Source organism: Vanessa cardui, chromosome 14 (assembly GCF_905220365.1).
Source record: "Vanessa cardui chromosome 14, ilVanCard2.1, whole genome shotgun sequence".
In the NCBI taxonomy this organism is placed as follows: domain Eukaryota; kingdom Metazoa; phylum Arthropoda; class Insecta; order Lepidoptera; family Nymphalidae; genus Vanessa; species Vanessa cardui.
The window spans coordinates 7815751-7887839 of record NC_061136.1 but is presented as its reverse complement, the minus strand read 5'-3'; the positions used below and the strand labels follow the sequence as shown (position 1 = coordinate 7887839).

The 72089-nt window shown below is 30.1% G+C and overlaps 1 protein-coding gene across 1 annotated transcript; it reads left to right on the top strand.

The window, feature by feature from the left end:
- Positions 1 to 35103: 35103 nt before the first annotated feature.
- Positions 35104 to 61628, top strand: LOC124535402 (lachesin-like). The gene is made up of 8 exons (XM_047111610.1): positions 35104 to 35342; positions 50393 to 50490; positions 50826 to 51033; positions 55953 to 56117; positions 57236 to 57364; positions 58253 to 58387; positions 59597 to 59749; positions 61471 to 61628. Exons 1-8 carry the CDS (start codon positions 35264 to 35266, stop codon positions 61626 to 61628), a joined length of 1125 nt encoding a protein of 374 aa, XP_046967566.1. The 5' UTR covers positions 35104 to 35263.
- The last annotated feature ends 10461 nt before the right edge of the window (positions 61629 to 72089 follow it).

The window sequence follows — 72089 nt, the reverse complement described above, 5'->3', positions numbered from 1 at the left end:
TTCCATAGATTAATTGACTTACGGTATTAATTTTTTAAAAATTATTAACAAACATAATAAATGGGATGTCAAGATTTTGTCAAAAAAAATGTTGATATTCTATAAATTTGAATGACTACAATAACTTCCAAATAGTATATTAATAAACGACGCATCGGTCACTCGACACTTCTTGTTCGAAATACATATATTCGTAGCAATAACACCCCTTACATTTTGACATATTACCAAATAATCGTCTGAACATTTTTGAAAGCCGATCCAATACTTCTGAAGCACAATTGCGAACATTCCATACAATAAATCTCGTTTTTCCCTGACATCAGTGAGTATGTGATTACTCTGACTGTTCGGGACGAGTAGTTTTGAATAGGGTGACGGAATAAGGGTCAGTCATATTGAACTGGCCAATTGTTAGAGTGCTGTATTTCGGACTGTTCACATTGTGATTTCGATTGTATAGATATGTCCACAGACAAAAGACACATTGATTTTGTTTGTATCAATTATAATTGTAAAAAAATTTGAAGGAGAATTTTTAATAATATACTTTTAATAAATTTGACACTTATAAATTTTTGGGATGGCAATACAGATAATTGTCAAAAAAAATGTTTCAGTAAAAGTTTCAATTCAGAGGTATTTAATTAATGATATTTTCAGAGGTATTTAATTAATGATAATATTAATGGCGAATATTGATTACTGTGAACAGGCCATAAGGGATACTCATATTGAACTAGCCAATTGCAAGAATGGGGTGAAGGGAGACGTGTGTCGCTTTGAACACCCGTTCTTTTGTAAACTCAACGTCTGTGGAATTTTCTCTTTGCACAGCAAAAATACTTCATCTATCATACTAAGTAACGAAACTGCTACATTTTTGTATTAGCAGGTGCTTATTATTGATAACTATAAAATAACAATAAAAATTTGATCGTGCTCGTAATATTTTCCTGTACTGTATAGTTTTAAACGTTTTGGACTTATTTTGAATTTGGAATGATATGAACTTTAATAATTTCAAAATAAATTTAGTTTAAAGTTTAATATATAATTTTTTGCTAACTCGGCATCGATTTTAATAAATTAAAAATATAATTATATTTGATTGGTATGGAATGTCATGTAACTTAGTTCGTAAAACAAATTAATATAATTTTGAAAGTGTAACACGGTTGCCGGTTATATTTCCTATTACGAAGTTATATCAAAGGTGACCCGGTGGATATATAAAAACATTAACAAGGAATATGACAGTTTCGGTCCTACTGCAAGGTATTAGCAATGTAAACAATGTAAGCATGTACAAAGCTAATAATCCTTATTATGTATAAGGTAAATGAACAAAGGTAATTCTCATATTAAGAAAGCGTATATTGTCCCATGTTTGGAAATGAAACAAGTAGCCATTGTTCCCGGTCATGTACTGAGTTGTTAATGTGGGATGATTTATTTGTAAAAATAAATAATAATAATACTTACACGATAACAAAATACATAGATTACTTTGGGTCAAGTTCGTTTAGTTCATTTCCTGGTATGACTAATACGATATGTCTGGGTTGGTATCACCTCCATATCACATATTGTACCGGTTAATAAAAAAAATAGTATTGTTGTGTTCCAATTTGAAGAGTGAGTAAACTAGTAAAACTACAGGAACAAGGGATAGGGAAAAAACTTAGCCTCAAGGTTGGTGGCGCATTGTTGATTAAAAATTTGTTACTATTTATTTCTGAGTTAAATTTTATGGGATAAGATCAATATTAAAAATCAGCTTTTTGGGCCATATGACCTGATTGTTTTCTGTACAATAAATAAAAAAATATTTAAATTTTTAAAAAAACATCTGTTTCATGTCGGTACTTATCTTTATGTCGAAATAAAAAAAAAACTGAAATACACATATAAAAAAAACATATAAAAATATTATCACATATTTCCTTAGACAAAGTAACATTAAGATAATGAAGCAAGAAGCATAAGAGTTAAGAGAGCAGACGATCGTTTAATATTCGTGACGATTTTCCATTGTAAAGCAAAATTTGTTAATTCGAAGTCTATTCGTATTGAAGTCACGTAGACGAACTGAATTTGATTTCGTCGAGTCAATTTTCATAAGATCGCAAACGAAGCATCGCAACCTGCCATAGTACTATTTGCCACGCATGGAATCACACGACGTTATTAGCGCGGGGGCATGCAGTGCATTCCGATCGGGTATCAAGTAACATGTTAGAGAAAAATTTCGAATCTTTCTTGAATGAACTTTTTAGTGAGTCCTATTCGAAATTTAAACTAGATTACTTTCAATATTTGGTATTACCTCGTGTGTTAAATGTATACGATTATAATGGTGGTAGCGTCGTTCCTTTTCACACTTTGCAGTACATAAACAAATGAGAGCTATATTGAAATAAATTTAAGTTTCCTTATTTTATTGTACATGTATTTATTATAATGATTTATAATTTAAGTGGAATAGATATTATTTCCATAATTTTAAAAATATGTATTAACAATTTTATAACCAAAGCTTTATTTTCTTATTTGAATGCTTACTCTTAGGACTATTTCATATTAATAAAAAGAAGGTAGTTGTCTATGCGTAAATATAATTTTGTTTGATTAGTTGTATATGTTATTTGACAGTACGACTCAAGACTATGTTAGAGTAGGGGTAGTCTGCAGTACTAACAACTATTAATCAATGCATACTGTAAAGAGTAATCAAATAACGCTGAAAACCCAACCGTGTTATTAGTGTACTCTAAAACGATGCTTTTCTATTTTCAAACTCCTGTTTAAAATTTTATTAGTGAAAGGAACTCGTTTTGATTAGGCTTAACAAACAAATTAATTATTAAAAAAAGCCACTTCCAAAAGCTAGCTAAGTGGAAACATTCGATATCGAATCTCTCTAACATAAGAAATAAAGCATAGTAAAGTAACAATAAATTTCTCCCTCGGGCAGACAAAGACATAAAAAGCATTCGAAGTGTCAGTTACAATCACTATTGTCACATTCAATCAAACCATTCAAACATTGTGCGAAGAGGGAGAAAATAAAACCGGATAACTCGGTATAACAATCTCGGAACTCATACAGTAAAAACAGTGGGATCTCATCCAATTTTGCATTCAATCTACGACCACGAGAATTGCGTCTTCTTAGATGACCCGCTACTTCCACAGCCGCCGTAAAACGATGACCTAATCCGGTTTATTTGATTTGAGTTCCGACCTCAGCCTGCGTTAACAGTTTGTTAGGATAATGTGGAGTTGTAAGTGGTTTTGAAGAAGGTACTCTATGAAGTGTTAATGTACACACTTATTGTATGTAATCTGTGTGTTTATATTTTATTTCGTAATTCTCTATCCCATTATTACTTTTTCTGTTGAAATTCAATTGAATGTCTATAAAACTAATATAACAAAAATAATATAATTCTTTATTTAAATGGTCATGTTACAAGATTTTTTGAATAAATGAATGATAATGACAGAATTTAAATAAAATTCAATTTATATACACTGCATAAAAATGTCTCACATTTAACTCTACGCTTTTTTATCGTCTAAGTAATACATATATATTTTTTTTTGTTTTAACGTGCATTTCACTTATAAAAAAGCAAAAATTTAGTAATATATAGTTTTTATTCTTCAGAAATAATTATGATAACTTTTATTAATTATTACCGCGGTTTTACTCGCGTTTTAGGGCCGTTATGTGTCTGGTATAAAGTAGCCTATGTAGTTTTTTGGAATTTAGGCAAAATATAAACCACATAGGTTTATCATCCTTTCTTGGAGTTCAAGTTTGTATCACACCAAAATTCAGCAAATTCGGTTCCGCGGTTTGTATTAGTGAAAGAGCGACAGACATAATTAATTTCACATTTATAATATTAAATATGATAAATAGTAATAATCAGGTTAGGTTAACATTAAAAAGTGAAGAAAAAAAATTTGCTCTTCTATATTTCGTAGCAAGAAATAAAAATTGTCGCTATTGAGTATCTCGATTCTAGTAAGTTCATCAACTTTATTAGCCCAGTGACATAGGAATTTCAGTTCAAAATCAAGTGTAATTATAGGTAATATTTCAACATAGTTAGGTACATGACCTAATTCTGTTAACGCAATCAAGCGTTGCACTAAATGTTAATAATGTGCAAACTGAACCATAGCACTCGCTGTCTGTTAGGATGTTAAACTGAAATCTGTGGCTAACCAACTAATTTTCGATTAACCATACATTGATTTATTTAATACGGCATCCCAGTAGGCTCGGTTAGCTCCTGTATAGACAGCTAATGTACATTTTAACTTGTTAATGCCGAATTTAGGTTTGATGTTTAAAGCTGACGCCCGATTATTACGTTTGAATTATATTACAGTTAACTTAAATCATCTAATTACATTACGCAGTCAACTATTAATATCATTTCCATAATAGCATGTGAGTACTTAAAGCACAATGCAAATTTTGATACAATCGAAAATTAATTATAATTGCCTAATACAATGTTGTAATAGTTTAAATACAAAATAATGTATAGTGATGTAGAATACGCTAGATCTGTAAGTGTGGATATGCGTATGTATTTATGACGCTGTGTGTGTGTAAATTATTGTTGTGTGCATTAATCGAATCTGATACTGTTTTACCGATCATTATAAAAGTCAATACATATGTATGTGCATATTTTCATAGAAGATTTTTATACTGTTTTATTTCCTATAACACGCAGCTAGATGGCAGCACCTCACCACCACCACTTCTATATGGTTCAAGCGATCGTTACGAAAATTTGTCCAAAACACAGACAAGGTAATGTGTGGGTGCTAGTATATTAAAAAATACTCCTATTACTATTGCTCTTAGTAGTATACATACTGTGGTACAAAATATATATCTAACCGGATAGCTTAAGATGTATAGAAAGAGTTTAAACTAAGTTAGTGTAAGCAATTTTAACTTTATTCAGTAAAATGAGTGTTTATATTAACTAATTTAGTTTGCTATAAATAACATAAGCGGGCGTTTAAGTTTATTTCACTTAGAGCTATTAGGGCACCGCGTTTCCGGTCGGCTCATATTAAAACTCCTTTGAAACGCAGTGTAGCTGACGAGCTTTGATTCACCCAATTTTACGTCCCGCTGGATTAACTATGAAACGCTGCAATACAGAACAAAGAAAATTTCAGTTTACGAAACTTAATTAGCGCTTCTAAATTGCCTTCTGTTTTAGGTATTTGCGGTTGAGTTTGGTTTAATTAAATACATTAACTCGATCCTAACCAACTACGAAATACCGTTAAGATTTATGTAATTACCATTTAAATTTATAAAATTAATCCCATACATTTTTAAAAAATATTTATAAAAATCGTCGTAAAAACTAATAATAGCTAGTAAATGTCCCACTGATGAGCCCTTTTTCCTTTTGACGATTTTCATTGGCGTCGAAGCATGCATCGACTTGCATAAGAGCAGTAAACAGCAAAAATAGACACAACAATTATTATATATAATATATTTATCAAATTACTTTTTGTTCCATTTGCTGTCAAAACGGCCAGCCTTGGAGTAGTGCTGCAAAAAGCTTCATCAAAAGTATAACACCTCGCCTCATTGCCTCCACTGGTAACAGGAGGGCTGGTTGGTTTTTTGCCCTGAGGATCGGAATTGCGATTTAACGGGGAAATGCTGCTAGCATTCTTGTCACCATTCCACGCGGTCAAGATTTATATAGTAACTAGTTTTAGTTCATATTTGTACATATTTACGAATTTAATGTGTATAAAACTATATATATTTATTCATAATGTATAATTATTTTCGATATATTTATTTGTATTTGTCAAAAATGAATTTTAAAACTAAAATAAATACAATCTTTTATGAAAAACGACAAGTTATTAAAAGTGGGAAAATATTGTAAACAAAGCCTTTAGTGATCTCATGATTAATTTGAAAGAACACTTGAAGCCACAAATGGCCTGTTGGATGTTTATTGCAGTAAAAACGACTTTATACAGAGAACGACACGAGGCTTATAATAATGACCTTTGAAATTTTGCCCATTAAAACAAACTTTTTCATCTGAAATGTCATTTATAAAGAATATTTTGACTGTGCAATTTATTTAATTTTTTACAAAGCTTTGTTTATTTATTTCATTTGTTTTTTTTTTTTTTTTTTAATTTTACCAGTACGATTTCAAATATGTCATAAACATTGAATTCAAGTTTTAATATAGTACTCTTGTTAGTGTACAAGTTAAAATCTGATTTCACAATTTTCCTTACTTGAAGCAATTCATCGAATTTATCGCCAATAAAATTTATCAATTATATTGTATATTGTCGATTAAAATAATGCAGTTAATTTTTTTGTTACTACAACTGTGCATAAATTATAAATAAATGATTTCTGAGTTTGTTTTGCCGGGACTTCTCAGATCAGTGTGTTTTTTTTTTTCGAACCGGTGGTAGTGCTTAATTTGACCATCAATAAATAAGGGTAAAGCTTCTACATTAAATGAAATTATTTGAGTGTATTAAAGAATATGAAAATGTTATCTGGTATACTAGTTACTTCGCATGGGGTTTTCCGTGTTCAACTACACCGCTCCACCCTGTGAGTCGTAGCGTAATGTAACATTTTAAACGTCAATAAAATATTTATTTGTTTAAATAACAAAAATGATCAGTTGAATTTTCAGGTTAGTGCTATGAAATCAATAAATGGAATAGAAATATAATTATGTAATAAGTTTAAATATTACAATCCGATTATAGGCGCAGGATCCAAGACCTAAAAATTAAGTTTGCTGTCTTCCAAAATCCAGGTCACATCATTCACACTTTCTAGATAAAACCTGTAATTTCTAGGACCTCAATTATAATAATCAAGTTGTGTATAATACACAAAGCAATAAAAAAAATCATTATTATTTATTTCTATGAATATCAGGCATCGGCATTTTTACAAAACTAGCATAAAAAAACAAGATAACGAATATATATAAAAACAATAGTAATGCAACTCATTTACAGTGAATAACAATTTCTTAAATTTTTATCATATTAGTGATTTTAGTTTAGTGAATAATTTTCATTAAACAATCTAACATTTGTAAGTTAACAATAAACAGTGTCCAATAATTAAATGATAAACGTAATAATAATATTGAATATACTTTATTTCTTAGTTCTTGTATCTCAAACTGAGTAGATTATAAGGAAGTATTTCCAGGTCAGTCTATAGAATTCATTAGCATATTATCGGGGTGTGGACAGAAGGTTGCGTGACACTGAGGTCATATTACCATAAGAATAGATGAATAAACCGAACAATTCGGTTGAGATCCCGGATTTCTATTGTTCATTTTAAATAAAAGTATATTAACGGCAAGCGTTTCACTTGAAGGCACCAATTTAACACGAATAATTTCATCGTTATCAAAATCACATTGATTAGTTAATTATTCGCACTCATTAGAAATCCACACCAAACCACACCAAATAATTAATAACTACAAAAAGTAACACATACATGAATATAATAACTCTAATTTATTGAATAAAACGATACTAAATAAACACGCAATCACGCGTATTATATATTTAAAATTTATATATAATTCTCATTTAAGTGATGAATTAATTGTTAGATTATAAATCAGTAGACTGCGAGGGTTCAAGTGTGGGGTCAAAATATAACGGTTTTTGTTAAGAATAATAATAATAATCAGTAGAAGCACACAGTATAGATGATGGCAGTGTGATCTCTTCAGTGCCTCGGAAAGCACGTTACGTAAAACTTTTGTTCCTGTGCCCAAAAGATTTCCGGTCGTTGCGAATTGTGGGTCGAAATGAGATAACTATTTAGAACAATCCAGATAGTCCTCTCCGCATTAATCTGCTTTCGGTTTTGATTCATGATCTGAGAGTTACTTAATTATGAATGATGTACGAATGATTTCAATTAGCAAATTCCCAAGGCACCTCCACCTAAGTGTCACAGCCCAACCGCTTTTATTATTGCATGATTGCGAGCAATTTCCTGACGACAAAAATTTACGGCCTATAAAATTGATTAACCATCTCTTAAAAGCTCGTATTTTATAACATTTCTTAGTTTTACTTAAAGGAACAAAGTAAAAAAAAAAAACAATTGTTTTATTATTATTTTTAGCAAATCATAATAATACCACTGTGGTACTAGTACACACGAATATCATTAATACTGATTCTATAGCGAAATTAAAGCTAAAAAGTCACGTGCTATTGTGGATAGTGCTTTGGATTTTAATAATCTTAACGCTTACAGTGTTCGAGAGTCAATTTAGTCAAAAATCCATTTATGCTGAGCGTGCAGAATATAAGGAACAATATTTGGCATCGACGCTATATTCGAAACGATAAGTGGTTCTATTATTGGATTTTGCGGCTGATGAAAGAATTGACGATTCCATTCCACTGATATTTCATTTGATCTGTTAACCAGAGTTATAAAATTACATATTGTTCTTTGTTTATAATTTAAATTTAATAAATATTATTAAATAAATAATTTAATTTAATTTTGTCGCAAAATGCCGCTTTACTTTACTTTACTTTCGCTGTCGGCCAGACCGATGAAGTTGGAAATCTTAAACAGATAGGTAACTCCACATTTGGGATAAAAAAGTGTTATTAATTCATTAGAAAAAAAATATCATGAATAGATAACTACATTCGTTACCATTAAAGTAGAAGTTCATACTTATGGACATTTACAAGTAAAAGTAAAAAGTGAATGTTCTTTCATAATACAAAAATTGGGAGATATCTTCTTTGGATGATGACAATATTGAAAAAATATCTTTAAAAAGTAAAGAATACAAAATTTGCAATTCCAACGATAATTATTTCACAAGCTTGTCAATCTTTTTAAATTTTATTTGTAAACCCAAATGTTCGTAACTCGATTTTAGATTGTCCTCAAAAAAAATATTGCAATTTTATACCTCATTATCTTCAACAAACCGTACCCAATTTTATTTTTGCGAATCGTTGCGTCTTTGCAAAACCCGTCTCTGAGTTTTCTTCTTTAATTGAGTTGAGCCCTAGAAACGAAATGGTCGACCTAAAATAACAGTGTCACGCAATCTCTTTACTTCATTTACATTTAACTCTCTTTCAAAGTTCAGTGATCTTATTTAATATTAGCCTTTAGATATTACGAGAATCGCTTGCGGTATTTTAATCAATTCTCTAAATGTAGGAATTTAAGCATGTTATTATATTATCTGGACACAATAGAATGTCCTTTCCTTTCCAATTTATTTTATAGTTCAGTTTTTAAGATAAATGGAAGAGTTTACGAGTACCTCGTGAAACGGTTCTATTTTCAAATGCAAGAATCATATTTAAAAACGTATTACATTAATGTTCTTTATTTAAAATTATAGTCGAAGTATATGAAGTGTTTAATGATGTTCCTATCGTTGACAGCCTAACATCATTGAAAATAAAAGCACGTTAAAATTCTTCAACATTATCCGTTCGACAAAGCAAGTGTTCCTTTACTTTTAAGCTGTAATGTACAGTCCTCTTATTTTTCATTCGAGAGCTGGAAACATGCATTTAACACTCAAGGGATGTACATTGTGCATCACATAATTGTTTTATACAGAGGATATACCGGAGAATTTTAAATTACACATATATGTTGCACATAGTATATGAACATCAGCTTACTCGTTATTTCAGCTACAACTTAATAAACTTTTTAATTATAATTTTTATTTTCATGAACAAAGATATATTTACGATAAATAAATGGTTAATGGTTTTTTTAACCATCAAATTCTTAAATTTAACTTATAACACCTATATTAGATTATATTAATGAAACATTTTATATCAATATGTAGAACGAGGTACCGCAGGACATATAATAATACATACATACATATAATTAAAATACATTTCGTACCTTTTATGGTTTTTATTTTATTTACATTATTGCAAACGTAAATACAGAATATGTATAAGATGCAATAACGAAAGCAAGGACAACGCATTTATGAAGATACAACCATTATAAAAAATAAAACTCAATTCTAGTCAAAGAAAAAATATATTAAATATTCCTTTCCTTTGAATAGTTATGTCATACTTATTACGATACTACGTACTACTAATATATCGCAATGGCTGTAATAGACAGCTATCTTTATCAAACGGCAATGCCAAATAAACATAACACCAACGCATAAACAGTACTCTTGTTGTATAGGATATTGACCCTAATGATAAAGCCTTATGTACTATATATAAAAAAATATTGTGTTTTTATTTCAATTATTTTCTTTGAGATATGCGATACTTATAATTGGATCCAATTATATAGCCATAATATCCTTGTTTTATAATTATGATAAATGTTTTGTCTGCTAATTATCTATAATGTATTGTTTTTTTCGAAACAGATTATATTATTAGAAGTATTACTTCTCATTTTCGCAAAAAATTAATTACAGAGATGGCCCAGTGAGCCGAGATGGCCTAGTGGTTAGAACGCGTGCATCTTGACCGAAGATTGCGGGTTCGAATCCAGGCAAGCACCACTATATATATGTGCTTAATTTGTGTTTATAATTCATCTCGTGCTCGGCGATGAAGGAAAACATCGTGAGGAAACCTGCATGTGTCTAACTTCAATGAAATCCTGCCACATGTGCATTCCACCAATCCGCATTGGAACAGCGTGGTGGAATATGTTCCATACCTTCTCCTCAAAGGTAGAGGAGGCCTTTAGCCCAGCAGTGGTAATTTACAGGCTGTTGTTGTCATATTTATTATGTACCCATTAAGGAAAAAGATATATATTAAGGTTATAATTAATTTTGCTGAAAAGATTTTATGAATATATTTATCTTTAGTTTCAAGATATGAAACATAAAATCTAGGTTTATGAAAAAATTAATAAACGTATGCGCGTATCTTCAAAGAGAAACTCCGCGTTTTATTAAATAACTTTAATGTAGATCATAAATAGGAAGAACTGCAACTTTTGTAGTTTTGTATTTCACTTCTTAGCAGATGCTAAAAAATATACAAAATAATTAAAACTTAGCTGTACATTATTTTATTCTCATATCCTTATTTAGTTAATTCTAAAACGTTATATATGTACTGTGTGTTTCAATGTCACAGAATTAAATGTTTAACTTGTAATTAAATCTTAAGCTTTTCGAGTAACTGTACTATCAGTAAAAAAGGTCAGAATCTGAATACTGTAAAAAAATATATTAATAATAATAATAACCTTTTTTAACAATAAGTCAATTTATTTGACACCAGTTACGCTAAGATTGTCTTCTCAGCCTCCCCTAAAGCTGTCCACAAAGTACGATCTTTTGTCTTTCTTCTCTATGTGAAACCTGCTATTCTCTTTATGACGCTTTCCCACCTACAACGTTGTCTTTTCCTTTTTTTCTTTCTTTAAATGGTACCCAAGACAAAAAAAAAATTACAAATGTATAAACAAATAAAGAGAAGGAATTTGTATAATATCACAAGTGGGATAAGCAGATTGTCCGTCTAGTGATAGGTAGTCCTTTACATTATAAGGGAAGTTCCAGAAGCGCCCTTGCCCAGGTCCTTCTTAACGCTGGAAAATCAATTTACGCATCCCTTCATAATGTACAAGTGATCGAATTCGTTTCTATGAGAAAATATGATTATTTTTAACTTTTTCAAAGTATAAATTCAAATCGTTTATTAAAAAATATTGATAAAAAAACTATGTATGTTGCTCAACACAAGAAATTATTATATAAATGTAATTGTTAATGTATGTTTTTCAAAAGGTTGCAGACTAAGTTTCTTGCCGATTCCTCTCGTTAGCAGACAATTATTAATAACGATGCAAAAATGCACTTAAAACCTCCTTGAATAAAATATATGTTGCTTTTTGTTTTTATCAAACTATAAATTAAAACTAGTACCCCCTGTTGTTGTTTCCCTGAATCTCTGTTCGTTGTTATTGATTTATTGTTATGTGTTTCTTATGATAGTCAGTGAAGCAGGTTCAAAGAGAATCATCTCAAACAGCTTGGTGCTGACGAAGACGGCCTTCGCAGTGGTTTTAGCGCGTAGGCATTCCGGTTCCCAGACCCAAGGGACTCGGTATCTTTGCGAAAGTTTCCACTGCGTGTAAAAAAGGAGACAAGCTTAAAATCAAAGCAGAAAAGTATTATAATATTAAATTTTCAACACATCATTGATATCGACAACAGGGTTAGGAACGATGCATTTTATTACCTGAAAAATTCGATCTGTAGTAATTGCATAATATATTTTTTCGTGTAGCTTAGAAACAATTTCGTTCGAAATTTCGGCATGAATTTACTACAAAAAAATCGAATAATCTATAACTATGATGCCGCGTAAAACTCGTCTAATAGAGGTTACCATTTTATATCGTCGTATCAAATATCTGCCACTCTCGGTAAGTATTTATTACAAAACCAGAGATAAAGATTTTATTTGATTTAAAGGTACGTTAGCAGGCGTACACAAATAAACGCTGGTTGAATTTTGGTCACACTATTGAGTTAAGAAAAATGAAATATGAATATTTTGCTTACTATCGACCATCAAAATAGTGCTGATATTGCAGCAAATTTCGTTAATAGAAGTGAGCAAATTAGACGAAATTGTACAAAAATAAATCACTTGAGGAAACCACAAATTGTGTAACCTGATTTACACAAACTTTGTCCTTAACAGCCTGACAAAATGTTTTTGACGTCATTTAATAAACTCCTAAAACGACTCTTCAAAACTCATGGCGCAAGAAAGGGTTATTGTAATACTAGACCAACCTGCCCGTGACCGCTATTATAATTTCGCCCAAGGCAACAAAGGAAATGAAAAGGTCACTCGAATATTTCTACTGTCTGCAATTGTCATAAGTTTTCCTTCAAACGAATGTTGGATCAAATTAGCTTTAAACTATTTTCTTTCGTTATATAATTACCTTTATATAACAAAAGTAAAGACAAATGATAAAGAATATATTTAATAAAAATAATCTGTAATAGTAATAATATTGACCAAAAACAATTATAACATTTTTCATATTTTAATTGCCACGATAGATGAGTATATATGTTAAAAATTAAAAACTAGTGTAGATCTCCAAATGTCTGGTTCAATTCCAGCTCGAGTCATTATACAATAAATAAATTCTCGGAAATATGAAAACTGTTTTATACTGTTCAAATCTATTAAAATCTGTTTACCGATAAAAATTGTTAATTTTTTTTATTTACATAAGAATTATTAACAACTTTTAATATTTACAAATATGAGTTGAAAATAGTTGCTGTATAAATCTCGACCGCGTAGAATGTTGGCAAGAATGTTAGCAGCGTTTCCCTCTTGAATCACAATTCCGATCCTGTGGGCAGAAAATGAACCACTTCGCCGGTCACCAGTAGAGGCAATAAGGCGAGATGTTATACTTTGCACTACTACTATAAGGGCCAAATGTTTCGATAGTAATTGGAACAAAAGAGTAATTTGACATAACACACGAATGTTTGTATTCTTAGTTGAATTTCGCATTTATTTTCTACTTCTTTTAGATATTTTCTTCTTAATACATTCGTAAATAATATATATTTTAAATAAAATAATAATAATCTATATTCAAATTAAGAAACAACTCCGCCTGTCACTAAAAACACTGAACTGAATCTGATGAAATTTGGCCTACTTTGATTAGAAAAAATTTGAAAATAGAGCCAACTTGAATTCTGAGTGCTACATTTTATGCCTTTTATAGCGACACGACGACGACTGAACTGCGTGCAACAACTAGTATAATATGTTTAATAAAATAAACAAAACACAACACAAATCAATGCTGAGTAAATACACGTGTGGCAAATTTTCATCCAGCATAATATTCTACACTATAATAAAGATTTTAAGTTGTGATCTTTACTTACCCATTCGTTTGATATTTCATGCTCTTTCAGACGATATTTATATCATTCATATTCAATCGATGTCTATTATTGAAATAATAAATTAATAGTGTCTTGGAATATTTTTTATATAACAGTTCAGTATTTTCCATTAGTAATTTTTATCCGTTTTAAAGAATACCCCAGACAAACAGACTGACAAAAAATAGTAGCTTTTGTTTTGATAACTAGCAAATAGGAATGTGAAATAAAATTTAAAATTAATATTATAATTATTTCCCAAAAAAAGTAAAGTTAAAGCAACTTTTCATAGGTTTAGATTTGAATGAGTAGTAATTTTTAAAATTCAATATTTTGAGCGTACGTTTTAAACCATGATAAGAACTCCACTGTAAAATTGGTACTGAAAAACCGTCGCACTTTTTGTTTACGTCAGTTAACTTTCATCTTTTATCCTGATGACACTTTTCCAAATTCGATATAATTGATTGAACGCTATTCAATGATGTTTTAAGGATAAATAGATGACCAGCTGATCAAATTCTCAACATTTTGGTAACGGAGACTGACTGCAACCCATACTGCGGATTATCTTAAAGATTGATTATACTTACAGCATAGTAATGTATGTGGCATCCCATAAAGCAAATATAAAATTATACCCTTAAAGAATATAGTCTCGTATATGAATATGGATGTTATTTATCACTTTCATAAAACACAAGTAATGAAACAATCAAGTGTTACAAAATATATAACAATTTTCAATTCGAGCGTAATTCACAACAATGTTACTCATATACATATTACGAGTCCCGGTGATTTGTTCGCTGTTTCCTGTTTATTCATGCAGTTCTAGAGACGATTACCTCCTCCCGCTGCTCATGAATATATTTGAATAATTTCCAGCTGATGTGTAAATGATGCAAGTTTTTGCATTTAAAAACTTTATTAATCTCTTTCACTTTTTCTCTCGAACTCACGGCGTTGATAAGAAAATTAATGCATAAGTTTAAGTTTCCAACGTGTACACGACTTGCATTAAAAATAAACATTGATTAGCTCACAAATAGTACGAGTAATATAAACCCAATGATCAAGAATAAAACTTTACATAAAACTGTATCAATCGAAATACTTATTCCTATAAAAATTCAATGTGATATAGATTTTGTACTCTATAGACAAATTATTTTAATTACGATATTTATTTAAATACCATATACATATATGTTGTATAGTTTATAATCACTTATAATACGTCTCTATGTGTGACTCTAGTTCAATGACCCTCTTTGTACGTATGACTTATGAATTGTGTATTCACTTTTATTAGTCAATATTTTATAAGGACTATTTTCAAAGCTCTATCTGTCAGATTATGTAATGAAGTAAGCATGCCTTGTATCTCGGCCCGAGCGCTAAGTGTTCTTTAAGTTTTGTTCAAAGCTCGACTGGCCAACGGTATTTTGTGAGCTTTAGTTGAGTGTAGATTATAGTTTAAAAGTTAATTTTTGTGACCCCTTTTCTTTTTGCTTTTAATTGACAAAGACAATTTACTTTTTAAGATGCTGAAAAAGCGTCATTATAATAGACAAGTTAAATACACTATGTATTTTGAGATATTATTGTTAACAATTATTTAATCAATGTTGAAACGAAAGTGAAACGAAAATATTCACCTTATGCATGTAACAGCTTCCTGTTACAAGCACTGTTTACCTGAAATCTACTATGAATATTTAAACATTATGGAAGCTTATTACCGAAACTTACACACATAATATTTGTTAAAATAAAAATATAAGCAAAGAAATTAAGTATAACGAACCTCGTGCTATCATAGTGCTCTTTAGAAAAAAAAACCCGACAGAAATTTCTGACCACAAGTCTTAACAGACTAACCAATTATGCAATAGACATTAAATTGCAGAAGAAAATAATTGCAAGTGTAACCGTACTTCCGCAGTCAGACTACTAGAGTATTTTGACAAGACTACTCTTTATAAAAAAAACCCGATAGAAATTAGTAACCACAAGTCTTAACACACTCATCAACTATGCAATAGATATTAAATTGCAGAAGTAAATAATTGCAAGTGTAGCCGTACATCCGTAATCTGACTACTAAAGAGTATTTTGACAAGACTGCTCTTTATAAAAAAAACCCTGATAGAAATTACTGACCACAAGTCTTAACAGACTAACCAACTAAGCAATAGACATTAAATTGCAGAAGAAAATAAATGCAAGTGTAGCCGTACTTCCGTAATCTGACTACTAAAGAGTATTTTGACAAGACTGCTCTTTATAAAAAAAACCTTGACAGAAATTAGTGAACACAATTCTTAACAGACTAACCAACTTTACAATAGACATTAAATTGCAGAAGAAAATAATTGCAAGTGTAGCCGTACTTCCGAATCCAGACTACTAAAGTATTTTGACAAGACTGCTTTTTATAAGAATAAAAACCGACAGAAATTAGTGACCACAAGTCTTAACAGACTAACCTACTATGCAATAGACATTAAATTGCAGAAGAAAGTAATTGCAAGTGTAGACGTACTTCCGTAATCAGACTACTAGTTTATTCTGAGAAGGCCAGAGATTTATGTATCAGTTATAAAGATATGCCAATTCAGAACATACCACGTCATATAGTTTTAGGCAAATAATCCAATAAAATCCTTTTGATCTAATAAGGGTTTTGAAACCGGAACTTCACGAACCAACAACATATAAACCAGACTCGATACCAACGAGACCTTTATATACAGTCGCATTGAAATGTTCAGTGACCGCAAAATATAATTTGTGCCCTTAATATGTTCCTGAACGCGTAATTAAACGACATATCAAATGGTTAGTGGTTGTGGACTGCGGTTTATAAAACTATAATTAAAATGAGTTATTCTTCACTCATTTATATTCGGCTGATGTTTACAATTTTTTAAGTCAATATTTACAGTTTCATCATTGTTGTATACAGTTTAATCTCCAACCAGTTCTGCTTTTAAAGATATTATTCAATGTTTTATATTTTATTAAAATTGTCACCTGTATAAACACTATCAAACGGTCGAGTTTTAAAAAACCATTGACGATGAGTAGTTCAATCAAATATCCGCAATATGTGAAAAGTTGCGCTATCAATGCATTAGTTTAGATTAAAAGTAGAGTAGCTTACCGATTAGAATTTCAAATCAAATCTTTTTGAAATAATCTACAAAAAAACATAGAAAATCAAGATTAAGTTTTCCAGTTTTTACGTCAGCTTTCATAGCTTGAGGAATAATTAGTTTAGTTCAAAACAATATTTTGGACTATATCAAAATTAATAGATTTATACGAGTATCTCCTCAAAATTGATTAGGGTAAATGAAATGTTATTATTGTCAAAATATTAAAACAATTGTCATCAACCAACGTAGTCCAGTAATCGAACCAGGCCAAAGATCACAGTTCTCCGCCTTCCACACCCTATCGAATCTAGCCACCAACCACTCTATGCTTCGTTACTGCCATACACTTCAAGACTCTTCTCTCTAATGTTCTGATCTTAGTTCATTCTTAGAATTTTACATAAAAAATAACTAAAACAAACGTGCCACCAATATAGATTAGCGACAGCTACGCTTGACATTTGCTAAACGTCATATTACTTTACAAATATGCAGTACACGCAAAATTGTTGACCACTTTTTATTTCCAATAAACCTCCTTTGACATACCAACCAGCCAGACCAGATCATACTTATCCATAAATAAAATAAATAATGTTCCTTTATTTTATTCGTATACTGTTCATTCGATTGATTTAAAATTTGTACGGTCAATATTTTAGTAATATATGTCAGTCATATCGGTGGCGCTTAGCAAAAAGTCTAAGTGTCAAGTCCTTTCATGAGGTCGTCATATTCAAGAAGACTAGAGCGAGTCCATTAAAGGATCAATTCTGCTTGAGACAAATCTTGTGATTATTCAGATTCAATGGAATTCTACTGTCGTTCCTTCCACATATAAAGCGGTCATCGTTTTTATTTAATACGTATCTTCTACTGAAATAAATATTATTAATAATTTGTTTGATACATGAACATAAGTTAAAATTTTCTGGACCACGTTATAAATGCCAACTAACAATGAGAAATGAATTTATGCCCGTACGGTGGCGTGGATGCTACGTTGACGGACATCAGATTCGTTGATTTTGTTGAATATGCATTGTATTTGCTATTTTCAGGAATGTGCGCAATAAAAGCGTGGAATCATTTGTGATTGATAAACTCCGCTCTAGTGCTTTGTGCATAATATTTGCCAAGCCTCGTACAATATTTATGTTGATTATAATGTAACAGAGACACGTAGATGTTAGTTGTATTATTACGTAATCATTTTGTTAGAATTATACGTCAGAATTGTTGTATTATGATCATAATCAATCACATATATTTTTTATTGGTTAATTTGTTATCCAAAATACTAAATAGGTCAACGATGCGTATCACACTTACCAATATACATACATATACAATGTATATGTTAATTAAATATAATACGTACTTAATAATCTACGTCATAATACACTTCATGGAACACGTAACATTTGACAGTTCAATTAATAGTTGCAATCTGATGTTTGAGCAATTAAACAAAAAATCCCTACGATTTATGCTATTTAGAGATCAGAAAAGAATGATAAAACCACATCACAATGATTAATGTTTAAAAAACTAATTTGAATTCAGACGCCAGCACGTTACAGTTAATTTTTATTAATATACGAAAACACACTAGCAGAATTACAAGTAAAGCCTTGATTGTGATTCCCTTCAGACTACATAATTTGGACATGGGACAAAATACGAGCTTATCTAATTCGTACGCACGTACAATATTGCGACACAGCTACTATATTGCTTTAATTTGGACGAAACTCTCCATACACGTCGGAAGTAACTTCCAATAAGATACTAGAAGAATTAATTTCCCAAGTCCTTTATACAGTATTTACCATAATTTTAAGCAGTTTTACTTTATTTAAATATACACTTATATACACTTTTGAGTATCGATATTACCCGACTAAATTGAATAGGTTCTATACACAAATATATAGACGTAGACTTCAAATAATATATTATAAAACATTCACAATTTTCAATAAGACGTTTCGACAAACTAGGCTTTAGTAAGGACCGTATCAAATCAGCGCGAAACGGTCGGTCCTGTTTATGAGAAGGGTGCCATAATTCGCGTCGCCGAATTCATTTTCTACGCGAGATAAGGAAATAGCAATTCTGTTATCGTGCTTCTGGATCACAAAGCTGGTCATTTTTAACCAAATATGAACAAACGACTATCATGGATCTCGGGACCCGGTGACTCGTAATATTAATGCTTGAGTTAAACAAATAGGAGACTGAAGATTATTAAAAATCAAAGTGATTTATTATTTAATAAAAAAAAGTAGAATAAAAGCAACAAATAATAAGTGTTGCCAATCTTAAAAAGTATGCTTATCTTTGTTTTTAACGAAAACGCATTTGAATGAGGTTGTTGTTTCCCTGCCCTGACAATTATGTCTGCATCTTCCATACACTTTCTATTTTTTCACTATTATAATTTTATTATTTATATATGGAAATCTGCTAAGATCAGAAAGTGTTGAGTCGACTTCTTTTGCTTCCGGACGGCACGAAAGTAAGCACTGTAAATATCTAAAAAAAGGGGCCTTACAATTCGAATTTATTCTCAAGAAAGGCATCAAATTTGTATTCCTCAGACCCGAGATTAAGCCCAGAACCACGAGATCTGCCAGCCATACAAGCTTGCTACTAGATCAACTATATCTACCTAAACTGTTCTAACGAACTATACTATGCTATATATGTGAGACTGAATTATTGTTATTTTAATTTTTTTTCTTAAAACATAACATCTGTTGCAGCGACTATCGTGTTCAGTTTAAGTCATCCGTAGACCTAATTAAGATATAATTAAATATTAAAAAATTAAAGGTCAAATTATATCTTAAGTAGAATAGGCAGGGAATAGTCACAGTTTCTTTCATATATATATTAAATAGCTATAGATAATTAATAATACGAATACTTTGTTTATGCACATTTAAAGAGACATGAAATAATTTTTTTGTGTTTAAAAAATAGGACAATGTTTTCCATAAACAAAGGTTTCATAACTTAATATTTATACAAACATTGGCCGCAATATATAATAATATCAAGTAACATACACAGTTCGGAGATTCCATCACGTAAAATAATTAAACGCAAACAAACTGTCGTGTCCACGGGCGATCGAGATAGTTCAGTTTATATTTGATTTCGTTCAGCAACCAGATATAGATTGTAATCAGATATCACATTTGTAGGGCTTATGTTATTTGTTGTGTTATACACAACATATATAGACAACAGTTTTACTATTAAAGTTATTTTTCGTTCAGTGGATACACTGCGAAATAAACCCTATGGAATGTGGACACATTCAAATATAGACATTGGCGATGTATTATATTAATCAGTTATGATCCTTGTGATAGTAAGGACACTGGCACACTGATTCACCCAACTGGCACACACGTTGTTTAGCGGTAGAATAAGTGATGGTATTATATACTCAAATAGGGTTGACAAAACCTCATCTTATAAATTATGTGAAACTATAATTACATTTCATTCAAACTTGTCTACAAAAAAACGTGTATCATCAGTACATAATTAAAACAAATTACCGTGTGTTATTAAGTATATCAATCAGTAAAGTGAAGTAAAATCTCAAAACAAAGCCGAGAAAGAAGTTAATAATAAAACAGATTCAAATTCACCTCGTCCTCGATTATGAAGGGCAACATCAGGAATCCTACACATGCGTATTTGCCCGCTGAATTAGATTTGCAGAATAATCTCCAAGCCTTTTCTTTAAAAAGAAAAGACGCTATCGATCTTGAGAGACTTTAAAAGTATGTATTTTTGTATGATGAACTCGACTCGATATGTAAAAAAATATACCGGATTTAGTCAATGTATGGTATGTATAGCCTCTTTTTTGTCGACAAGATAAGGTTCCCATGAGATAGTCAAAACATTTCATAATACCCCATGTCTCAAGTTTGTGGTAATGAACATAATTTGTAGTTTGGTCGTGCTGTTGAATTTTACATGAGAAAAATTGCTCCACGCGGTATCGGGCATCTTCTATAATCTTCAAAAATTATGCAAAAAAATATTTAAGAACTGCGATTAAGTTTTATTATAAATATTACAATTAATAAAATGTATTACTCTCACACAGAATTCACTCGTCCATTTTAAAACGCCCGGGTCAATATTTTCTTCCCAACTACTTTCAATAGCATTAAAAAATACATACATAAAATATTAACAGACAGAGCCACATTATAGCAGTCTCGATATTATTGATTAAATTTATAAACAATTGCAATAAGTATTTATTTATTTATTTATTTTATGTAACTGTAAGTCAAGATATACACTACATGCATATTCTTAATATTAAACAATATAACGTTTAAAAGTTATCCTTCAATTATAGAAGAACTAAAAATATTTTAATACAGTAACGCTAAAAAGTGCAAAAACAATACATAATAATAAAAATCAAACAGAATTAGAAATCTTAATTTAAACACATATAAACTAAATAAAAACAGGATTAATAAAGTAATTATTTAAAACAACAACGCGTTATACATATATTTATAATAACCATTGAGTATATATAATAACAATAGCTGTGATTTATTTACGTTATATGTGTACTATTTTGTACTGTTGTTTTTGACACTACAAGATTTCTGTATCATCTAATAATAGTCAAATAATTGATAAATTTATGCCTCTAGCATGCAACTCATGCCGGGCATATACAAATAGCATCAATTTTGATTGATTTATTATTGAATAGTTAGCAAATACTACCTATTGTGCTATTTCGTGTTAATTTGATGTTGGTATTAAATTCATGCTTGAATTAGTTAGCGCAACCACACATATCATTAAAGTTAACAAAAATCACATCAATGGATTTATTCTAGTAATTTTTAATCTCTTTGTCTGTTTGATTTAGTCTATGTATTCTGACCTGAATGCTCATTAATTAAATTCGATAGGACAAGCTCATATTACTGGTACGAGTTGACCTGAACCAACGGCTTTTTAAGTCAAGAAGATAATTCTTCTTCTTCTTTGACTGCCTCTCCGTTTAGCCGAGTCAGTTTTGATAGATGACGTCACCGATTCCAAATTATAGGCGAAATTAATACTGCGAAACTATTTCTTGGATAATTTTGCTCGAACAACAAAATTTTGACCTGGGCAGGTAAAATTATTCAAATTTAAATCTATAAGAAGAATGGATGACGTATCCATTTGTCTTATTATGATTAAGTAAATTTTATTATTATTTTTCTCACTAATGATAAACTCATGTAAAGTAATACGCCTACTTAATATTTTCGTGTTAAGCGCACTTCTCATTGTCTTTTTTATTAAATTACACCACAATATAAGGTATTATTAGAATATAAAGTTAAATAAGCGGTATATTTAGTGGTGAGTTTTTGTGCAAACTCGCCTGGGTATGAATTCACTTACCAGATTATATATAAATAATAATTCTGTAAGTTAATGTAAGATTTTGATACAAAACTACATCATAGAGTATTTTGCTTTCTATTGTTTTTTATCTTAACTGCACTTCCTTCTTCCCAACAAACTTACTTCGCCAAAAGTTTTCAGTAACATGTCGCTATAACCGATAGGAACAAATTTGCTCACCACTTTTATCCTTATACATGATAACTTAGTGTGACTTTAGCGTACTAAATAATTTTATATTTGTTTTACATTTTATATATAACGTATAATATTATGTAAAATAATATAGTAATCATTAAATATGAACATCTATTGAGATGTTGTATTTATTCTAATATATTTTAATAGGCATTGACGTAGCAAAATATATTAGCTGTATTTAGCGGCATTTAAATATATTAACAATGAACGTCTATCTAAAAGATTAGACTCAACTAATGAGGCATTTGCTACAATGCATAAGTAACAACCTAAGTTGAAATCTAATTACTATAATTTAATTAATGGTTTATAACTAAAATATTTACAATGTACCGTCTCGTTTTCGTGTACCCGTGATTAACAACTATGTACGAAAAACAATGTAGTTTTAGTAATAACATGCAACATCAATATCATCGATGGGCTCATTATTATAATTATGTTAGGTAGTGAAGTTGTGACTAATATTAATTAATATTATAATATAAAACGTTAACAGTATGTTATTTAATGTAATAATGATTTATAAGTCCTTTAGAAGTATAAATTATCTGCATTATTTTTATCGGTTTTGGGTGGAGGGTTATCGACTAGTCGAATACGCAGGAGAAATATTAAAATGTATCGTATAAAATTTGTACGTCAAAAATGTGATCTCTCTATTTCTCTGTAGTTAAAGCCTGACGAGTAGAGTTATACATTATAAAAGTCCAGAGAGTAATCACATGCAAGACATTGGCTGTACAAGCTTCCTGCTAAGAATTATTTGACGGAAAGAACAAAATAATGAGAATCGAATCCAGAACCGCGATTTGTGATATTTATTAAATTTAAAGGATAAAGTTTTATCTTTGAGTGCATTGAGTCAAATATTTTCCAAAGCATCTGTACAATGTCCTTACTTTAATAATTTGTATTAATACATAATGCTATAACTACACTTTTAAACTGTTTCGTTCAGATATTTTGGTGTAACATAAAATCACTCGTCTTGTCTGGAGCAGCTTATTATCAGCTGAGTACTAAAAAATATCGTAAGTAAATACTATTTTTTTATTTATCCCATACATTGATTGTATTCATATCGTGCAAATTTTGCGAATATCTATTTAATAGTCATAGCTATCTATATAGACAAAAAAAAACTACGAACAATTTATGAAAACTTTTTTATAATGTATTGAAATACTCATAATAATAGTAAAATTAAAATTTATCAATTTCTCGCGCGTGATTAAGTGCTTTTTCTTCAAAACTAAAACATTTAAATTTTATGATTCTTTCACTGGAGTAATACATATTTATATAGTTATGGGAGAATACAATTAAAAGTAACTTACATGGTTGTGAACGACTTCAATTATCAAGAATAATCACGTTTCATTATTTTAAACATACAATTTTTCAATAATAGACGACATTTATAAAGCTAGCATCAACAAATAAAACAATGTCAGGTAATTGAGCACGAGAATGGGAAGCTGTATAATACTAGTCGTTGCGATAAAACACGCGATGTTCAACACGACAGGACATGTCATGGATCGATTTATGGCTACCGTTTAGGTGCACGTCATAAAACAATATACAATGTGATAAGCATGCAGCGAAATTAATTCAGATATAAAATATCAAGACTCATATAATTGTAGACTAACAGCCGGCCACGCGTTGTTGTGGCTACGTTATACTTTGAATTATATTTATATAGATGATAGTGACAATGTTTAGCCGAAAGCTTCTCTGAAATATGCTGATTAAATCAAAATATGCAGTGGTTTTTCCGTGATACGTGTTCAAAACATTGCCCTCTTTTTAGATTTAAATGATAGATAGGATTTGCTCTGAATGTCATTACGTTTATCCTTAATACTATTTAATCTCAGTTAATAAATGTTAAACGTAATGTTAACAATAATCAAATTATATGTTTATTTCATATATGGTACTCACAATGAATACTTCATTCGATTTTTTTTCATTTATTAAATTATGTTAAAGATAATAATTCTATACACATTAAAATATTATGCATTGAAAAACAAAACCTATTATATGATACTCATATGTTATACATCAAAATCAAAATAAACTTTATTCAAGTGGGATTTTACGAGCACTTTTGAATCGTCATATAACAATTAAGTGAAGCTACCACCGATTCGGAAAGTAGATTCTACCGAGAAGAACCGGCAAGAAACTCATATAAAAAATAAATGATCGAATAAATGCTTTTAAATATTATGCATCCAAAACATATCATCTTTGAAAAAAGAAATTATATTTGTTATTTATACTCACTGCAATTACTAAGTAATTATAAAATTAATAAATACATATTATAGCTATTTATCCACTATAATGTTAAACTATTCCAAGAGCGACATCAAACATGTATATTATAGATGGCGTATACAACCCGCAACCCTCTAAAATATGTTATGTTGTTTGAAGCGCGTAGGGAGAATATTCATAAAAAAACCTCAACTTTTATATAACATGTTCACTTTCGTATGAAAGTTGATATTTTATTATGAGATAAAACTAACCATAAACAAAATAAACAAAGAAATATCTTATGAATTAATTATATTTTGATTTTGATCTTGAATTGACAGATACGAAAGTAAAATATAATATACCGTAAAAATAATATGATTTTACAAAAATGGGCTTCTATATAACAGACTGGTTTGTTGAAGTACTAAATTAAAATGATTATTTGTATAATGTTATCAGATAAATATTAAATCTCTGTTAATTTTGAGATTCTGTACTATTTAGTCACGTTCATTGCTAGACAAACTTTGGGTTTATAATTATTTCACAAATCATCATGAAACTATTGAAATTAATTATTGTTTTGTTCATAAGAACATAGTTTACTTCCAAGTAGGATATACAAAACGGCCTGGGTTTGTACCACCCAAACTTATTAATAAATAATTATTTTTCGATAATTTTTAAAACCAATTTTTGGATTATCAGTATACATCTCTTCACCAATTTTCGTGGCCATCGGTGCAGAAAGGGCGGAGAACGAGCCAGGACAGACAGACGGAAAGACAGACGGACAGACATGACGAAACTGTAAGGGTTCCTAGTAGACTACGGAACTCTAAAAATTGTAATGTTATATTTCCGTTTAAAAGGTGAGCAAGTATAACGTCATCATGATGGTAAATATTGCTTATAGGCTAGTGAACACTAATCATCAGATAGCCCTTTTCCGAACGGGATAATATAAAAATCATAGGTTATCACCAGGTCCATTCCGTTTAAATTTTAACAATATCCGAGTCAACAAAACGTAGGATCATGTTAGTAACAGTGTCACCATAACTTCGTGTCACAGAATTCATTTCCATCTGGTGATAAGGAAGTTTAAAATTCGCAGTCCACGCTTTGTCGTTGATGGCTATGAACTTAGTATTAACAAATATCACGGACCTTGAAATTCGCTGATTTCGCTTATGTATAGTAGATTTAATTAAACTTGTATGTGATAAGACATATGGCTTTAACATTGATTACAATTATTTATATGAAAATTTATCTGAGATGGTCCAGTGGTTAGAACGCGTGCATCTTAACCGATGATTGCGGTTTCAAACCCAGGCAAACACCACTATATATGTGCTTAATTTGTGTTTATATATAATTCATCTTTGTGCTCAGCGGTGAGGGAAAACATCATGAGGAAACGCATGTGTCTAATTTCATCGAAATTTTGCCACATGTGCATTACACCAACCCGCATTGGAACAGCGTGGTCTAATACGTTCCAAACCCTCTCCTTAATGGAAGAGAAGGCCTTATCCCTGCAGTGGGAAATTTACAGCCTGTTTGTTTACGTTATATGAAAATCTGTATTTACATTTCTAATACATTTATACACGTAAACATTAAACAGTTAATATAGAAAAGCCGTATAGAGGTGGATGATAGTATTATAATCTTGATGTCGTTTGTTGTCACGGCGTACGAGCTGGTCTTAAGGCGAAGACGCACCGTCTCCTATGTATACTTCAATAGACAGGAACGTTCATGTAAACAATTTGTTCAAATACTGCTTAGAGCTAGAACTAAAGTTCGCTGCCGCGATAAATCTTCATTATACCATCTTATCAAACTATTAAAACATATAGCGCTAGATTGCTATAGAGAATAGTTTTCTCGCGACCAAAACGTCGAAACCGCCGAAAATGTCCTGGCGCTTACTCGTTTCATTCAACATCGTGTAACAATATTCCCTATATATATTTGACAGATTTTAGAATGCGTGTAATAAATATGTAAATGTTTTTAATGGCCCTTTGTAAATAAATATTTTATCTCTTGAGCTATTATTATATTATTGGTTAAGTATTTCATAAATTCAGACTTAATTTATGTTTAGCAATTAAATCAACTTGTCCATACACATGTACAATAACCATGACGAATTATGATGAAGGAACCTTTATATGAAATAAGTGTGTATGTTTGTGTGACCTGTTATGTTTTCTTCCCTTAATGTATTTCCATATTCCATATAATCCATATTACATAAAAATATGAGCTTTCTATACTGCTCCTTATGAAAAGGGTACAAAAAATTTCCTTCTCGTATTATTATATAGATAACCCGTTTCCTATTTTATAAACATACACAAAAAGGACCCATCTGTTAAAGAGAGAGCTACTTGTTTATTCTACCACCTCGGGACACTGCGGGTAGGTGTACATTCATATTTCAGAAATCACCGCCAAGCATAAGATAAATTATAAACACAACTTAAACATTTAAGACTCAGTGATACTTACTTGGATCTAAGCTCGCTCGGATAGATCATTTTTTCTTTGGATGGACCTTTTGATTAGTATATATATATTACGAGGAGTTATGCATCAGCTCGTTATCAGATATGATGATATTCAAAATTTACTTTCCTCCGATATTGTTTGAAATCTTCATTTTTTCGCTATCATGTGTATTACATCATACTCACGTCGCCAGTACGTAGGATAAAAAAAATCTTAATTAAACTTTTTGACGCTTCGACATATATATGATAATACTGTATATACCCATATGTAAACGCTTTTTTTCTAATTAAATGAATTGATTTAAGAGTGTGTTGATTAAAACAGTCGTAAGTAGGCATATGTTTTATCTTTTTCCCTTCGAGCTAATGTAATGCTTCCCTTTCGTGGTTGTAATTGTATTAACATAGGAGATTACGTGAAAGAAAGGCAATCAGCTCGGTTTACAGCTGATAACCTTTTTCCTTGATTTGCTCTGAAGTGAATTGTATTTTAATTTAAGATCTTTAAAAGTTGCAATATATTATTTAAGAGTACGCCTAAAGCCAGTTAAATTTTCTCCCCTCTTAGTCTTGTTTTTTGAAGAATACGGTATACAAGAACAACTTCTACAGCCTGTAAATTTCTCACTGCCGGGCTAAAGCCTCCTTTTTCTTTTGAAGAGAAGGTCAGAAGCATATTTCACCACGCTGTTCTCGTCAACACGGCACGGAATCCACCAATACGCTACGGATGTGTGGTTTTGTAAAATGTTAATCATTAAAATCTTTATTAAAACTAAATAAGATTATTTATAAATATCCAATGTTTGTTTCATGGAGTGCACCTGTTACAATAAACTAGTACAGGTGTATAAAATATAAAGGTTGGAGGATATTTCGTAATTTCTATCTGTAGAGAAAAATTTTATTTCTTCTGTGGTTTCATTTACAAGGAGTGCTACCTTGGAAATGAAACGATCGCCTCCTGGCTATTTCTTTGTGATATCAAATATATGTAAAGAATCATAAAATGACAAAGAAAAGCCCACTGAGTTTCTTTCGGCGTTTCTTTTGAGATTAGGGTAGTTTCTTTTCCGAGCCTATGGTAGTGTTTACTTTGACATTTAATAATTTGGTTTGATCTAAATATATAACTCGATCGTGGTTGTTAGCTCATCGTCCATTTTGTTTATTTGGAGTTTTTTATTGAAATAAAAAAAAGTCCCGTTTGTAGCATTTTAACTAGAATATAGCTTACTAGATTCTGTTAGCTTGTGAAAATGCATGACATTAATAACGTTGCGTTAATAAAATATTAATAAAAAAAAAGTTTTTTAAAAACTATTTATAGACCCGGATTGGAGCAATATTCTGGGATGAGTTTTAAGCCTTTAGGCCTTTGACACTACTGGGAGCGTGACATTTACAAACTGTTATTCGAACGGAGGGTTTTATTTTAATAAGGACATATTTTCAGGGATTTCAATATATAATTGGTAGATCAAATTTGTAATTGTTTTTTTATTTGCATATCGGCCCGACAATACATCACCTTGTTACATAGTTGGGCCAGAGTTCCAATCACGTAGAATAATTAAACGCAAACAAACTGCCGTGTCCACAGGCGATTGAGATAGTTAGCGAGTTTATTTTCCCTTCGTAACCAGATATTCGATGCCTTAGGTACAGACTTATCGTTAAACTTAATTTGCAACATAAAATAATAATACTTAAAGTCTGTATGTTAAAGTGTGTTGTCGTAATCACAGTCTTCGTAATGCATCTGTTAAATATTACTCAGTATCTACTTTATAATTAGTTCATGTATTAGATTTTTTAAATTTCATTTAATGATTATAATCTTATAACAAATAAATAAGTTTTCAAATTATTTGAATATTTTTGAGCGATTTTCTTAATGACTTGATATTTTAATGTGACTGGTTATTTGTTTTAATTAGCATATAAATTAATAAAAGTATTTCTACACTAAGTCACAGATTATAATTATTAACAGTATTAAAAACAATTGACTTTGTTAGAATCTCTATAAAGTTTATTCTGACTACCTTCGTCTTTTCACTCTCGACCTGAGTAATCCCCAGTTGCAATATTTTAAAATGACTTAGTAGTTAAGAATAAATTTTAATTTTAATTACAAAATTACAGTTTCTAAGATAAAGTTCTGCCTACGAATTGAAATAATTATAATATTTCGCCGAGACCTAGACCTTTCTTTATTATTAAAAACATACCAGCGGCTCGAAAAAAAAAATATACATAAGACCTGCGAAGACTTGCCGAAAGAAACTTGGCAGGATTCCTTTTGTTTTTTTTTTGTTACTTAACGGTCTTAATGCAATCTTTTCATTCCCAAGGTGTTTATAATTCTTTATAAAACTTTTTGTAAGTAACCTTTAACGAAAGACCCTGACATTAATATTATGTATACACTAAATTTAACATGTTATATACATACGCACACATATACATTTTATCTTAAAAATGTTCTTCTTTAGCCGGCTAAAAGGTTTATGCTTATTCTCACGAAAAATACTAACATGCGAGGTAAGTCATAAAATTCTAAAACATTCCTCTATTTTAACGAATTCGCTGCGAACATCCAGTTGCAAAAAGTAATCTTTTCATAATACTTTAATTGTTAAATACATAAACTTATACTGACATATACTTAAGAGTTGAGGTTACAAATAACATATAATATAACCCTGTTCTGCAAAAAGAGATAGTGTATATTCTGTCCACGATATTAGCTCTCTTATTCCAGAATACCATAGAATATATTTTCTTATACTTTAGAAGTAAATAAATACAAGAATTCTGAAATAAGAATAAATAACTTAAAATAAATATAATGTCGAATAAATATTTACCACACCACCAACTCGCATTGGAGTAGACCTGATAGAAAACACTCCATAACCTTCTCTAGTAAAGCCACGATCCCAGAAATTAAACATTTACAGTGTATTACCTAATTTTAAAGTGTCAACATTACATAGTATAAACAAAGTCGCTTACGGATTTTGATGAATTTTTTTAATAGATGAAGTGAAGGTGAGTGAAGGTTTTTGTATATAATACATATATAAACAAATTCTGTAGTTATATTCAAACCATTCAGTATCAGCATTACACCTATACGAAGCCGGAGGGGATCGCTAGTAATAAATAAAATTGGTAAAAACGGTAGTAACCAGTTTATATAAATCGCACAATATTCATTAAAGAAGGAAATGAAAATAATTTTACTAGATCAAATCTAAATTGTACCCAAACGAAATCAGAATGAAAAAAAATTTATAAAAATTGAAGCTGTTATACATAAAATATTTCGCTGAATGAACTCAGTGCCTGTGTTAGTCGTAACAGTATCTTATATTCGTGATTAAGCTTTGAATAACATCCGACCTTATTTCTACGAACTACATGCTAAAGGTAAAGTGAAATGCATCGTCATTATCGGTACTGTATTATTTTAGCCACAATATCATGTTCGGGTGTAAGTGTCCATGTAAATTCGTTAACCTAATATTTAGTTTTCAATATGTTTTAAATATTACAAAGTCCATTAATAATATTAATCGAATATATCGTTTTGGTAAACGACTAATTTTGTGTATAATATCGATTTTTTAAATTTTCATTTAGTAAAATAAATTTTACCAGCATGTCTAAGACTATATGTTACACAAATAGTTATAGTATGTGGTACTTATCTTGTTCGCGCCTGCGATTTTTATTTGATAATATCTATATCTATGAATTCAATTTTAATTAACATGATTTCATTATATATAAAATCTTTTTTTTACAATATTTAAATAGAAAAAGTAATGTATAAAATCGAATGTTCTGTGACCTTCTTTTTTTTTATTCACTTACGAACTATTTTTTGCAATGAATTAATGTATAAATTATATTACTAGAATTATTAATATAAAACTAGTTTTTAAAGCAGTTTATTGTTTTTAATTGAGTTCGGACTCCAGTGTCTAAGGAACAGACATATCTCAAACTTGAATACTTGATTCATCATTCAGTTCTCAGTAACAGACAGTTTGCTTCACAAGAAAAGTATAGTCAGTAGGTGTAATTTATAAATATTGTATGCAAATAAGCTACCGTCGTTATAACATTTCTCGATTAAGTCTAAAGCAATGTGCCGCCTGAGAGCAGCGATCACGTGCGCTGTGTTATATAAAAATTGTACATTATTTACTGTTACAGAATAGTATCGTTTACAGTTTTAGCGAAAAGCTCGATAAGCCTATCTGCTTAGTGATCCATATAAAACTGGATAAATAATAACAATTTCAAAATGTGTCACTTTGTAAAATGTACTTCAACTTGAAATTATTTTTAACGTGTTCTTATTATGTAACGGCAATCATTAAATTTTACACATTAACTACCATATTAAAACAGCCAAAGACTCATTTCAAAAGCTCACAGAATATTCAGAATGTAACTGAGTTTAAAAGCTACGCTATGAATTTTAAACTGAAAACTACTCCGTTTAAAAGTAGGAAGGCGAGCGATGTGTAAACATTTGGGCTATTTTACCCTTTTCGAGTAATATTTAAAGCTACTCAAAGGACGCTAAGCTAAATATTGGATCGCATTTTAATAATGAGATAGCATAATTCAATATCATAGGAAGCTATATAAATACATTTTCATTAATAGCTAATGTTGGTTAAATGTTTAACGCAGTAATTGTATGAAGATTATTTGACATGGTTCCAACACCCTTGAGAGTGTTTTTTTGTTGTTTCCTTACCGAAGTACAAGTAGTGACGCACACATCTATATATTAAATAAATTGTTGCACTCAACATTTTTTTGTCTATATATAATCTGTATTTATTCTTTAAATTAAATAAATAAAAAAATATTATTTAATTAATTAATTAATTAACATTAATTTGTAATGGTTTCCCTAAAACACATGAGATATATGTACGTTTTAGTTTTACCTTCAGAATAACATGATGTATTAGTGAAGGGACGAACTGATAAGAAAACCACCGTGAGCTCGTCGGACAAAGGGCTAAGTTTGGATCACATGTTACACAAAAGACAACCCTAAATAAACACAAACAACATGTTACTTTACAAATTAAACGTAGCCACAATTTTTAAAGTAGTTTTTCATTAAATATATACCATATATAAATAAATCTTTTTTACGTCTATGAAAATAATTAACAAAGAGTTTCAATTTTATTAATTGATTTTATCACCACGCTAGCGGCCCGCCCCGGCGTCACTCGTGTGTAATGCGGAAGAAGAAAGCCGTTATATTAGTATATAATATTATAGCGTTTAACAAACCGCTATATTCCTGCTTTATAAATTTGTAATATCTTCAAATATATTAATCAATAAAATGCTGTAAAGGGCCATATTGGTTTATATTAAATGCATAATGTATTTAGGGTTCCTAATTGGATAAGGATTAATCCTTTGTTGCTTTCAATTCCCTTGTAAATAAGCCAATATTTATCGTAAAAATGAGTTATCCCTGATAGGTAGACACATACCATTGTGGACTTTTTGTAGAACTTATTAATACATATACTCCTGTAGTACAGTATGTTGATCTATCTCATAGAGTTCACCGCTAACTATGATTCAATTATAAAATTATTTTAAAATATGTTGGTATCTGGTATAAATCGAGATGGCTCAGTGGTTGGAACGCGTGCATCTTAACCGATCATTGCGGGTTCTAACCCAAGCAAGCACCGCTGAATATTCATGTGCTTAATTTTTATTTATAATTCATCTCGTGCTCGGCGGTGAAAGAAAACATCCCAAGAAAACCTGCATGTGTCTGATTTCATAGAAATTCTGCCACATATGTATTCAAGTAACCCGCATTGGAACAGCGTGGTGGATTATGATCCGATCAAGGGGAGAGGAGGCCTTAGCTCAGCAATGGGAAGTTTACAAGCTGTTGTTGTTGTTGTTTGTTGTATGTTGGTATCTGGGTTAGTTATTTATATCATATTTTAGTATATAGTTTACTAATGAGTATTTCATATATCATGAACTATAATTAATCATAAATTATCTAAACAGCCTAAGACAAACATTCGAATAATACGCTAATTTGAAAGTGAATGTTGTGTTTAAATTATTAATATCGACATGAATAACAAACGTATCAGTTTGAATTTAAACATATTGAAACAACAGTTGAAGTTTGATATCTGTTCAGAGGGTCGACGACCGCAACCGAGCTCCAAAATACACCAGATGCTTATCAAACAAATAGTGGTCTGCTTTCAAACATAGAAACTGTTGAGGAATCACTCCAAATGATTCTAAATTTAACTATTGAGAAACATTTGTAATAAGAAATAATTTTATGTGTTGATATTCTGCCGATTGCTTATTTACCGTCACAGGCCAGACATGACTTTGTCGCGCAGTACAAATATATCAAAGGAAACCACGATATCTTTATGCCTGAGGCTCTTGTATTCTGTAAATGTATCCTACATTGAATTTTATTAATAGAATATGTTCCTGACTAAGTTTCGACCACGGTGGTTAGTCCCAACAGAGATTAAATTAGCGAACTACGCAGGCGACATTACAGTAGTGTACTCTTTGTTCCCTCAACCTTATAGCAAAATGGAATGGCAAAAAGGCATGAGAGAATTAGAGGCAATTTGACTGTACAGGGCCAAGTGCGACAGTACAGGAACGTAAGACCACTACGGTTTAAAGTCTGTTGCTGAGAGTTTGACAGAACGAGAGACTTGACAGAAGTATAGAGTAACGTTTGCTAGCTCAGAATAAAATCCCTGATTTTATAATGGACAGAATACAATGGCTCTTTTATATTAGCCACATATCTTCCTCAATGTGTAAAAGTTTTATAAATATAGGTATAAATTATATTCTCACCTGCTAGCAACGAGCCCGTTTTTCAGTGTTCCCAAAACAACGTGTTATATGTATATCTTCGCTATTTGAATTATTATTTTATATATCGTTATCCTTATAAGACAAAGAGTTTCTTTAAATACGCGAATAGTTTTTGACTTGCTACCAAAGAGCAAAAACTATTTAGTATTTAATGTTATAATGTGCAAATAATTCAATCGTTAAAATAAATATAAAAATACAAAATTTAAAATGATTATTTTCAAAATTGAAGCTAAATAAACTAACTTTGTCAGTTCTGTCATTTTTATGTATATATTGTACAGACATAATATAAACAAAGTATTTGATTTTTCGCCGTAAGCCACATTAAATGTTATCCTGCCGAGCGTTTCTACTCCATTACTTAACAGCCATTAACTTCGTTTGTCGGTTCAGAATATCAAGAGGATTTATTCGCGAGGGTTATCGGGCGCATGTGCACCGAGTTAGCGAACTTAACATAAGTCTGTTTCGAAGGCGGTTTCAGTCGTCCTACAGGTCTGTAGAGAGTCGAACGTAGCTCTGCTACGCCGTACGTGCTACGAACTTCTAACCGCTACGAAATTAGCGCCAAAACTATGTAAAACCATAAAAGGATGTTATGTTGCCTTTTTAGAAGTTTGAGGAGTTAGGTAAATGTGAACCGTTGTGCAATGTGAACTGAATGATGGTTGGGAAAATTTTGTTCTATATACATTTTGGACTTGTCTTCCACGTTGTGATTTGTTTTAAGGATACTGTTGGTAAGAAATTATCTTTTAATTATAAAAAAGAAATAATAATAAAGAACTAACCTGAACTACTTTGTCTACTAAGATTAAATATACATACCATGATAATACAAGTAATACTAATAGCAGATTAAATCATATTTTTAAATTATTTGGTTGAGATTTATAAAAACGTATAAAACAGGTAGAATATGAAAACAATTTTTTAAAGTGATTTTGGAGAGTTAAATTACAATTAAAAAATCATTTCAAAAACTTAATGCTAGAATGCATCGTGAATTTGGGAAATATGTAATTAAATACATGTTTTATTATTTAAAAATTATTTGTTACAATGATATTCGATGTTGAATTACCTAATCTTGCTATTTCAATCCAAGTCCAGCCATACGTAGATTAATAATCGATATTCCCGTCGGCTTTTAAGTTCTTAGAAATAATATTTCTTCACTAAAGCTCTTATTACTATATTATATTTGTATAAAAACAAATACGATTATTTAGTTTATCTATAAAAACTATGTATTGATTTAAATGAGAAAAAAATCTTTTACATATTTTAAATATAAATCTTTTATTTTAAATATAAAGCATTTAATAGTAAAAAATGTAATTATGTGAAAGGGCATTACATTAAAACGTGATCGTAATTTTTATATCCACTTATTGAGGCAATCGGAATAACTTTAGGCAGTGATAATGAACAGTTTCCCAATTTTCTTCAACCTACGGATCTTATTAAACGAAATTCGGATGAAAATCATTTCTATTTTTAAACTAAACTTATTTATTACATCGCAAAATAAACACGACTAATTATTATTACAAGCACCGTGTTTGGTCTTATTTATAATTATTTTTGTAATCTAATTCTAGTAATTTAGTTTGAGTCTTTCTAAACATTATGAATAAACTAAAACTACTACAAAATATGAATTTATTTTAAATAATATTTTCCAGTTCTTCAAGTTTATCTTTTATGAATACTTGTACTAAACTTTTGATTGTATTGCTTACTCTGCTGGGTACGATTAATATTACGATACTGCTCAATATTGAAAGGCAATTTGAATACAGAAAATTTTTACTTTTATATTAAAAAAGGAGCATAACATAATATTATGTTTAATATATTTTTAGGCATAATGAAATTACTAGATAAGTATAAATCAATATTGCAATTCCTAATTAAATAATAATTGAACTGTGATATAATCTTCCGAATTAAAATATGGAAACTTCTTTTGAGTAACATTAGCGAACTTTATTTTTCTTTTCAAATAATAAAAATAACTAAGTTATTTAATAAATTGAATATGATTTCAATATTATGTTTTAACATTCACGTAACTGCCAAAAATTTTCAATGTAATGTTAATGGTGTTATCGGCATTCCATCAACTCAGTAATTATTTTATTTAAAAATTATAGTTAATAATTAACTTTGACTTTAAGACTAAAGATTAAGAATTCATACCTATTATAGTATCGTCCGACAGCGTAGTAACGTCCCTCAAGACGAATTACATCTCTGTAATAACAATTCATTTTTATGATTATATTTAGCAAAACTTTTACTCTACGCGAGGGTACATTTAAAAACATTTTATTTGGATAATTCAATAGCTTCAGCCATTTGCCTGCTATTCCTAACTTAAAGTTAGCTGTAATTTTAAAACCACAACCATTTAACGGTCTGGAGATCTAGTACAATAATGCTGTTTTGGCGTTTATTCTATTTAAAATGTATCCACATTTTAAATAAGATAATAATATTTGCCGCATTGAACTACTTCACTTAAAAGTTCTGAACATATATTTTAATATTATATTACAATATTGTTATTTAGCAATTGTAAAAACCGTACGTTTTATCTTTATCAACTACAGAATTTAGTCACTGGTTGCAAAAGGTCCCGTCCAAAAGTGCTGAGACTCTTTTAAACGATGGATGTTTCCGCATATCAATAAGACTCTATTTGGGAACACCACTTTGCTCAGAGTACACGTTGTGATACATACATGGTCTTTCTTGTCCATAAAATTCGAGTTGACTCTTTTGCAACGGTTCTCTTGATGATACAATAAAGAGGGCTATTTACATCAGCAACAGCCATGCTCTTATTTAATCCTGTGAAAATACTTGTGATGATGACAAGAGATATGATAGAATAACACTGGTTTCCTGGAAACAAGTCCTCGGCTTAGTGACCACCGCTATATGCTATATACACTCAGAGAAACAATGTTTTGAGCCGGAGCCGTCATGGAAAGACTGACATTAAAAGACGATACAAGTAATTGTCTCTTTTATAATCGCTCTTCAAACTCTTGAACCTTGCTAAAACTTTTATTAAAAGTAAAACACCTCGTTTTAATGCCTCCACTGGTGACAGGAGGGCTGGTTCATTTTTTTGCTCAGACGATCTGAATTGCGAATTAACGGGGAAATGCCGCTTGCATTCTCGCCACCCTTCCAAGCGGTCATGATTTGAACAGTAACTATTTTTCATTTTTTATTTAATAAGATTTTTTTTTATGTAAATAAATTCCGATAGTATATATATAGTCAGTTTATATTCTGGTGGAGTTATTATATTTATACAAATTACTTTTTCTTTACTTCGCCTCGTCTAAATGACAACTAATTTCTTAACACATCCGATTGCCCATTTTTAACGTAACTAATTTATTAAGTTCAAGTATATAAAAGAGCTTACGTCTTTATTCTAGAGCTCATTTGAGAATTGCTCATTACACAGACAAAGAAACTACAACAATTAGAAAAGCTACCGAACATCTTACTTCCTACGATAATAAAACTAATTAATGAACAGTCTACCTTTTAGTTGTATAAATAACAGAGCATATTATATTATATATAATCCTCAACGATCACGTTTCACTCACAATAATAATTTACCCAGTGGAACATGTCGACTGATAGATTGTTGTTATAACATAAGCTGAGCTAATCCGACTTAGGGCGTCAAGCCTGTCCCTCCTACACTGCCAATTTAGAAAATCCTGTATCCGAAACATCTTAGGACAAAGAGTATGTTACACACAAAGAACTGTAACTGAAATATACAGCATAACATTTCAACATTGAAATTACTAATGAAACTTCTTAAACGCTCCTCATAACATTTGTTATATGTTTAAAAGTGATTACAACAACAGCCTGTAAATTCCCAATGCTGGGTTTTAGCCCATGTGGCGCACATGTGGCAGAATTTCAATGAAATTAAGCTCATACAGGTTTCTTCACGATGTTTTCCTTCACCGCTGAGCACGAGACGAATTATAAAGACAAATTAAGCACTTGAATCAGCGGTGCTTGCCTGGGTTTGAACCCGCAATCATCGGTTAAGATGCACGCGTTCTAACCACTGGGTCATCTCGTGATAAATGATTAGCTAAAATCTAATATCAAGTAAGTATCTATTCAATGAATTTATTAATATTCAAATTCACTATCAAAATATATTACAGTTTGTAAAGTAAAGAAATCATTTTATTTACTCATATCGTTAAGGGACCGGGTGGCCTAGAGCACGAAAATTTAACCTATTTTCACGATTTTTTTCCATTAAAAATTAAAAAAAAAACAATTATTCAACTTTTAAGGCTTATTATTACTCTTAAAAAATATTATTGTTATAAAATTGCCGCTGATTATGACTGTCGAAAAATTGGACCCATACGGCTTTGTAAAGTTGTTTTCATATGGAATTTAAAACTACATATTTAAAAAAAATGTTTTCATATTACATTTTTCATATATGAATAGAATCTTAGTGTATCTCAGTATGTATGTTAGATATATTTGTGCTGAATACTGTATCGGACTGGCTTAGAGGTGTCATCGCAGTCTCTTACATTGCCAATTTAGAAAATCCCGTAATGTCTTAGATAAAAACACACAGGCATCAAATACTACACATACATATTACATACAATTTACTTCACCAAATATTTGCTTTAAAAAAACTTTATCTCTCCCTACACTTTAGATATAAGCATTCGAACTTATAGCTAATTGAGATTATTGTAAAATTATCACCCAACTTTTAACACCAAAAAAAAACAGAAATATTTCTATTTAATTCTATACGATAAATTATTTAAATTATGAAAATTTATATTTTACGTCAATCAAAAGTAAACAATTGAAATTCTAGATATATTAAAATTCACTGTATTCAAGAATGTTCGCTAAGCTATTATATCATAGGTATTTAATTACAATTGAATTTATAGTTCATTTATCTTTAAGAATATTTAATAAAACTTAATAGTTTAACAATAGTTGTTATTTTCTGTATATTAATATTTCCCCACATACTTTCGCGGCAGTTTTGTTCTTCTATTTATTTCATACGATTTACATGTATGTTTTAGTTTTATAATTTACAATAAATATACGACGTTTATTAAATATATATTATTTCATAACCAACAAAGATATTTAGGCTGACATGTATTACAGAAACATCTTAAAACGATAGGCACAGTCAGCTTCAATTTTCACGTTATCATTACTTATAGCTTTGGTTGGATCAGTCTTGGCATTCGAGACGACACTGTTAGATTTATTTATAACATTAATAAACTAATTAAGTGTATACGAATGCAATTATCATGTAGAATTATCACGAAAACGATTTACACGCAACGTATGTTGGATAATAAAACACTATTGCAGCTAAAGCTTTAGTAAGCCGGCTTAAGAGCGTCAAGCCTCTCTCTTTCACTACAAATTGAGAAAATTTTCGTAATTAAAACATCCTAGAATAGAGTAGCGTAATAACTATAAACATGACACACAGCAAATATTTTTTTAATAAACTAAATCATGTGTATTAAATTGTATTAAAATTGGCTATGTTAAGTCAGATTTATTTTTTTAGAAGATATAAACAATATACAATATATTGAGTCATGAGTTTATTTAATAAAAGTAATATATCATTTGATAACAATAAAACAATGTAATAATAAAATATTTTCCTTTGTACTTGTTACCATTTTGACTTTTAATATTTCACATTTTATTTTCCTCGTAAGAAATAAAACTTAGTCTGTGTAACGGACACAACTACTATTTTCTATTCCGACAGTACACATAAAATATACCACTTCTACTGTATTTTGATGCTCCAAGGAAAACATAGTTTCGATTAATCAACTAAAGCCGATCTTATCTGAAGGCGAATTAACACGCAACCCAAATAAAACCTATTTCACGGTAGGAGTTTGTAATAGATTAATTTATTTTCTTATACTATTTGTCATAATATATTATAATAAACATATTTATGCATATTACTTATTTATGTCTATTATTAGTAAAGATTTAAAACTAATTCCACCACGCTCTTCCATATAAATAAACATATGTAAATACTCAGTAATACTTCCCACCCCTTGTGGCTTTGGAATTATTGGCTAAAACAACTTGTTCTCCAAAGAAGGCATCTCTACACTTGAGTGTTTTCCAAAGAACACTTTATTTTAAATAAAGACTAATAAATTAGCTTACTGCAACGAATATATTTCGAATGCAGAAAGTACTAAAGTTACCTTTTAAATACACTTTAAATGAGCGAGAACTAAACGTTGGCTTGAGTCATATTCCCGGGAGAAACATTAAGAATTAGCAAAGAAAGCGGCGTCAAAAGTTGTTTTATTAGTACCAAAACTCCTAGAACTAACAAAACAAAAACAATTCTAATGTTTTAAATGCATGAAATAGAATAAAAAGCATTATAAATTCTAATTAAATAAATTCAACCTTTCTCGTTCTACCGTTCATCCCGCTTCGTAATTTAACCAAAACGTTAATTCAACGGTTTGTTTGGTTGTTTCGGTTGTCCCAAAGATGGCCCAGATTGTATGGTAAATATCACGTGGAAAACAGAAACGATAATTAACATTCAAAAAAGCATTCACCGAGTTTTGACAGATGAGTTTTAATCAGATTATAATTCATTTCAAATTTCAAATCTATACTGATAAATAAGAGACGTACTTTTTGTACTTATTAAAAAAGATAACAAATATAGAGATTTTGAAGAAAGTTTTAGCATATTGTACTATTATTTATTCAATTTAGAAGCGTTAAATGTCGAAAAGATTCTGATTTGATACATAGAAAACTGTTAACTTTGTAAAAGTAAACAAGAATACATTGATTTACTTTAGCAACTACAAAACCCGATGCATTTTATTATGAATAACTTATACTAAAATATTATTTTAATTCAAACCAAAGCCGTGTCGTTTGTCATTATAGTGTTATATCAAAAAACAAATACGAAACAAACGATTACAAAAGCACTTTTAAATTTAAAAAAAATATCAAAAACAGTTTGTCCGTGACAACACGTTTGCCGCAAACATTATATGTACAACATAACATTGCTTTTAGTTGAATATTTAAAGCCGACGAAACACTTGATTGGCATTGTACAACTTTTCAATATTTTTAAGCTAAAATCAATAATATTGTAATACTTATATAATCCGATAGGAACGTGATTTTATTTAACATTGGCGACGATGGTATGTAACCTTATCATTAATAAAGAAAAAGTAATCCTGATACATAACGGATTGTATTAAAATACATCACGGATATTTTATTTTATTCGGAATATCATGTAAAAGCTATTAACTATGTGACAGCTATTCAGTACTAACAAATTAGCCTAGACGTCGCTAACGTGTATTAATGATACAAAAGTAATTTAGTAAAAATAGATTTAAAAACCAAACAATTTTATTATGATCTTTAAAAAGCAAAAAGCTTAATATTTTAAACATTTTTTTCTCCGTCATATCAGTATTTAATTTAAAACTTGCTACAAATTTATTTTTACAAACTACGATTGCGCTTTAAAACATTTTTTTAACAATAAATGGTTCAGAAACTCGGCCATCCGATCACGTTCACCTAACTTCCGACCAGCCATTAAATTAAGAACAACCAAACTTCATTTATCTCGGCTTGTTACTTCTACGGACGATAAGGTTTTGGAAACACGGCTGGAAACTTCCTAAAACTTACAGCTAACTTTGAAGAAAAGTTGTCGAATCACGCCGATCGTTCACAAATTTGCTAGGTACTTACGATATTTTAAAATACCCGACGTCAGTTCTTATCTTATAACTTAAGCGTCTGATAACTTTGTCTAGCTTTGTTTGAGTTTGTTCAAGGCGTAGAGAATAATTAGGATCGCTTTGTTGTTACGATAACTGTCTGGTGTATTTTTAGAGAACGATAACGCTTTTACTGTTCTTAGATTTAATTTTCGTTGTTGAGATAATTAATAAATAAGAATGAATATAGTGACATATATGTATTTAAATATTTTATGGGCCATGAAGCAGGTCTTAATTTACAGAATAAGCATCGATCGAGCGTACAAGGCGTATTTAAAGTAGAATAAACTTCTAACATTTAGCCAAGGGTTCGCGTGACGGGCCACGCTACGAAGCGGCGCGGGGAAGGCGGCGCGCGGTCGCGCTGTGATACGCTAATATTTATAAGCATCAGTTTCGAAACAAGTCATTGCCTGAAAGCGTTGTCTCGTAGCTGAGTCGTTGTAAAGAGAAAATATTACACGTCAATATAATTTACCGCTAAGTCATGTAACAAATAAACCGCGCAATCTCTCTTTGAAATATATTGCCGTAAATTTATATTAAGTGATGTCTGCGCTGCCATAAATCATGAAAGATAAATTATTGTTAAAGAGCTTAGATGTAATGATATGGAATATTAAATAAAATGTACATCACGAGTATTAGATTTGCGTCTATGTTGAGCCACTGTCTGGCGATGAGTAAGATATATTTACGATAATATTAAATTATATTCACGGAGGAAGAAGGCCCTAAACGACTGCGTATTATTCTGTTGAACTTAACGTTTTAGATGAACGACGGTACTGAGTATTACATTTATATTATTTAATTTATCTTGCCCAAAGTCTATCAGAAATGTCTAGAACAAAAATCGTGTGTCATTCTTGACTTTCTGAGTTTCTATTTCGTAAATAATAAATGTAAAAAACTAAACTGTTTTGAAATTATAAATAAATTATTATTGTTTAATAAGTGTTTCATACAATTTCCAAAGAAACCTAAATCTAAATCTTATTATTTGTAAACGGAAAATTATATAACATATTTGAATTAGTAACATATGGATAAAAACATTTTCTAAGTGAACACTTCGGTCGTAACATTTTTTTAATACAATAGCTAGATTCGGAGTCAAGATGGCCCAGTGGTTAGAACGCGTGCATCTTAACCGATGATTGCGGGTTCAAACCCAAGCACCGCTGATTCATGTGCTTAATTTGTCTTTATAATTCATCTCGCGCTCAGCGGTGAAGGACAAATTTCATAGAAATTCTGCCACATTTGTATTCCACCAACCCGCATTGGAACAGCGTGGTGGAATATGTTCCAAACAAAACCTCAAAGGGAGAGGAGGCCTTTATTCCAGCAGTGGGAATTTGCAGGCTGTTGTTGTTTTTTGTTTGTAATAGCTAGATGGATAATATGTCAGAGTAACCATTAAATTAAATAATCGAGAGGAAACATTTGAAATAACCTCTTTCCATCGACATAGCCAAAATTAATTTGTGATCATTTATTGCAAAGATTTAACTTAAGATAATGCTTCCATCCCTCCGCTTCATGTATCGGCGTGATTGATTCTCGAATCTTTTGTTCATGCATGACACAACACATTTGACACAACTAAGCTATAAAAATCGTTATTAATACAACAATATCTACTGAAACATTTTTGTAGAAAATAAATATCATATATATTTAAGTAATATACATACACTTTCATAACATCACAGTTCAAGGCCTAGCAGTAGACGATTTGATAGCGTTAATTACTATCAATTAGTTTCCTTTGGTATTTGAGACATATTTTGTTATTAAAATTTGATAAGAACCATTTATTTACAAAATTATAACAATAATGGAACAACAAGCTTATAGTAAATGCAACATTCGGGAACCAGTCTGTATTTTGCCTTGTCAATGACTACATCACGAGAGTGCAGTAACCGAGATTACCCTAAATCTCGGCAACACCGAATTCACTATGCATTTCGTTACAAATTATTGTATAAGTACTATATATGTATATATATTTATTATATGTATATATATATGTATATTATTTATATGTATGTATATATATTATATTTATATGTATATATAGTAAACACTCATCTTTTCCATTGTAAGTGAAACTGTGTGTTACTGAAATTAGAAACAAATTGAATATTTAATTTTTATTTTATTCGATAAATATAAACATGTTCATATTAAAGCCTTTTCATGTTACGGTATCTAAAAATAGAAACAGATTATACTTTAATAAACTTTTGCATAAAAATAAACTAAGGAATGAATATGTATAAATCATTACAGCTTAGAGAGTCAGCTGAGACAACTCTGACAGTTAGATAGGAGAGCTAGCCGTCTTCTGCAGAACATTTACTTAGTTAGCCGACGAAATTCTGTAGCCACTTAATAGTATGAAATAATAATTTGAAATGATAGTTTGGATAATACTTTAAAAATGTGCACTAGTCAAATTTTATATTACATTCCAGTAGTGCATAGTCGGTTCTTTAAATGTTTAAAGTTTATTTCTTTAAATTTTAGTAGGGGTTTATCCCAGCTTCTCACGTATACTATTTTTTTGCATAGAGAAAATACATAAAGAAAATTATATAAATATAATTTCTACCACAAGCCACTAGAGCATAATTTAACCGAGTCCTTTTTTAGAATTGGGCTATAGTTCCCTAGATTTACATAATCCTACATACAATTAAACTATATTTTAAATATTGTTATAATATTAGTCAATTGTTTTTCACAAACTTTTACAAATTCTAGCTTATTATGTGTGTTTTATGTGCTGGCGTATAAGTTATATTATAGTAAAGTTTCATTACAATCAATTCTATCATTTTTGCGTGAATAGCAAGCATCAAATACATCCTTACTACGCAATTTAATTTTAATTAGGAGTTATTTACGGCACTATTTGTATAGGCAATATCTTAGTCTTAGTCAGTTGGATTATTGAAGTGTTAAAATTTTTTCAAGATCAAGGTACTAAATCTTGTATTATTTATTTTTATATTGAATTTACTTTATTAACATAGCGCGTTTAAGTTTCTTTTTATAGACCCAAAGGAGGGTAATACTGACATAAATTCACCCAAGAGGCTCACCCTCCTTGAACCCATAAAAATATAAATATCGTTCTTTGTAGCTTCTGTTACTGTAGTGTTATATAAATCATTTTTACTATTATGATAACTTTCGCTATATGTCGTCTGTTATATTTCGAAACGTTAAGAAAGTAAAAAAAAAATCGTATACATAAGCCGCTAAAAATAATTTTGACCTGTACGCACAATCACCACCACTCACGCTCATAAATATCGCCTTAACATTTTATTGACCATAAATACTGCTATATATATTGTTTTATTTTGCCTAATCTGTATTTTTTTGGCTAATGTCAGAAGCATTCTGATCTCTATTCTCCGAGCATAGGACTCATTTTAAATTGTTTTATAGTGGAATACGTATGCATCGTTGAACAACATTACTCGTCAGTAAAGTTTGAGTGCCAAGTAGAGACACAAACATGGCTACTGACGTTAGCCTTTATTACACCTTTAGCGTATTGACTTTTCGGAAAAGATACGGGAAAAAACGTTCATTATCGACTCAGTCGAGCAAATAAAACAAGATAGCTCCCTGAGGCCCGCTCGCTTGGATATTGCGTCCCGCAAGCAAATTTGCTCTAGGCACAATAAATGCTTAGGACTGAACGTGCGAGAAAACAACACCCAGCTACGATAACATTTATATTATACACCACATATGTGTGTGTGTGTATTGTATATGTGTACGTGGAAGAGAAATGAATCTTTCATAATTAAATTTGACGAACTGTATAAACTGCTTATTTGTGTTATGTCTGCTGCAGCAGAGATAATACATTTTTTTATGAATATTGCTGTACATTGATTATTATGAACGCTTGTAGTCTTAGATTAATACTAGTGGTCGCAGACGGCTTTATTCGCGTTTCAGGGATTTGGTTGTCATGTGTTAAGAAAAAAAGGTTCTTTCCTTGGACTTCGAATTTGCTTCATACCAAATTTCATCAAATTCGGTTCTGCCGTTTGGTAATGAAAACACGACAGACAGACAGACTGACTGAGGCAGAAAGTAACCCACTTTCATATTTATAAAATTATAATAGAAATATAGATTATACAAGTGACGTCCCTCATCAATGTACATAACATACATATGTTTTATGAATTTTATAATCGTATTGTGATAATTCTAACAATTTAAATGATAATTTTATTCGCACTTCTTACAACAATGCCGTGATTGTGAGCGGTTGAAACTTTTTCAGGGCTCAGTATAATTAGGCGACTTAAAAATGTAAGTGCTATTGTGTACGAGAAAACATTAATTAAAATAAATAATTGAAATTATAGAACAAAGCGTGCGTTGAATTAATTCAATTATCTAGTTAATATTACGTCTTTGTTTACTATACATTAACGTAATATTAAATTGATTGACAGTAAAAAAAAATTATAGGTAGGTTTTTTAAATCATTCTTTAAGGAAGATCCTGTCTAAACTTGTTACTCTATAATTTTATTAAGCAACTAAAACACAACAACAAATTGTGTATTACAAATTAAAATATAATATAGAAATGTATTCTCATTTTTGAATATAAAATCAAAACATTCTTAACATCAACAAACAATAACAAACTAGGGAAATAATCCGATCCACTGCATACGTTAAGAAAGGGGCATCTTGTAAATGTAACTGAGAGGATGCATTTTATGAACATCAATCTTAACCTGAATTATTAGATTTAGGGAAGAATAATCAATTTGTATTACAATCATGCCATAAAAAAAGATAATAAAGCTTTTCTTTGCCACATATAAACACTAAATAATTTAAAGAAGAAATAAAGCATTTGTCCGCCCGCCCCTAATTTATGGGCGATAACTTCAATAATAATTTGTGTTACACGTCCATTTATTTTAAAAATAGTTTTTTTTATGGCTTTTGTTTCTGCCAAGAGGACACAAATTTAAAAATAGTTGTCTTACTTGTTTATTGGATAATGTCATATGTCTGACAATGGCATTTGTCATTGCATTGTTTGCCAAATGTAATAAAAACCATGCCTTATATCGTCTTTGCCCCACAAGCCTTGAGAACCAAGATGTTACGACCCCAAATCCTGTAGTTACATTGCTTGGAAGGGTCTTCCAACCCGAATAAAACAATTCTAAGTATTGCAGTTTTAATATTATCTTATGACGTGCGGCTCGTACTTAATGGGATTGCACAAAGCCGTAACACCGAGTAATTATTTCAAAAGTTAAATCAAGTTCTTTTATTTAAATTGAAAAATGGAATGTAATATCAGTTTTACACAAGTTAGTGCCGCTGAATAGTATTGTAATGAACACTCGAAATCCGTAAATTATTTTATACCTCAATATCCAATAAGTATCGTATGTAAGCCACACTTTATCTTTATTCACGTAATTTCAGGTAATTGTAATGTTATTTTTAATCAGAATTCATATAATTTTTATGCAACCCAATTTAAATTTAAATTCGAGCCATGTTAAAACTGTTATGAACATCTCTTAATTAATATAAATTTTTAATAATGCGATTTTAAATTTACGCCAGTATCACGTACTTTATTAAAATGTTTTATTTATTATCGCGTTGAGTAATAATAATGTGAAACAATATGTGTAAAATAGAAAAGTTTATTTGCTTTTACTTATTAGATACAAACTTCATATTTAATAACATAATAAAATATCGAGGCCCAAAATTAAATAATATTTAACATAAAAAAATTATATAACTTTTTATTAGCAGTTTGAAAAAACAAATTTTTAAACCTATATTCTATTTCTATACGTTCTTTCTATACTTAATATTATAATAATGATATGATGACATCGGGTATAGAAGTTGAAAAGATTATCGCGAGGTTTATCAGGAAGAGTTATTATTCGCCGCGGGCATTTTTTGAAAATTCGTTCGTTCCATCTTGCAAAGGAGTAATATTACTTTTAAGTTCATCGTCATCACGAAGATAACATTATTTTCTTGATCTTAATCTTTTTCTTATTTAAAAATATGGTTATTTGAAATAACAGATTAAAATACAACAGGAGCTGAGATTACGAAGTGATTAGAACATGAGAATATTATTTTATAGACGGTATGCGTATTTGGTATGTATAATTGATCTCGTTTGAAGGTTGGAAACAAACAGATCTCTGATGAAGTTCTTCCACCGATGTATTCACCGATCCGCATTGAAGTGGGGTAGACTCCACATAACGTAACGTAAGGTTCGAGGGTGTTTGTGACCTTTAAGTCACCAATAATTCAGACCGCACGACGCTGCAAGGCCTCTATTAAATAGGTACTTAGCGGAGCCATCCCAAAGGTGCGAGCAATATTTAACGCAAGATCGCGCGTGCCTTTTGTACAACATAGGTAGTTGTTATGGCATGAAAAATGCTGAACCTTATTCAGGACCCATATTATCAAAACAATCTCACCGAATCACAGGTGAGGCTGTTTTGATAACAGCCTCGAATTTAATTCCTTGGATTAAGGTCGTATCGAAAGTCAATATGTAAGGTAATTTAGCTTTGTAACCCTAGTGTATTGCCAAAGAGAGATGGAACAAGGAAAATACCTACATTTTATTGGCATTTAACTCGACAACATTATCAGAGCCCCAGTTGGCAGTGTAACAAAGTACTGAGATGATAGCTAGCCGATAATTTTCCGGGTCCCCTTTTTCGGGTAGCACTTACGCGTACATACATGTTTGCTTCCCTCCAAGCCTCCGGCACACATCCTGTAGAAAGTGATTGCAGCTCTGCACGCACATCACGCTGCTTAATTTTAATGTCAGGCATTAAGTAGTAACATGGAGGTGTTATTGGCAGTATGGCTCAATGGAATCATTGGATTGAGAATTGTAAGCAAATAGTTTTGCAAGTGATCCATCCGGATTCCTGGAAAGAGGCAATTAAGGTTGGCAGAAATTGTTTTGCAAGGACTTGATCAGACGTAAAACTACAGATGCAAGAGAGAGCTCTGCATTAGTGACACCAAATCAGCACATCATGAGTGGACCAACGATAACGCACACCCCTACTGATGAGATCTCATTTAGGAATGTAGTATTCTTTCCCCAATAGGATGAGGGCTTTCTTAAAAATATTATAAGTAGTTTAAAGTTTTTGAAAAAAAAAAATTGTCTTCGAGTAGTCATCATAATTCCATACTTATTAATGGTCATCGCGACACGGTAGCATCCGAAAGCGGTATTTTTTTATGAAATAACCTTGAAAATTGGTATAAATATTTATTTATTACTAATGCTTACAACGAATCAACATACATATATTTTGCTTTCCAAGTAATGAAAATTATTTATTATAACCCAGAACATTTATTAAAATGGATCAAAGATAAAATTTATTTACATATTTTTCAAATGTATCACATCTTGTTTGAATATTTGAAATCCCTATAATTTACCTCTGTTTTCATATTTTTTGTACCTCATAATTGAAGTAGAAATGATTAATTATTTAGAGACTGTTATAAAATCAAACATATTAAAAGTAATAAGACCTATTCAACCACTGTCTCAATTTTATTGTTATTTTGAATTATTCAATTAAAAATACATTTAAGAAAATAACATTTTTATATAATATCCAGAATCGATATTTATTCGAGTAAGTACAGTGTCTATATATTAGAGAAAAAAAACATCTCTATTCCCAAAGTGATTTTTTTCTAAATTGGTTAAATATAAGTTTGTTTTTTACAAAAAAGGTATATTGTATGAGTCATTTATTGTTATCGTGGATTGCTTTTAGTGAAATTGTTTTGTTACAGAAGTGCCACGTTTTGAAGACAGCTTAAACAATTTGACGGTTTCTTTAGGAAGGGAAGCTGTTTTTACTTGTGTCGTCAATGATCTCGGTTCATACAGAGTTAGTATTTTCAAGTTATTTATATCAAGTATTATTTATTGATTTAATGTTTTCAAAATCAATCGAACTATCACCTGTAATAACTAAAAATTGTTGCTTTACAATTGTTGGCACGATGTATAGGACTCGTCAATATAAACTTTAGATTTTTAATTTTTTATTATCAACCTGTTGGTTTTACTTTTTATAAGCTCGGTGATGCCAACACTTGACATAGTCATTTATATTACTACTGAGTAATATACGAAATAAAATGTAAAGCAGAATAATGTTTTTTTTTACAAAACACTGGTATTAATAGACTAATGAATGGAAGTCAATCATCCGTGTACAAGGTGGCGTGGCTACGCGTGGACACGCAGACGATCCTGACAATTGCAACGCACGTGATCACGAAGAATCATCGTATTGCGGTCAACCACAGCGACAGGCGAGTGTGGTTCCTGCACATACACGACGTACGTCAATCTGACCGTGGTTGGTACATGTGCCAACTCAACACTGATCCTATGAAGAGTCAAACGGCATATTTAGATGTCGTAGGTAAGCAGACCAGTACTGAATATCGTTTCACATTGTAGATAACAGAGGCGGTGAGTTATTTGAATTGTTCAATAGGCTCTAAGCCACAGTAAGTGAGTCTGAATTAGGTCGTAAGCTATTAGCTTTAGATCTGGCTCTCGACAAAGATTATTGACTTTAGAACGATTAATTTGCTTTAAAACATACAAATACTCTTATCGCTTGCAATATTTAACGGATTTTATTTTTCTTTATGTTGTCGATTTTTTAATCAGTTATGAATGTAAACTGTTATGTATATATATATAAAAGGTTTTAAATTTCGTCATCCGTTTTATGTCTCCATAAATTTGTAAAATGTTTTCAACTATGCAAGTTCCTAGCAATTCCCTGCATCGAGTATTGATAGACATATTTCAATTTCCGTACTCCGAGATATAAAGTAAGCTTTCTACTGAATGTGTGTTGTATTAATACAAAATTTCTTTAGAAAATGCGTTTAAGAAATTACTGTTGTATGACTTTAGATTTCATATTTATTATACAAAATCTGCTATTTCTGATTTTGATTTTATTCGTCAATATTATCATTTTGTAGTTCAAATACTTAGATAATTAATTATTACTGATGAATGACACTTAATTACTCACTTAAAAAAATAATTTCCTTTTCATGCAGATACAAGAAAATAAAAGAGTATTATTAAAAAAATATATATAAATAAGTTATGTAAAATTCAACATAGATCCTACATTAATTTAATAGAAAAAATATAAAACAACTGTAACGTCTTCAAATAAATAGTCGTAGAAAATTAATTAAATTCTATTTTTCATATCATTCCGTCTTAATTTTTTAAAAATACCTTAGCATTAATAATATATTTTAGTTGCTCTAAGTAGAAATGAGTTTTTCTTTATCAGCTGTGACATAATTAAATCTTTTAACAAATTTATTTCCCGTGTTGCTGCGAAAATTTTATTTAATGTACTCTTAAAGCTTTGGAGCTCTCTGCTGCGGTTTTATGAAACTTTAAATTGAAATTATGCAACGCTAGAAGCGCTAAATAGCGAAAGTTAAATAGTAATACAAACTACTTCCGACTTTTATTACTATACGTCTTATAGTTAGCTAAATAATTGTCGTTTCGGCAATCGAAACAAAGATAAATTGTTGAATTAATTCAAAATAACTGGAACCGAATCAAAGTTCATATCGATATAAGGCAACACTATTTTTTACATCAATAGTAAATTGCGTTTAACGTAACATTTATTTCTTTAATAACTTTATAATGTTATTAATGGATGTTAATACTTACCCTTTTACAAAATAATTGCGTTTTAATAAGTAATTGCGTGGAATATTAAAATATTTTTATATCTATATATCTTCGTAAATATAAAAGTCTAATAAATTGTTATTATTTAAATTAGTCTTTGGGATAATTTAGTCGTTATTTTTTAGATTAATTATTTGTCTTCGTCTTTATGAGTATGAATAAAAACTTTAATAGAAATAACCATTATTAAATATTGCAACTGAAATGTCATACAAGTAAACGATTACGCTGAAATTTTGCACTAACTCTTGAAGTTGGTGAGCAGTGTATCCACAATTAAATAAATAAAATTTTAACAAAAAGAAAAACCGACTTCAAACAAAACACTATTTTAAAACAAATGAATATTCACGAAAAAGTAATAAAAATAATTGCGTATTCAACATATGTTTTAGAGTCTTCCTAAGTTAAATGAAATGAAAAATATTAGACTACTTAAAAGTCGATTAACGATTATATCATGTAGTTATAGTTATTGGTATATTTGGAGCCGGTGTCAGCCACGGTGCCCTTGCCCCAACAATCAAAAGAAAGAAGCGATACGAGCCCCTTGATTGATCCAGTATATTATTGTGTAAAAGGTAATTTGTAAAAAACACATTTGTTAAAGTATTCTCGTATTGTTTTTTGATAGATATACTGTAGGGTTTTATTGACTGACACCGACTCCAAATATAACAATAATTATAACTACATGATATAATCGTTAATCGACTTTTAAGTAGTCTAATATTTTTCATTTCATTTAACTTAGGAAGACTCTAAAACATATGTTGAATACGCAATTATTTTTATTACTTTTTCGTGAATATTCATTTGTTTTAAAATAGTGTTTTGTTTGAAGTCGGTTTTTCTTTTTGTTAAAATTTTATTTATTTTTTGATTTTAAGTGAAGCTGATGTTGACTAACTAATTTTTTTTAATATGGATAGATTAAGCGTTCCGTTTATATGAGTCAGAAACTACTTCGAGGACAATTTAAAAGGAAACTTGCGAATAAAGCAAAAATAGACTCTCGAAAAAGCGGATTTAATACGTCACGCGGCGTGAACTACAAGGATCCCTCGAAAGAACTGTAATCGAACTCAGCAAAAAACTTTGAAAAAGACCAACTATATTTCGTACATCATATGCCATCACATCACATACACAAAATTTGATTAAAGATAGTAAGAAATTCTGCCCCATATCGCACCCTAACTGCGAGCCGTATAGGAGTTCCATCACTACATAATATAAAACAAAGTCGCTTTCTCTGTCCCTATATCTTTAAATCTACGCAACGGATTTTGATGCGGTTTTTTTAAAAGATAGTGTGATTCAAGGGGAAGGTTTGTGTATATAATACATGAACAATATAGTAAAGAAACACTGATAATTTTAGAAGTTTGCGATGTGATGTCGTATATAAACAAATTCTGTAGTATATTTAGTATCAGTATTGCACCCGTGCGAAGCCGGGGTGGGTAGCTAGTTGATTATAATATTCGACTATGATAATTACATAAACATAACCACATTACGGAAGGTGACTCAAATATCCAAATAACCTATAAATAAAAGATTCGACCGAGTATCGCTAACGTGCTCCTCAGAATTGTTCCGTTCCCTTCCGTTCCGTCACTTTGTCATGGATCCTGTGCTCAGAACCTTACCAAACTTTCACCAAATTACCCTTGAAGTATATATTTTGTAATAAAAAAATAATTATCAAAATTGGTTAACGTGATTTTCAGTTATTCACCTATTTGTCGCGCATATACATAACGCAAATTTAAGACTTATGTCATTTTCACATGGATACCATCATCGGAAAAAAAAATAAAAAAAATGGGACCCCACGGGAAGCACTACCTTTCAAACAAAAAAAAAATTATCAAAATCGGTCCACCCAGTGAAAAGTTATGAGGTAACAAACATAAAAAAAAAAAAAAAAAAAAAAAAAAAAAAAAAATACAGACGAATTGATAACCTCCTCCTTTTGGAAGTCGGTTGAAAAGGTCATTATTCTTATAGCGTTAGGTATATTTACATCATATTTCGTTCTTAATTTTTTTTAAATATATATTATAGGTATAAAAATTCAAAAATTAATTTGTTTTGTGTTTAAATTTAGAATCATATTGACGTTTCTGTTTTTTTTTAAAAGGTAGTATGTGATAGTTGGTATTCATATATCTTTTGTTGTTTGTTAATAAGTATAGAGACATCCGTATCTTATTCCAATTAACATGTTTTCGCTCTACGCAATTAAAATCTTGACGTCCAAATAAAACTTTAAAGGTTTCAACAACCCGTATTATTACTTTCATTGGTGACAGACGGGCTGATTCATTTTTCGTCCAAATAATCGGAATTGCGATTCAGTTTAATGATGCTACGTTTCTTGTTACCAATTAACGCGATCATGATACGTACAAAAAAATATTAATGCATTATTTTGTCAATAATAAATATTATTCCAATTTCAGATCAAATCAAATCAATTTTATTCAAGTAAATTTCACAATGAAGCGTTTTTGTATCGTCAACAGTTAAATGTTACCGTTTCGGAAAGCAGCTTCTAGCGAGAAGAAACGGCAAGAAACTCACATAGTTGCTCTTTTCAAATAAACAGATTTACAATGCTGTTATTTACAGTAATTAGTGTCCTATGAAGGAACCCGAGCCTAACTCCAGGCGTTTCTTTCTAAAAAGTAATTGATCACTAAAAACTACTTATTCTTTGCCAGAAGAAAAAAATATTAGAACAAATCATCACACGTATATTTGGCCATAGTCTTCATTACAAACATCTGTCGCTACGTGTCTCTTATCCCGTAATTGATATTAATGGTTATAATACATTATAATAGCGTACCTGTATTATCCCTTATAATAAGCCATATAAAAGACATGTCGTAATTCTTATGTCAACATATAGCGCTATAACTTTTCGTCCATTCAAACTAATAATAATCAAACGGTGCGTGTCGTGGACTCCCGGACCGTAACGACTTATAATTGCTATAATAAGTGGCAGCTGTGATAGGCGAACTAAACACATTTGTTACTATATTTATACAAAACCTTTTACATTGATTGCTTACCTTTTCGCCATCTGTTGTATTTTAGTATATTGCGTAGACGAAATAATTATATGATCCGTTAATATTATGAAATCCATCTCGTCTGCTAACTCGAAACATTTTATGTATATTAATAATAAAATTAAATATCCAAAAATTTTAATTAAATTGCATATTGCTAATTATGTCAAAATTAAAAAGGCTACAGTTTTTGTAATTCTATTAATTCCATATAAATAAAAATTATTAACCGAAGCGTGAAACATACGATTATATACATATATTTAATGACATTGAAAGCTGTTCTCTCTCCCATATATGGTATTAGTTATACAATACATACATAAATAATATATTGACAACCAGTTAAAAATAAATCAGAGTTGTTTTGTAGTGGGCTCCTTGATTCAACATATTTTTATTTAATTTTACGCTTTTACTTATAACCGTTAGTTAAAACCTCTAATAAAAATGGTTTGGGTTTGATGTTGGAATATTTGTAGTTATTAATATATATGTAACATCTTAGTCCCCCCAGATATATTGGATTACCCGACGAGTAGCGATCAGGTAGCACGAGAAGGGGCCAATGTCACACTTCGATGCGCAGCTCACGGGGTACCAACACCTACCGTCGTGTGGCGAAAAGAAGCTGGTGATTTGTTACCGACATCAAACTTCAGCGACACACATAGTAAGATTTTTAACCATCAATTTACTAACATAGAGTCTATTCGTACAATAACAGGATTAGAAATAATCAAAAGTAATTACTTAATTTCGATCTAGTCTTAAAACCATCCTGAAAAAAACGGCATTAAATTATTTTAATAAAAAATCTTTTTATTTTATTTTTATATAATTTTAAACACTCTACGTGTCATGTTAAAGTTAATCATTTCAAATTTTGTGACATAGTTTAAAAAAAAGATAAATTTTATTGATATCAGTATTATTTTTGTGAATCAGTAATATACGATCCACTGTTAAACTGGGCTGTGTTTTCTAAATAATAGTTATTTATTTAATTCAAGTTCTGATAACTAATGGTCATAATGTTGCTAATATTTTTTAAATGTCTTATACATAATACTGTTTTTTTATTAAAAACAAATAGTAGAAAAAGATTAAGAAAATATATTTATAATCAAAGCGGACTAATAAAACGAAATACGTGATAATATATGATGTGTAATGAATAGTATTTTATGTGGAAACTTGTAAAATCGAACAAAACATCAACTTCAAAGCATGCAACATGCAAACCACAAAGACTACCACTTTCAATCTACGAGTAATGTGAAGTGGAAAGCCACGGCCATACTTTCACAACGTGGAATTTTATTTCCTCAAACGGAAAGTGCGATTCCTGATAAGAATAATTCGAAATGCAAAAAAATTAATTGTGATTTATTAAATGCTCGACTTTTACTGTGACGTCATTAAGAGTTCTTCATTAGTTTTGGCGGTTGTAAAAAACCTACATAGTTCAATGACTTTTATTTAGGCTTATGTACAAATATACGCTAGGAACTTTTATTTTCTTAACACTTAATATTCGTTTTCAGAAACTACAACATAAGTAATTGTTTTCTGTTAATATTATTAAAGTTTCTTTTTTGTATAACTTGACCATTTTTTAACAAATTTAAACTACTATAAAGAAATAAATCTGTGAGTTGGACTTTACAAAGTTTTTATTGCGTGTATCAATACAAGAACGTATAATACGTACTTACTTTTTACGGTTCAAACCTTGAAACCTACTTAGAATTTTATTTTCTAGTGTTTAATTACAGTTTGCTAATCTAGACTCGTCAGTGAGCGGCGCCGTACTGCATTTAGTGAAGGTGTCACGCCTGCATATGGGGGCGTACCTCTGCATCGCTAGCAACGGAGTTCCGCCCTCCGTCAGCAAGCGCGTCATGCTTGTCGTTCATTGTGAGTAAACGCTATTAACTCACTGACTAAGCTGCAACAATGTTGATCGATTCTAGTTCTTGGGACGTTGATTGATGCGCTAGGTGCTTTAAAGATTGCTTTGTGTACGAGATTCGACGGTATCTTTGAAAACTGAGGGTGTAATTTGTTGAAAAATCTTTGCTGCAACTTCTGTTTTCGTCTGATATAAATTACTTTTTTGTTTATTATTTTGAATAAAAGCAGTAGTTTGTATTAAGGAAATATAAAATCAAACCATTAATGAAGTGACAGTATGCTTTGTGAATGAAACGGTTTCATCGTGAATATTTGTGTATTGCATTATAAATAATTACAAATCTGAACAAATAAACTTTCTGACACAGGTTCTTCTCAAGCCAGAGTATTTTAGTAGTTTTAATTTTTACTTAGTTAATTAATTAATTTAAAAAATCGACGTTGAATTGAGTACACACTATTTAAAAGAAATATAATCAGTAATTTCAAAAATGTATTGATTTGTGTAGTACTTGAATTGATGTAGTCAATAGTGAAAAAATAACTAATGGTCTATTAAAATTCTACCCTGGAGCAAAGCCCACTCTGCAACTAACGAGAGGGATAGAAACCTTTACTCTACATGTTACCAATACGTGGAAATATACCTATAGAAAACCCATTGAAGCTCTTCGGCAGCGTACTATTTTTATTCATAAAAAAATCAAAAATTTACATATTTTTCCTTCATGTATTTTTAACATAAAAAAATCCAATTTAAATAAAATCGAATAAATGTCTTGTTCAAATTCGTACCATACGTCATACGGCAGCTGTTAAATATAGGAAAATATTAGGCGTTATCAAAGTGAATTTCTATAAAAAATATTAAATATAAACGATTTTTTTCAGTTCCACCAATAATGACAATACAAAACCAGTTAGTAGGAGCAAATGAAGGTGACACCGTACATTTGGATTGTCACTCGGAAGCATTCCCGAAGTCGATTAATTACTGGACGATAAATGAACAAATTATATCGCAAAGTAAGTTGTACGAATTCATTAACACCATAATTATTTATAGCTTTTATTAACCTGTGAAATCTATATACAATATAATAATATTTGCTTTGATATTTTATTGACACAAATAAAATAAAGGAATTCTATAAAAAAATAAATATATAGGTTCCTAATTCAGACAACGCCAGTTTATTAAGAGATATTTTTTTTACTCATATGATAAATAAAAATTTATGAATATGTTATATTACGACGGCACAGCTGATCGAAATTAATATGGATGTCGATTCCGTCCTGTTTATTTCTATTTTATTAATTAATAATTAAATCATTACTTAACTAGAATCTGTGGGAATATTTTGATATTGTCTGTAAAGTTGTGCCTATTTACAAAATAGCGTTTAATGTTTGAACAACATTTCTCTGAGTTCAACTACTTTTTAAATATAACATTTATTATACATATAAAACACTTAATATTAAGCGAAGCCATTGCCCAGATAACCTGCCAACCGTAACTAAAATTATATGGAAGTCGCTATATTATCAGTAATTGATAACTATATACTATATTATCTACGTTCCACACATATGATGAAGTTTAAATCTGTACGAAGTGGATAGATTCATCTAAATTTAAACAAAAATGGATTTGATGAAATTAGTACGATTTGTATTTTCCCTACTTCTTAGACGACTGTTTACCAAAGGTATCTACGTAATGTTTTCAAGGTTTATGTATGTATATAAGTGAATTTTGTTATAACATCGTAACATTAAATGTTTCAACAATATAGTTGTATGAATGTAATACATCATAAAGAGCGGGTGGGTGGGTATATTTTTTAATTGTAAGCGGTGGTCCTTTTTCTAAATATTTTTGAAAAAAAGTTTTTGACACTTTGAAATAAGAAAAACAGTGTCTTATGTATATTGAATATTATTTAGGCTATAATATGTATTGTATCTTTGAGTTTAAATAACGTTGTTTCAATAGAGATTCATAGGCTCAATCGTGAACTCGCGAGTCGTGACGATATTTGTATTCAAAATGTATGTCTGACTTTTATATAAAATGTTTTTTTGACGTCTATGTAGCAATAATGAAGGTTTTACATTAGAAAAAAATTAAGTGTGTGAACATTAATATATCTTATCTAATATGTTTTTAATTCTCATGGAATATTTCCGTGTGAGTTTAATATTTTATTAATAAATAATTTTCAACAGCAGATAAAAGGTTCGAGGTGGTCGCTATAGAAAGAGGCTACGAAGTGGACATGAGGCTAAAAATCAAGAAAGTTGGACGAAGTACATTCGGTACTTACAGTTGCATATCAAAAAACTCACTAGGAGACACCGATGGGACTATAAAATTGTATCGTAAGTAACATTTTTTATAATCACATCAAACATTATGTTTATTTCCATAAAATTGACTTCATTCATTTTTACTTTAGATATGATTATTCGTTTTTTGTTCTTGATGCGTACGTACAAAAACATTAAAATTTTATTAAATTGAAATCCTAAGAAAATATGAGAGCAGAGATAGAATATTCGTGCACCCTAAACATCGGGTCGTATCAAAAGCAGCTTTATAACTAGACTTTTAATTAAGTAGACAAACAATACGAGTAACGCATATATTAAATTAATTTTTACCACTTTTTTATTTATTTGAAATAATTTATTCCAATAGGAAATGAAATGGTGGATGATCTTCCTAAGAGATAAAGTTATATTTACGGACTACTATTTTATGTTACGTTTTTATAATTTTAAAGTCTGACGAATTTCACCGGCATTTAAATTATTTTCCTGACAAAAATAATTTAATATTTATAAATGTTTCATTTCTTTTATACACATATACATGTACGTTTTATGCATTTCTAGGTCATGCATTTTATTAAGGGAATGAGGCTTTAAATATTTGTTCATAAATAAAGCCTTTAATAACACCGTGTTCTGCTTCTACAAAAGTAACTTTTCATAAAGCGTATAATTAAAGTTAACATTTAATACGAATGGAATTACTTTGTCAGACCTCTTTTTCATATTCATTTATATTTGTAAGCTGAATATGTATATATGTTTAATTGTAGCAATTATTTTATTACACATAAATTAACAACATATTTATTAAATGAGTTAAATTTTATTATATATAATAATTCAGCTATACATTTTCTAAACGTAATTATTATATCAAATTATAATTTTAAACTTATTAATATATTAAGTAAAGTTGTGTGAAACTTAGTAATTTCACCTAAGTTACCTTTTCAGTCGAATAATTACAAATTAATATAATATTTAACCCACGGTGAGTTGTGATAGGTAATTTTTACACCTTTGTGCATTTTGGGTAAATTATTTAATAATTATGAATTAAATAATGCTGTACGTTTGAGACAACACTGGCAAAATTTTCACCAACTTGATAATTGTATTTCATTCACTTAGGACGCGCTTAGTATAAATTAAATATTAAAGTACAAATACCTTCAACAAAATATTATTCTATTGCAAATATCCCCTTAGGAAGATTAACTTACTGTTAATGATATAAAGCTGTACAGTATATATGTATCTCGTTATTGTTCATATTAGTCTTTACGACAAATATCTCATGTTAGTATTTTGTTACTCATATTAAAATCAAACTTTTCAATAATTCATGATATTACTAGCGTCCGCCCCAGTATCACACGAGCGGATATAAGATTTTTTTTTATATTTTTAACTTATATTTATAGATTTTTGTTGTTTTAATAATTATTTCCGATATGTTTAACAATTCAAACTCAAACTCAAATAACTTTATTCAATATAGAAGCATTACACTTTCTTATTGATGGTCAATTGAAAAACTACCACCGGTTCGGAAAAGAAAATACCCTGACCTGAGAACAACCGGCGAAAGAAACTCAGCGGGTTTTTTCAATTGTCGTTCTACTTCAATTTATTTAAAAAAAAATTAATAAATTGTATACTTAAACCTTCCACATGAATTACTCTATCTATAAGTGAGAACCGCATCAAAATCCCTTCATTAGTTTTGATAATGAATGAATATTAAATAAAAAATTGTTTCACAGCTCTCTCTGGTAAATTCGAGGAGATGCAATATAACGAAGTGGGAGATTTCGAAGAAACCCCTGATGTCAGCGAGCTGGAAGCGTTAAAACGAAGCACGTCTTGTTCACTCGCGCCAGTACTTGCCCTAGTACTTACCATTATTGCCATATTATTATAAAGCTAATTTGTATATACAAAATATATTGTTACAGTAATCTTTTTGACGTTGTTTCAATTTCATACCTTATTTTAGAACTTAATTCTTTAAAGTATGACGACGGAACACTTCACAGGAAATTGGTGTGATTGTTCTTAATGGCTCTTCAAGTGAAACTGATCTAAAAGTAGATATCTCAGTAAGAGTAAATTCTTCAGAAGCCTATTAACGTTAAGAGATGCTGAAAATACTCGGTGAAAAACACGCTAATATATAATAGAGAACGCTTACGAAAAATACGAATTAAATCAAACAGCTCAATATGAAAATTTGATGTATTTATTGAGTTACTTAAATTTATTTCATAACACAATACAAATTTATATATGAAGACGAAATACATAAATTAAGTAGTTCGCCATTTATATTGTCCATACATATTTAATGATCTTTTATGTTCATCCTTGACAAACATTTTCGTTTTCACTTAGCTTCTGGCACCTACATATTTAAGTTACGGAGTACTCCAAACTTTGGGTTTATCGTCTTCAATTATACAGCTTAAGTTGTTTCACTGTAAATCACCTGAACGAATAAACTTTTGACGATTCAATTTATAACTGTGCTATACGAGTTTTACTACACTAGTGATATTAGGGTTGTATAATTCATATACATATATCCATATAACATAGAAATGTTTGTAGATTATATTTTGTATGATTAACGATGTAATAAGTTTTATTGTCAGTATTTATTGCGGTTTCATTTTCGTTTACATTTAAATATACATCGGAATCAACACGCACATAAACTGCGGCCTCAATAATCAGAGAGCCGGTTCATTTAAAAATATAATAATAATTAATATCCTTTGACTGCTTAAAATACACGTTACTCTTTTTCCAGTTATGAAGTCAGTACCTACTTAGTAATCAATTTTTTTTCCGATGGGTAGCCTACTTTTACTTTTAGTTTAAAAGGTGAGTAGATCTATAACTAAACTAAACAATCACAATATCTCAGGTAAGGTAAGGTTTGCCTATAATGACAAATTATAGTGGAAGAATACATTCCGAGTGAATGAAGATATAGGCTGGAATTTGAAACGAGAGAAAATCTAACAATAAATTGCGATACTGACTGGTAATTGAAACACCCAGGCAGACTAAACTAACAAAGGCAAAATCAAATGTGAGATACAATAAAGTACTATAATATTTTCAACTTTAAAATTATAAATGGTATCTATTATATCTACGAAAAGGTACATGATCGCTTTTTATTTTATTTAGTAATAATTATGGTTTGATTTCTTATCTCTATTTCGAACTAAACATGAAGGAATAGATATATGCATATTAACCAATAAAAACACTCCGTTTCTATTTTATTGTAGTGACTTTCATTAGAAATAAAACACTGTATTTTGTTATACTTGCGTAAAACATAAGGAATAAAGAAAAATATGAAGATAATTCTCTATTTCCGTTTTCTTATTATATATTTTTAATATAAAGGATTGTCTTTTAAAATATCTTTGTTACGAGCGTGTTTTTAAAGAATATCATAAACTCTGCTAAACGAACATAATAGCAGAATTTTTAGTGTTGTAATATATCATGCACGTCCTGTCCTGAGCCTTTTATATTTTATGTTTATCCAGGGTGATCTCAGCATCTGCGTCCGTTCGAACTACGCAAACATTTTACAAGTTTATACCATGTTTATACCAACTGTTATTGCTACTATATGTCTCATACCTCTAATATACAGAGTCACGAATTTCCGAGAAAACGTGTAATGACTGTGTTATTTAAGGTACTATCCTTATTCCTAGTTTGTCGTTGCTTTAACGACATTTTATATTAAAACGAATATAACATTTCATTACGATTTTGTATTAAATAAAATTGAAGTATACATTAAAAAATAATGTAAAATGAAATTACAAGAATTAATCTCCTTTAGTGAATTGCTACGGACGTCGAATATTTTTATTGAACAGCAAAAAGGAATTACTTATTTTTATTTAATAAAAAAAAAACGTAAAATTTATTTGAACTTGGATCTAACCTATGATCGTAGTGAATACGTAATCAAATTATGCGTGGTTTCTAAAATATTCGCATTTGAAATAAAAACAGTTAATATCCAAAAAATAATTTTATTACTTGATGGTATTTCTTTTGTGTTATTTGTATGTGATAATAAATAAGTTCGAACAAAGTTAAGACGAGCGAGTGATTTTAATAATAGAATATAAAAGAACTTTGTGTTTGTGACAACCGTTAAAAATTATCACACAGTCAAAAGCTCATACCGTGAAAATACGTTTAACTCTAAAATACTTTTCATCCGTTGCTTACAATTTTACCCGTCACTCTTTTAATTGAATAAAGTTCATCAGAATTCCTTGTACGTGACAAAATCTTGCTTAATTTTGTTTTCATTCAGCTGGTAATACTTTTGAGTTTCGCCGCTATTGTTGTTTTATTATTGACTGATATTTCTAAATATTTCAAAAGAATGCCAAACCTCACTCCCTTTTCAGTTTACGCTATTTGCTCAAAGAAAGAATGAATAACATAAACAAAAGCTTGGTAGAATAAAAAGAAAACAATTTCGTGTTCTTGAAAAAAGTAAATATTTTGTCTACAAGTAGACGTATAGACGGTCATAGGTAACTCTTTTGGGGAAATGACTTTCTTTGGACGTCAAATAAATACTTTATTATTTCCGAACCCCACTTAAAAGTATTAAACATGACATTAAGTATATTTACGCTATTGCACGTTCGTAAAATACATAATTTACAATAAGTAAGTGATCTGGCAAATTGACCACACAGTAAATGGACACCACTGATCATAAATATTTACGCCGTAAGATGCCCAGACGGAAAAAATGCCGATCGCTATTATTTACATAAATATAAAAGTAACAAATTTAAATTCCAAATAAAAATGACTTTAATAAAGTCAGATCGTTTTACTGCAAAAGTGATAGTACAACATTATTACAGGGTTAGTTATTTCTCTTACGAAATCCCCACTGAGCTTGTGAAATAAAACCAGGAGCTAATAGTCTACGATAAAAGGTCAGGGCACTGCAATTTATGTTGCTAAAGTGAAACTTAATTCAGTTAAAAAATATATTCTCAAATACACCAAACTAATTTCACGCATTTAACAGCGATAAGCTCACTGCGGCATGAACCGTGTAACTACATAAGATTTTAAAGGTCCGCTATGCAAATAAGCTTATTTAAACAGTGGTTTCAATATTTAACTAATAGTGGTTTTAGTCAAAAAAAATATGCAAAATTAAATAAATATTCTGTATGTAAAATCTTAACTTAAGATTTCGTGTTTAAAAATAGTCAAGCTCTCCTGTATATGCATGTGTATAATTCGGGCTTATAATTAATTTAGTCACGTAAAGTAACATCCTGTATATTTCCCACTGCTGGGATAAGGCCTCCTCTTCGATTAAGGAGAAGGCTTGGAACATATTCCACCACGCTGTTCCAATGCGAGTTGGTGGAATGCACATGTGGCAGAATTTCGATGAAATGATGAAAGACACATGCAGGTTTCCTCACAATGTTTTCCTTCACCGCCGATCTCGAGATGAATTATAAACACAAATTAAGCACATATATATCGTGATGCTAGCCTGGGTTTGAAAGAAAAACATCGTGTGGCAAGTTGCTTATTAGACCAAAATCTGCCATGTCGAAATATGCATCAACTCACAATTGAGATTGGTGGAAATAGTCTTAAGCCTTTATTTAAGCGGTAAAGAGACTTGTAACAACCCATTGCCCTTCTATATTTATGAGTAAATCTATGAAGTGATCTTGTCTTTCACACAAACGAATTTTATGAGTATTGGTATGAAGCAAGCAAACTTGAAGTCCTAAAAATGACATAGATTTATATCTACCACCTGACAACCAATGGCTAAAACGCAAACGAAGCCTCAGATGGTATTATTATATATTTTATAAATGAGATTTTATATATATTATTTGGTAGCTGTAAAATCATCTTCGGGATTTAATTATATAATCGTATGACCTGCCCTAGGAAGGGCGTGTTAAAATTTTAATGTGTAATATTTATGTATGCAACACCTTTCATGTCATACAAAGTTTGTGGTTTTTTCAGTAACTACATATAATACACTGATAATATTTCCCGCAGGTTACTTTAACAACACTCACAATAAGGAGAACCTAGTTAGTAAATTGTAAGTAACTAGAAAGTAAAGTGTACTTTCGGTGTATACAAACGATATAAAATCCTACTAATATTAATAAGCCTCCAGAATTAGCATTCGCTCTTACGAATGCACATGACAAGGCAACATTTTTACGTTGAATATGTCAAAGCTTTTAAGCCAGTGTTCAGTAAAACATAAAACGTGAATTTTATAACATTCCGAAAATAGTTCTATTTCATGTTCTTGTTTCACCTGTGCTCGGTATATTATGAATAACATTTTTGCTTTTCTACAAGGCTTAAACTAGGATTCAAATTACGTCAATAACGCAATTGTTTAAGAGCCATTTAGCGATGTAAAAAGTCGCACGATCAATCCTGAGTCTTTAAGCCAATGTTGTCACCACTCGTAGCAGATTTAAACTTTAGTGAAGGAGTAAGTGTTATATATTAATAGATTACTATCTAGCCTCTCATTTTTTTGGTGGAAATATTAATTGCCAATATGAAGATTACGAATCTATAATTTTTTTTGAGACAGTAAAAACTTTGTATTTCATTTTCAACCTAAAAATAAATTTCAGTAAATTTGCGTAAAATAATACTTGTTCAAATATAAACAATTAATACATTAAATAGATGTGTTATGTGTAGTTTATCATAACCTAAAATTTCGTGTTCGCAACTGGGTTGGAATGAAGCATTCCATAGATTTTTATGTGCTCAAATTGGAGTGTATAATTGTTTAATTATATACGTAAATACCTATCATTCGAGTCAAAATACCTTTAATACTTTTTTTAGTAGATAAACTAAGCAACTGAATTCAAATCTTAAATTCAATGTTCTTATTTTAATTTGAGTTTTTATTTCTTTTTCGCTATCTTCGCGTTCTCCGAGAAGTTGGTTGCATAACTCCTCAGAGATTTGAAATTATTTAAGGGTCGATCTCAATAATTTAGCCTCTGTATCTTTCAGTAATGATTTCCGGATTATTTGGACATCATATTCAATTATACAAAACTGCATAATATTTAAATTTATAAAATATTATTTATAAAATTATTCTTTTTAACTGTTTAAAATCATAAATTTAAAAATAATTATTTTTTAGAGTTAATGCGTGTGTTACAATTTGCACACTTTACTTATATATACCTATGTTCATTACACATATATGGTAAACGTAATTTGATTTATGTCTAACATTTAATACACTTACTACCTCCTATATATATATCTCACCCACTCACCTATCGCCAGATTACAATATAGCGAAAAATAGTAAAATTGCAAATACCGTTAGATTATAATATATCTAGCGCAATTGTAAACTATCGAAATATTATGAACTTTTATTCAACTTTCAATAAATATTATATATACAATTCCAATGGTTTATAATCTTTCGATTAGGTTAGGGGTTTAGGTGGTTTTTATAATATAAAATATTGAATAATTATGCGTTAAATTCTAAACAGTATGTTATGATTTAAAAAACTTACAGTTCACAATCTCGCGAGATAGATGATAATCTAACGTTATATACAATATACGAATATATATAAAGTCGAGGTTATAGCACATATAAAGGTTTTTTTAAACCTGGTTACTTGTAATACAAATACTCCAAAGGATCCTTGCCTTAAAATTGTCTCTACATTTCCTCCAAGGACAATCAGTGCAAGCATACATCATTTTAAGTTTCAAGGTTGGAAGAGATAGTGAATATGTCAGGCAGCACCAATGACTATAATGTCTATAATATGAAGGGTAAACACTTTTATAAGCTTTAAGTAAAGTCTGTCAAAATATACTTAAAAAACATGCAGGTTTTCTAGGGAGATTTTTTACACCGTCGAATACGATAAAAATCAAAACGCAAAGTGGGGCAAAGTAGTAATTAAAGGATTCAACTATAATAATTTTTACCAAATTAAGCCTTTTAATTATAATTAACGACCTCAATAAGTTGCCATTGGAAACAAATAATCGAAGTAAAGCGTATCGCTTTATATCAAAGATAATATTTTCAATCATTATTAAGTATTTTTAAAGTTTTTATCAAAACAGGGAAATCTATGAAGTCGTGATAGTCATTCATTAGCCATGCAAGGAGCAATTTGTAAGGCCCGGATATTGGCGATGTGCCATCTATTGGCAACGCTGCCGATACATCTTTTGTTCCTAGAATTACATTTGATCGCTCAATTTTTTAAACAGATTAAAAACACTATTTAAAATGAAATGATTTCAGGTCAATACTTAATTCGTCTCTAATTCTCTAAGGATAATAATAAGGATTCCCAGGATATATATAATTGTTTTTTATACCAAGCGACTCGACAAATTTGTGAGTCGTTAGCAACACGATTTTAATTTCCAAGTCGAGGCGCTACGTGTTAATAGTAACGTCGACCCTTTGGTTATTTCCCCTAGTGTTACAATTTAAGGTAAGATATTAGCTGCAGGCATTAACTAAATTATATTCAACACGCAAAAATAAAAACAATGTTCCCTTCATCTAATTTTAACGTATTAACGTAAAACTATCTTTTATTAATAGCGTAAGCAATATTTTGTCCCAGTGATTATAGGACAATATCTGCACATAAATAGTTATGGTATCATTTTGAGTTACAGTCGTAGGTGTGCATAAAAATAAAGAGGTTTTGTTGATTGCAATTTTTTAAATCTTTAAGGTTTAATAAAGAATGAATTTATAGAGCGGAAAAAAGTAACTGGTCAAGAAGAGAGTGGCGCTGTGACTGATTAAAAAAAAAAAAAACAAATGTAAATTGCTCGAACGTCGTCAATTTACAATCAAAACTAAAACTGTCACATGTTTCGAAAATTGTAAAAATTTGCTGAATAAATGCGATCAACAATTATATTGAAATAAATAATTAATTTACAGCAGTAATTGTACAGGATTCAATATAAATCATTGTGACAGTACTGCATTCGAAGTTTATTTATAAATATTTTTATTAGAAAATGATACAAAAAGTTCCTACTTCAATTAAACATTATTGTAATTAAAAGTTAATTATAATAATGTTTTATAACAAATATAACAAAATTAATTAACATCGTAACTTCAAAGACTTGTATTTACATTTATTTTTGCGCCGTATGAAAGATCATTCTATTGGAAGTTAAAAGCGAATAATTACGTGTATAAATTTAGACAAAATATATATTAACATAAGAGAAGAGTATGTTTCTTTCTTTTATATTATATGTCGGGACTAATTTCTAGAATTTCTTTCTGAATTGAGAATATACATTGGACAGGTCAACTCTTAAAGGGTTTTGACTATTTTAATATGGTGAACTATTGCAGAGCATAGACATGTAACAGAAATATCGTAGCTGACACTAGCAATACCCGACAAGATTTTTCTTACGGGCAGTTAACCCAACATGCTTCACGATACAAAAACCTAATGGTTAATCATTACTATGATTTATCTGATTTGTTCATACTTACTGACATTTTTTTCCTAAAAAATCACATTTTTGATCTAAAAAAATAAAATTACAAATAATAAAATAAAATCAACAAGTACAATTGTTTAGAATAACCATAAAGAAACATTATGATATACAGGATATTATGACGATTATTTTATAAAAACTTATTTCTAATCTCAAGTAAACCTTTTAAATTATCTCTAGAGCCAACATAACTCATAGTCAACATGTAATTGTATAAGTAAAGTCAGTCAAGTGAAAAGAAATGGAATCCTCTTTACAGCATTGCTTCAAAACAAAATCATATTCCGTTAAATGATACTGTATACTGGCAATCTTGTTATTACCACACTAAGAGGTAATTACTGTGCATATCAAAGCCTTATATGGAAACATTAATGTATATAGGCATAATATATATGTACAAAGTTATTACCAGCTCGAAGTTTGAATACATCGTGAATTTAATATTAACATCAGAGTCGTTGAATGACTAAATGTGTTTGTAATTTCCGAAAAATATGACCTAATTTTACGTACGATTTATTTTATGATTATATTTTATAAATTAGGTGGAATACACATGTGGCAGAATTTCTATGAAAGTCACATGTAGGTTTCCTCACGATGTTTTCCTTCACCACCGAACACGAGATGAATTATAAACACAAATTAAGTACATCAATATTCAGTGATGCTTGCCTTGGTTTGAACCCGCAATGATCGGTTAAGATGTACCCGCTCTAACCACATGTGTATTCCACCAACCCGCATTGGAACAGCGGGATGAAATATGTTTCAAACCATAAAGGGAGAGTCTAAGCCCAGCGGTGGGAAATTTACAGGTTGTTGTTTTTGTAATTTTATAAATTGAGCTCCCTAAAATGATAATAACAAACGATAAGCTAATTACTAATTCTAGTTATTTTGTCAAAGATAGTGATAGGGTGGCGATTTAAAGTCAAGAATGAAAGAATTGCAAACAAAAAACATTCTTCTGTTTAAATGAACAGCCATCGAACAAAGTCAAATTAAAAGCTAATTTATTTCGCTAATTAGATAAAAGTAAATTGTTGGAAGAAGCTGTTAATTAGCGCTAAATAAGCTATTTTTGTCCTTCGTTAAGCGTTTTACTTAAATGTAGAAGTCGATTTATACAAAGCCTTTCAATTCTTTTCTTCTGTACACTAGAGGATCTCGACTTACACAGGTGCAATAAAAATATTATGACACAATTTGTGTTGTTACTTTTCAGTGTTCACACTAGAACATCCTCTCTCCTTTTATTTTTTATGCATTATTTCATAAAAGTTAAAACTAATTTATAAAAGAGTCTGCTGCAAAATTTCCGTAGATACTTTGATAATCTTCTTAACATTATGTACAAAGTTTTGGTATAATTATATGCTAATATTATAGAGTTGGATTTTTGTTATTTTAAGCAGGATAAGGGCAGAAATTACTTACAAGATTTACAAAAAGAAATGGCGTGTCACACCAGATTACCAGTGAGGTTGACTGTTATCTTAATAGTTAATATGTAAATTTTGTATACCTTCTTAAGTTGGTTTTCAACATAGCAAGAGTGAGATACGAAATTATTATAAGTGTGAATAGAACCAGCTGTCTATGATGAATTTGAATTCGCCTGAGTCGAGATCGACTGACCGGATGTTAATCGACGCTATATGTTATATTTAAAAATAATACACATATAATCGGTCTTAATATATAAGCTTCATGATATATTTATTCTAAACGATAAACACGGATGTACCGTGTAATAAAAATTATATTCATATTATTTCTCTCAGTAAGCAAGAAAATAATTAAAATGCAAGAATAAAATCAATGATTGTCTTTGCATAACTTAAACATTGCAATAATTTAAAAATTACCTTAAATAAAAACTCGTCTTAATATCTGCTAGGCCTCATTCACGTACAAGTTAATTAAATTGATCGACATGATTTTATTATGAATGATTTTTAAAAACAAACTTAACACTATGAAATGAACTTGAAATAAATTTTACCTGGGACATTTACACTAAAAATTAAGTATCTACATCTTACTTTATCTAATCTTGCTTACTTATCGTAGTAAGTAACTACATCTTACTTTAACAACACTCCGCCCCCAAATGAATCCGAAATGCTGTATCCTTTGTGTCTGTTGTTCGGTGTCGAATTCATCCATCAACCGAAACATATCAGTAGAAGTGTTTCAATGTTTTGCGGCAGAATAACTGATGGGTGCATTGCAGACGACCATGCAAAAATGGCCTTACCAGCATAGTGATTGTTTTTATTTAAATAAAGATATAGGTATATATTATGTCTCTTGCCTTTGCGTACCTACGTATAATAAACGTTATTTGCTCAAGAAAATCAATTCTGATGCTTTTAGTAACTCGTTTTAGTCATTATGACTCTCTATTATTACTAATGAAATAATATAAACTCATTTATATTACCGCATCTTATTCAAACTTTTATAAAGTGAGTCGCGTACGCCTCGCCTTCACACGACTAGGTTTTAGGAATAAAATAAAACGAATACTCAACATTATTTCTAAAATAATTTCCTCGAAAGCATTCTGTAATTAAATAGCTTTATGACATTATTCAATTAAAAAATAATGATACATTTTATTTTACTTTCTTCTTTCAAAACACGAAAATCCTGTTTAATTGAATCACCTTATTAATTAAATGAGAAATCGACACCATTGCTCATTGGATAGATGACAATATAATCTACATATATCATCGCATAT

What these genes read in the sequence shown, in the direction of transcription:
- LOC124535402 (XM_047111610.1), top strand. Translation starts at nt 35,264, where the DNA reads ATGATGGTTGGGAAAATTTTGTTCTATATACATTTTGGACTTGTCTTC. An exon ending in AAACTTCAGCGACACACATA is followed by an intron (nt 56,118 to 57,235) that starts GTAAGATTTTTA and finishes TTGCTAATCTAG; the next exon opens with ACTCGTCAGTGAGCGGCGCC. An exon ending in TGGGACTATAAAATTGTATC is followed by an intron (nt 59,750 to 61,470) that starts GTAAGTAACATT and finishes ATTGTTTCACAG; the next exon opens with CTCTCTCTGGTAAATTCGAG.